The following is a 70,207-nucleotide window of genomic DNA, read 5'->3' on the forward strand; positions in this document are numbered from 1 at the left end:
TTTGTTGGGGGGAATTTTCAGCTGGATCAGGCCTATAACGTAGTACTGCAAAAAAGCCAAGCAACCGGAGGGGGGGGGGGCAGGGGGGGGGGACATGACAACCCAACAAAAAAAAAAACCAACAAAAAAACCCCAAACACCACACCAACCCAGCCACTATGTATTCAGTAAGAGTACTACATCTATATGCCATCGCTTCTGAGAGGAGTGCAGGCAGAGGAGATCATCATCCGTGTTGGGCTGCAGGTTTCTCTCTGTTCTGAGCACCTCACCACATGCAACGTGTGCATGAAAAGGCATGGTGTGAAATGGAAAACCCTGCATAACAACATAGTGGCTTGGTTGATACAGCTTAACAATTGGCCATGAAAACAAACAAACAAAAAGACAGGACTGTACTTGAGAAATACCTGTTTGCTAACTTAATTCTTATCATACAGTCAGATCAGTCAACTGCAAACACAGTTACAGATATCTGTAATAAAATATTAATAGCTCTTGTATACTGCTTCCACAAGGTAATGTAGTGAAAAATGAATGTTGCTAACACACTTCCACATTTTCTCTTCTGTTACGGCTGAAAGCTTACACTGGAGAAAGCCAGTTTACTGCAGCATTATTCCTTTTTTCTTCCAGGAGGTATTTTTCCTTTAAACCTTAGAGAATAATTAAAATTCCTCACACAGGACAATGGTAAATAAGATTAGGGCATGCATTTCAAATGTAGCATACTAATGGCATTTTTGGACCTCATAATAAATCATCTCTATTCTCTGCAAGCAGTAGAGAAAATGGATAAAATATCTGAAATATACATCCCAATATATGAGTCCCATAACTTCACTCTTATCTTTCCATGTCTCTGACTTGCCCAGACATCTTGGCATTGTAGACAGAATATTAGCTTTTTTTATACATCACACAACAACCCAATAATCTCATTAACTGCAAATACTGTAGGAATGCAGCAGCCTGCTGATACCCACAAAACCATTTCAGCTTTTGCCAGGGCCAGTTGTCAGCAATAAGCAGCCAAACATACATTGCTCTATCTGATTCACTTTATCATTTCATTTTACAGCTTCTGTTTAGCACTGAGCTGATAGAAGAGAAATGTTTTAACATTCAATATGAGGACTGCTTATGTCAATACACTGAAGCTGCTTTGGTTTTGTACCTAACCTTTGGATGATCTCATCTCTTCCATAGGTTTCTGACATTTATGTTTGTTCTGAGTAGCTGCAGTTTACCCTACTGCAAACAGTAGGATCATGACTGGATATTTCCCTTATCTGATAGGTTTTCTCTCAGCTTGCTTTTCTTTTTCCTTCCATATAACATCAGCAGAAACCATTGCAGTGTTTTCCACCTCCCCTGGGCTATATCACACTGTATCTATTGAGACAACTACAAACCTTGTTTCCTGGTTTGGGGCAAATCCATTTCTCCTGATTCAACTTTGAGTTCAGGTAAATCTCAGCCCTCTGTTAAACCCTGGGAGGGTGAAATGGCCATGTGTATGCTATGCCTGATAAACCCTGTCCTAGTTTGCAAGAAATCCTGCTGGTTTTGCACATTAGACATTTCTTAATATTTCTTTCCTCTAGGAAATCATTTTGGCTAAACAAGGATAACAAATTAGTTTGTCTTCTAGTTTTCACAACTAGTAGAAATGAAAAGAGGAATAAAAGATTAAGGAATATGGAGTGTGGGTGCTTTTATTTTCAGGAAATTGCATAGATAAAAGAGAATTTTTTTCTTCCAACAGACATTCTCCAAATCCCCTTTAAGTTCAATTTTCTGCTGTACTTCCCAGATAAGCATTCAGTACTTCTTGGTTTTAGCTCATGCAATCAATATAAATCAGAAAATTGTTACCCTCTGAATGCTAACTAACACATTTTCTCTTTTCTCTTCAATAACTTCAGGCTAGAGCAGGTACTCCTCACGCGGGTTGCTGTTTGCGGTCTTCAAAGATGAAATCTTTATCATGGACTTTTGTTACTTTACAATCTTTACTATTGACTTTCAAGTTCCTGTGACAATGGAAAGGCTGTCACTTTGAGGCCAGCCTTCAAAAAACTTCAGCTTATTTACAGCAGCATGAGCTGAGCGTGCCAGCTGACTCGTGCCTTATTTCTGTGTCTGTGGGAAGGCTCCTTTTCTGCACCAGATGCACCACCAGCATCACACCAGCCATCACAGCCTGAGGGCAAGCGCAGACCCCCATGGGGTTGGCATTAGTGCTGGCTCAGCTCCCTAAACCTACTGCCAAGTAGGCAGCTGGAAGCTGTGAAGTTTAGTCAGAAATTTTGATGGAAAATGCCAAAAAGATAACTAAAAGCTGCCGAGGCTTTTCTTACATCAAGGACTCAGAAGTTCCACTTACAGAAAGCTTAGAAGTGAGATCAGCAATTCAGGGAGCTGGAGAATTTGATTATATGATAGCTCAGTTATTGTGATTGTAATGGCAACTCCACCTGAGGCTACAACCACTTCCCAGGTCAACTCAGCTGTTCAGGATGTATCTGGTCTGGAGGATCTTGTTTAGAAATAGCTGTTAACTCTTTTGGGGAAGATTTCCACGGCAAGCCAGCAAAATCAGTGATACAACAATATTAACAAATCTCACTCACACAAAAATCCAGTTAAATGGAGAAATAAATGCACACTCATTTCCCAAAGTACAGCACACGTGAAGTCCTCCCCTAATGGATGAGCACCAAAGTGGGTGCCTGAATCATTCCAATGACTTTCTAGCAGAAAGTATCATTGTATGCAGGACTTGGTCACCATTTTCAGTTCAGCACTTGGAAAAAAGCAGTAACCTGCTTTGAAGGGGAGTCAATCCATTAATTAATAATGGGAGACAAATTAAAATACGGTAGCATTAAAACAGTATGAGAAGGAAGGTGTGACTGAGGTACTGTTCACCTAGACACAGGCAGCTCCCACACAAGCACAGAATTACAAACAGGCTAAGGTGACAGCCACACAAGTACACCCTTACCCCACTGCCCAGGGCACTGCACCTCTGGGGGTGTCCCCACAACACTGTGCCTCCAGTGGTGCTCACAAGCTATTTCAGATTCAGCAAACCCCATACACTCCTCCTGCAGCAATTCAGCATTTTTTTGGACCCCAAAACGACTTGACATTACTCTTGAAGCTATCCAGCTCTCCAGAAGCTCTTAAAAAACAGACACTCCACAAGCACAAAAACCCCTCCAGATTTCCTCAGTCAGCCACAACTTTTCCAGTTTGTGACACAGCCTTACTCATCGTCTAGCTACAGCACGTTTTTACAGCTACAATCCATTTAGCTACAAAATATGGGTCCAAGCCACTTCCAGATTTTTCCCCCCAGAGGAAAACCTTCTCATTTAACCCACTTCTCAGCTTATCCTTCCGACAACATAGCCACACTGCTTATCAGAAGGAGCAGAAAAGACAGGAATGAAGAAAACAGACAGAAATAACTCTTTTTCTTCCAGAAATTTCAAATGCTATCATTCTCTTATTGCTAGGCATCCTGCTCACCTCCTCCTCCATGCAAGTGTGAGCACCAGCAAGGGTACAGGTCTCAGAGGTATTGCACATAGTGCTGCTTTATAGCTGTCGTTTCTGATTAAAAGCTGCAGGTGTACTCCACTCGAGCGAGGCTGGATCTCTCTCCGGGACTGCCGTCAGTCCGCATAAGGCCCCTACATAAAACAAAAAGAAAAAAAAAAATGAAACGCTGCAGCTCTTTGTGTTCATCTGGCTCAGCAATGAACATCTAAATATAAAATGTTTATTGTCACTTAAGGTGAGCTCTGTGTCCCAAGCCAACGAGTTGGCATCCTGCAAAGCCAGGCATATATTTGCAATTGTTGCCATCCAATAGTTTGCATTGTTATGAACTAGATTTAATGGTTACACTCTGTATCTATTACCCATTTAAATTACTCTTCCAGCATGTGAATATTAAACACTGGAAAAGGCAGATGAATGCCTGTACAAAACTACAGTAAGAAAAGAAAGATTCTAACAAAATGTTTAATAGAAACAAGTGGCACCCTGACTCCAGTGATGTTTCACTCCTCTCTGCTGAGCCCAGAACTGGATGACATTGTTCCAAACTTGTTAGCGTAGAATCATAGAATAGTTTGGCTTAGAAGGGGCCTTCAAATGTCATCTAGTCCAACCCGCCCCCCCCCCCCCCCCGCAATGAGCACAGGCATCTTCAACTAGGTCAGGTTGCTCAGAGCCCTGTCCAACCTGACCTTGAAGTTTCCAGGGATGGGGCATCTACCACCTCTCTGGGCAACCTGTGCCAGTGTTTCACTACTCTCACTGTAAAAAATTTCTTCCTTATATCTAGTCTGAATCTACCCTTTTTTAGTGTAAAACCATTACCCCTTGTCCTATTGCAACACTCTCTACTATAAAGTCTGTCCCCAGTATGCCAGTAAAGAAAACATTTCCATCCTTACTATTGTCCTGTTTGAGTCTTGATTTATGAGATCTAAATTTTACACATGAAAGCATTCTTAAGAAAATCATACAAATTAGTCCCTCTGACCTAAATGGCAATAGGAAAAAAAAAAAAAAAATAAATAAAAAATCACATCACCAAGCTGCTTTTGATAACTTTTTTCCCCACAAAAACTTTCCTGCAGACCAGGTGTTCTTCCATGTTTATTTTCAAATTTTTCTTCCATCTTTCAAACTTAAGGGGAAGAGATTCAACATTTTTGAGCATGATTCCAAGTGCCATGAAGAATTATTGCACTGGGGAGAAAGGAGGACTTTCCGCTCAAATTTTATTTTCTTAATTTGGTTGGTTGTTTTTTTTTTTTTTTAAATCTCATGCCCAGGACATGGACATCTTTCCATAGACTATTTCTAAAGCTGAGTGCTTGGAAAAGTCCTGTCATCAGGACACTGCAGCGGTGTTCAGATCATTCTGCACTGGAGAGTCCAACATCACCAAAAACTTCCTGAGAAATTTTGAAGGAAAAAAAAAAAATCTCTATTTTGAAGGAAAAAAAAAAACCCTCTATTTTGAAGGGAAAAAAAAAACCCTCTATTTTGAAGGGAAAAAAAAAACCCTCTATTTTGAAGGGAAAAAAAAAACCCTCTATTTTGAAGGGAAAAAAAAAACCCTCTATTTTGAAGGGAAAAAAAAAACCCTCTATTTTGAAGGGAAAAAAAATATCTCTATTTTGAAGGAAAAAAAAAAATCTCTATTTTGAAGGAAAAAAAAAAATCTCTATTTTGAAGGAAAAAAAAAATCTCTATTTTGAAGGAAAAAAAAAGTCTCTATTTTGAAGGAAAAAAAATATATCTCTATTTTGAAGGAAAAAAAAAATCTCTATTTTGAAGGAAAAAAAAAATCTCTATTTTGAAGGAAAAAAAATATCTCTATTTTGAAGGGAAAAAAATCTTTATTTTGAAGGGAAAAAAAAATCTCTATTTTGAAGGGAAAAAAAAATCTCTATTTTGAAGGAAAAAAAATCTCTATTTTGAAGGGAAAAAAATCTCTATTTTGAAGGGAAAAAAATCTCTATTTTGAAGGGAAAAAAAATCTCTATTTTGAAGGGAAAAAAAATCTCTATTTTGAAGGAAAAAAAAAATCTCTATTTTGATTTTAAAATACAGCATTGTCAGGAACAATTATCCCTCATTTTTCTCATTCTCTTCTTTTGCTATAGCTTCTGGGAGGGAGCTATCCAGCTGTCATTTCCTCCTTAGCATGACACTGCATTTCTTTGTTGCAGCCAGCTCTAGGAAGTCATTTGGACAGTTAGTGTCCAGCCTGTAGAGGACAAGTCCAAGTCTCCCCACCAAGTGACACTGTAAGGACATCATGCTGCCATGGTCCATCCTCACCATGCAAGGAAGAAAAACAAGTCAAAAACGTTTTACTAGTTCGGGTTCCCCTGAAGACAGGGAAGGGGGCCAAGATTGTGCAAAGTTAATCGTGCCAGGGTGCGTGTACGAGGGGTCCCCGTACACGAGGGTATGACAGTCCCTTGGTACAAGACCTGGGCACAAATGTCCTTCATAGCACTGGGGTGGGAGGGAACAGTCATCATTCAAGCACATCCCTGCGTGGCTCCTTTGGACTGTACCCCTGATCCCTCCTATGTACCTGAACTGCTCGTCTGGATTTCTACAGCAGCTGTTGACACCCTTCCTTGGCCTCCTCCCAGCAGAGCTTCCCTGCTCCTGCAGGGCTGGCTGGCAGAAAGGCCCACAGGACCTCCTGCCATCTTCCAAAGCAACAATCCCCGTAAAATGCAATGGATCCCAGAGGTGTTCAGTGGCAGCAGGAAGAAGCAAACAAAAAAACAAAACAAAAAACCCCAAGAACTTTCTAGCATGAACAACTGAAAAAAGATCCTTTGAATCACCAGATCTTCTCTGCTGCCCATAGTCAGTTCTCCTAAACTCCCCTAAAAAAAAACCACAAACCACAAACCAAATCAAAAGAAAGAGAAAAAAAAAAAAAAACACAAACCACAAAACCAAAACAAAAAACCCCCAGTGAACAAAGATCCTCACATTCAGCCTCCAGTGAATAAGGGCAGGGAATGAATTATGGGATAGCAGATCCTTCACAGACCAAGCCTGCCTGCTCTCTGCTCTCATTTTATTGCGCAGCATCTGCCTGCTGCTCCTGGCCCAGCAGTAGCCACTGCCACGACGCTACCTGTCATCGGAGAAGGGTGGCAGCTTCTCATAGGGCTTAGAGGCACAGTCTGACACATCATGAAAGTCATTCCCTTTCTTAGTCACTAATTGAAGTTGGTATTGCAATTTTCCTCTCTGACCTTTGGATTCTTGCAGCACGGGCATTACTGTAAAAATCTCCCAGCATTGTAGTCTGACCATTACAGGCTCTTATTTCCCATAACCTGCTCCCAGTGCAGCCCACTGACAATCCTCCCGATGCGGCAAACGCCAGAAACATCTGTGGTAGCAGATTCCCCCCAAGTTAAGGGAGAAGCTGGAGAGTGGATCAGCCTGGTTTGGTGAGAGCCCCTGCTAAATATTGCTAAATGCTTCTCTTCCCTGTCCCTCTGCTCCTGCCCTTGTGGGTGCTGTGGTCCCAAGAAATCTTCAGACAAGGGGTTTCACAAACCCTGGCCCTGGCTACAGCCCAGTCCCAGGGAGCTGCAGGAACACCCCAGATAAATGTGTGTGTGTGTGCACACACCATCCTCAGGCACTGGGACCACCGAGGTCCCCAAACACTGTGGTCCTCCCTCGCAGGTGCTGGGTAAAAGGGTGTTTTAAGGGGATTCCAACCAGTCTTGCACGAAGGAAACAGCCTGGAAAACAGCCTAAACATTTATGTAAACACCATGGAGAAGGGGTGCATGGGTATATACAGAGAGATTTTAATCTTCAGCTTTTCCAAAAGAAATAAGCACCGAAAACAAACAAAACCCACCCCAATTAGATGAGGGGTAAGCTTTCAACACCTCTGATTTGACCACACCACCTAAAAATAACCGACAACCATCACACCCTAGTGATCATCATAAAAAAAATTGTATTGAAGGCCTCCCCAGTACTAAGTTCCAATCAGATAGTTCAGAAACTCAGATTAAAAATAGACAGAACTCCACTCTTTGTTCTGAAACAAGTGCAATCATTTAAACTACTGTTAATAATATGTCATTGCCAGGTAGTTGCCCTCACAAGATATCTGACACCTAATCTATTACCATCAGCTTATATTCAACTAAAAATGAGATGCAACAGCATTTAAAGCTATACAGAGCTCTTTCAGCTGGATAAAAAAGCATGAACACATTTTCTTCACTCCTCTCAGTCTGGCTCATACCTCAAGGTCTGCATAGGTTGCAGAGGGTGATTTTTAAATTCCTACAGTCTTCTCAGAGTTTAAGCTTTAAGTTAACACGAAAAGATAGATTTGAGCTTCCAACACTGCAAGATACCGCTGTAATATGGCATCAACAGTCATGCCATTTTAATCAACAATGTTCCTATTCAGTGAAGCACATTTCTGATCTTCAGCCAAATCATGCAAGAGAAAATTGCATTCATACTCCCTGGTACTGCTGCTTCTCAGTAATCCATTACTGCATTGAAGCAGGTCAAAAAACCTGTCTCAAAGACACTTCTGCTATCAGATCTTCAGAGGAGGGGCAGAAGGGGCAAAAAGCAGCACATCTCCAGCCCACAGTCCCACCAGGGCTCCTTTACTCACAACTAGGGACACTCATGGACCTCAGCAAAAATGGGACAGTGGTGAAACACACTCCCAGAAGGCAAGCCTTCTTGCCTCCCCCGAAAAATGAAGCCAGACCTGCCTAAAGCTGAAAACAAGGCTGTAGAAAACATTATTCTCTGCAAACCGCAGAGAGCCGTGCTCTGCAGAGGGAAAGCTCCCATCTAGCTGCCTGCACAGGCACGTACCTGGGACAGAGAGCAGAAATCACAATTTGGCATCTCAGACAGGGACACAAGAACCCCCTTCCCTGCCTGCTACTGATATTCAGCACGATACCGAGATGATGAAGAGTCAGGCAATGTCCGAGATTCTGATTCATCTCTGATAATCAGAAAGTAGCTTTACCTGCACCCTGGGACCAGCAAGCAGCCAGCTCCTTCAGCACCTAGACATTTTGTTGGCAGTGAAAAGCTTCATAATCTTAAGCCTTTACTTCCAATTCAAATACTTCATTTACAAACAGCAAATAATATTTAAGTGCTGTTAGTACTGGGCAGATAAACATCTAGTATCTTTGGAAGAGAGGCAATCCACAATCTGAAGGAAATACAGCATGGCTTCTTCTGCCTTTTTATTTATTTTATACTTAATGCATTATTATCATCCTACAAGATGTGTACTATTTTGGTTCAGTAATTAGGTTTCTTCTCACAGTTGCATCCAGGAAGACAATCTCTTCTGGAAGTTGTCTTTTCTGTCGGTGAATAATTAAAGGAGTATTTTTGGCAGGACATTTTTCTCTCTTCCATCATCTTGGGTTTTGGTTTGGTTTGGTTCTTTTATGCCTAAGCTCTTGTTTCCAGCTTTTGTATCCACCTGTGTTTGCACTGTGCTTAGTCAACACCAAAGCCCAGACATCACATATTTGCAGTCTTGGCAAGTTTTATGAGTCCTGACAACTGTGTAGCTGAATTTCTCACTAATCTTTCAGCAGGACCATAACCCTCAGAACCTCTAAAAGAACTTTTACCCCTAAATTCTTGTGTGCCATGCGCCCATCGACTGAATAGCACTCCACAAAGCACTGTTAAATCTTTCAATTTCCAGGAAGTACATACAAATTTTATGCCACATTTGAGAAAAGAAAATCAGCTCAGTAGTAGAGACAAAACAGAGAATTGGTCAGATGACAGGAGTGATTTAAGGTTTCAGCAGATCACTAACTGCACTCAAGTCAAAATCTCAATGAAAGCAAAGATAAATCTCTTTTTGGACTTATTAGCAAGTGTGTCACCAAAACAAGAGTTCTCAAACCAAATCCCTAAACCTCAAAAGTGTTTTGGGAAAATGTATTTCCCCCCCCCCCCTCAATGTTGCTTCTTTACTTACAGTTGTGTCTCATTTTTTTAGCTTTCCCCCCTACCACAGGATCACAACCCTAAGAGATGCCAATACCCTGACACAGATTTCCCCAAGAGCTTTGGCATTAGCACCAAATGCCACAATGCCAGTAAAGTCATGAGAGTCAGCAGAACCGATAAGCAGTGGAGATCCCTTAAATTACCTTTTCCTGGCACCCTGAACTGCCTCTCCACACAGAGAATGAACTGGGGCGACAGCTGGGGTCGACAGGTGGCGACTATTCCTGCAACTCCATCCCGACTCTTGCTTGATTTCTGCCTTTGGCTTCCCGAGGGCAGGCAGATGTTCGGCCACTGCCAGGGAAGCAGAGCTTCCTCACGCGTAATGGTGACCTGGGAAGAGAAGCACCACAACCCTCAATGCCCACCCTTCATCCTTGTCTCCCTGAGCGACGGACCTCCCCTCCCACGGCATTCCTGCGAGCAGTCCTGTCCCATTCCCTGCCCGCTGCAGACCACCCACCTGCAATTAGCAAGGGCGGGCACCAAATGAACTCCTCCTGGAGCCTTGCACAAGTGCTTCCACTTCAAGAAGCACAAGAAGAAGCGGGAGGGCAAGACGGGTTCCCGCCGAGCCCCCCTCGTCCAAATGCCTGCCGCTGGAGAACGCCCAGCTCAGCCGCTTGCCCTGCGCCTGGCACACTCAGCTCCCAGGACTGCCGGAGCCCTCGGCACTGCAGGTGCCTAGAGGAAACTCCTGGCCCCAGGAGAAGGCCCCACCTTCTTCTCCCATGGGTCAGCACAGCTGGGGAGGGCTGCCAGTCTCCTCCCTTCAGGCGGTGCTGCCTCGGAGGATCGCTCCCCTCGGCTGCCACTGTGCCCTGCTTTGGGGCCCGCCCTTCCCTGAGGCGATGTTTCCTCCGATTGGCTGCATGAGATCGCTCCTCCCATCCAGTGATGGGTCAGGCGGCTCATCAGTCATCTCTGCTTTGCTCTTGCCAGCTGTGATTGGTGGAGCGGGCATGCCCCGCCTCCAACCAACACCCCCCCCCACACACACCCGGCAGGGAGCCCGGCTTTTTCCCCTCTTGCCACCTCTCCTGCAGGCCTCGAAGCTTGACTGGTGGGTTACCTATCGATCACATGCCTTGCCCCCGCCTCCTCAAATGCGATTGGCTGTCCTGGGCCCACTGACTCCCCAGGGACTGCTGGGTGGAGGTTGCCAGGCAACGAACTCCACCTTTAGGGCTGAGAGCCTCAGCATGGAGCTGTGGGCCCTGAGGAAAGGCTGGGGGTCATCAAAGGCGGGTTTGGACCCGAAAACCGAGGATTTCGGCCCGAAACAGGAGGCTCTGGGCACTACAAAGGATAGGCGCGATGCTACAGCTGACGCTGGGGACCCTGAGAAGGAGGGGAACCTCTTGGTTCCTCTGCCCTTTGCCCCAGGGTGCCGTGTATGGGGCAGGACTCTGGACTCGGGGAGAGGGAAACTTCCCCTGGGTCACGGGCAAGGCTGTGCCAGCCCAGAGCACGCAGGAGGTTGCCACCTCTGAAGACCGGAACGAAGGAAGACTGGCCAGCTTGGCCCTTGCCGGTGCCCCCGCCACAGCAGGAGCCCCCCTCAGCCTGCTGTTCAACCCAGAAAGGGGCTCCGTTCCCGCTTACATCCTCACCTTTACCAAGGAACACCTTTAGGAAGGACTGGGCAAGGCGGAAGCACGTGCTTCCTTTGAGCGAACTTTGCAGAGCGTTCCGTTTGGGTCACGCGCGTGTGGTGGGACCCGCGGGACAGGGGGCTGAGGCTCACGTGGGCTCGCAGCCGGGCCAGCGTGCACAGCAGCCCAAGGGACAAAACCACGTCTCTGCTGGTGGCCTCCCTGTGTGGAGCTGCCCCTGCCCCCTGCAGATGTGCGGAGGCTCGCTGGGGGTGAGGAACAGCACCAGTGGGGCCTGGGTTAACGGGCAGGGGTCCGATGGGCCAGCCAGATGCTACTCTCCGTCCCTCTGCTCGGCCCCTGTGCCGCTGCTGACCCTTTAAGGTCCCCCCGCCATTCCCCACTCGTCCCCCAGTGCCCCCCTTCCGCCCCCTGCCCACACACCTGTAACCTCCTGTGACCCCCTCGGTTCCCCCCAGTGCCCCCTACTCCCCCCAGTGTGTCACTGGGCAGTGCTGTGGGGGGTCCCAGCGTGATGGGACACCGGGAGGGCGAAGCCTGCTGTGGCGATACGGTCGGGGCTCTCACCCTTCCGATTCTCCCCCGCCATCCCCCTGGGGGGCAGGGAGCAAGCGGCTGTGTGGTGCTCAGCCACCGGCCAGGCTTAAACCACCACAACCTGTGAGCAAAAGAGTTACCTACCCACGGACGGATGGACGGGGAGAGTGCTCATCCTTCCTCCTCCCTCAGGGTGCAGGCATCCCCTGTATCACACCGGGGCGCACAAAAGCCTCAGCAGTCCGGCTGCTGTTGGAGCCCCTTCCAAAGCTTTTTGGGGCGAGCTGACGCATTCCTACCGCCCAGCACGGCGGTTGGGTTTATACCGTTGCCATGAGCGAGGGGATTCTGCAGAAACTGCCCGGCACTCGCTGTGCAAGGGTGATGGCCGCAGGGAGCAGCAAGCTGCAGGTGATGGTGGCTGCATACGGACCTTCAGCCCTTCCTGGCCACCGTGTCTGCCTACATCTTGCCCTCGCTCGGAGCTCATGGGGCTGCTCCTCCAAGGTAGCCCAAACGCACCAGGACGTGGTCCTGGGCAACCTGCTCTAAGGGAGCCTGCTTGAGCAGAGGGCTTGGACGACCTCCACAGCTCCCTTCCAACCTCCACCCTCCTGTGCAACTCTGTGCCTTGCTTTCACTCCTAAAGCACCTGAACCCAGCCCTCATGCGTGCCGGCAAGGATGCTGGGACAAGGCACAATCCCAAACTCCTCCCCGAGGGGTCATCCTCAAACAGCAGCTGCCCGCTCCAGAACAGCCGATGGCGGACACAGTCAGAAGAGAGAAAAACCGTTTTATTGAGAACATTAACTGCGGTGGGGGGCGGGCCCAGGGCTCACAGGGGTTCAGCCAGTAACAGGAAAACGGCACCTACAAGGACAGAGTCAGAGAGCGCTGCTGAATGCACAGCGGCAGGAAGAGGCAGGGTTTGGTTGCCCTCTCTCTGGGGAACACCGTTGACGAGGAATTGCTCATAGCCCAGAAGAGAGTGAGCTACGGCTGGCATTGCCAAGGGGAGGGCTCTGGTGCCTTATCCCCACGGGGAATGCCCTTAGAGAGCTGTGCGCGCGCAGAGATGCACAGGGCCCCTGTGCCACGCAGCAGGGCTCGATGGGGAGCCCCTGGGGAGCGGCCACGGGGTTCTTGCCAGACCCTGCGCAGCACCATCCCTCGCCGTGCCTTGCCAGCGGGTTGGCCTGACTTAGAGCAGTGCTGAGAGTTGGATGGGCAGCAGAGCCTGGTACACACCTGGGCTTCTTGACCTGCCGGACCTTCCTGCATCTTTTCCGTTTGCGATCCCCCAATCTGTTTTCTCTCTTCCTCCTCTTGTTTTCGGCACAGCTTTCACTCTCCTCTCCCCAGGCCTCTTTCCTCCGTCGGTTTCTTCTCTTTTCCTTGTCCTGGGGAGAGCCTGCAAACCTTTCCATCCCACAGTGTGCTTAGATAGGTAAGGCCATGATGCAGCGGAGACAGTTCTGATTTTAAGCAAAAGTGACTTGTTTTACCTTCTTTCCTCTGAAAGGCTGCCCAGTTGTTGCGGACGTAGCAGGGGCTCTGCCGTGCTCTCGAGGGTGGCTGGAGGCAAAGCTGGAGGTGCCTAAACCAGAAATGTTGGAGTTAAGGGGTGGCAAGGGACGGCCTGGAGTAGTAAGGGACTGCTTGCCAGATTGCCACCTTAGCTCTCTGGGGAAGATGCTGCTTTGCATCATCCACATTTTGCACAGTCCACCCGCCCCAAAACACACTTGATGAAACTGTGATGAAGTAGGATCTGAGCAAAAGCCCTCTCAAGTTGACAGCTACTCCCCGCTGTCTTTTTGTAGGTATTTGGATGGATTAAGCACATGCCTAATGCATTTGAGAAAGGACCTTCCCAGTTTTCTGTACAATGTACGATTCCGGGGGGGAGGAAGAGGAACAACCCCAAACACACAAGCCATCGGCTGGCCGGAGGAGGCCCAGCAGCTACTTGGCCTCCTCAGAAACTACCCTCCTACCTGAGAGACGCTGTCACGGTGCTTGTGGAGCAGAGCTGACATACCTCTGTCGTTTTGGACTCTGCCACCGTGTCTCCCCCAGCTCCTTTGAGGATGTCCAGAGAGGGGGATGCATGCAGAATGGCTTCTGCCTGGTGGCCCTGGTCTCCTCTGCCTGCAGGGCCACTTTGCTCTTCCAAAGGCAGGTCTAGAAAGCAAAACCATGTGCAGCAGTGACGCCTTGGAAGTAAGGCACGCCTAAAGCAAAACCCACCCCAAGCCCTACACCGTTTTTCTTCTTGACGTTGAGGTTTCTGGTATCCCGAGCCCCAGCCTGGGACAGCCCTCAGTTCCTCCTCATACCTGTGGCTCCGTCCATGGGGGCTGGCGACTCGCCGGCTGATGGACAGGAGCGGCCAGCCACCTCCTCCCCAAAGATGTCACTGCAATATTCAATCATAAACTCCACCAGCGTGTTCACCTGCACAAATCAAAGCCTTGGTCTCAACCCAGCTGCCTGAAGTTGTCCCAAGCAGCCTTTCCCACTCCCGACCCTTGCCTCTGCACAGACGGCTGTGGCTGCGGGGCTGCCTTTGCAGGCAGCCACCCCACCGGCATTTGCTCAAGGGAGGAGGCAGCCAGGGACCTCTGAGCAGCCAAGCTCGGATGGGCCGGCAAGGCTGCAGCCGGCTTGCCAACACAGCGCACCTTCTCGGTCACCTCCAGCATGGCCTGGAGCGGGAGCAGGTCCTCGTTGGGTGGGCTCAGCAGATTTGGCCCAAGGCAGATGGCCAGGTTGCTGGTGGTCATCCTGCTGGTGGCTGCGCTGTGGCCGATGTGCTGGAGCAGCGAGAGTAGCCGCTTGAGGAGGAGGAGGTTGGCTGCAGGCAACTTCTTGGCCACCCTGAGGGAACGGGAACTCAACGTTAATAGAGCAGATGTTGCCCACAGCCATCCCCCAGGCTTGCCCAAGGCAGGGGGGAGCCAGCAGCTGAGTTGTGCAGCTTCCCAGGTGCTCTCAGCCAGCGGTCGGTGCTCCTGCAGCTCAGGAAGGAAGCACGGCGTTCCTTCCTAGATCCTGATTTCCCCCAAGCCCAGGCAAGGGAAGGCTCCCTCTCCATGCCCTTTCCCCGAAACCTAAGCCCACCCCAGCAACAGCAAGCTGCCAGAAGACAGAAGACGCAGCTTTTTAAGGAGACCGTCCCTTTGCAGGCAAGTCCCAGGCCTCTACCCGTCCCTGCTCAACAGGCGGGCTGCTGCCCGCACTTACGCTTTCAGCTCGGAGAGCTTCTCCTCCTTGCCGGTCCTCTCCATGGCTTGCATCCAGTCCTCGTAGAGGTTGTTGACGAGCAGCTTGTCGGGGATGCTTCGGAGGAAGTCCTACAATGCCAAGGGCTCCGGGTGAGCCTTTGAAGTTTCCAGGCCGGCCAGGAGCTCCTCCAGGCGCAGGTCAGAAGCGCTCACCTTCAAGACGGCGGCCAGCAGGAGCGCAGGCTGGCTTCCCAGGTCGACGCGTGCGCCGCGGTCCAGGGCCTCCCGCAGCTCCCGAAGTTCGGTCCCGCCGGCGGCTCTGCGGAATATCCCCTCCGTCGACGGTCCTTCCCGGCGCAGGACAGCCAGCAGCTCCTGCAGGAGGGGCAGGAGGACAGTTGCTTGGCCGAGGAGCTGCCTTCCAACAGCGGTGGCCAGAGCACTGCCCCAGAGCGAGCTCCTTGCTGGGGGTGAAGAGCCCAAGCCACCATCCCCGCAGCTCCTGGGGACGCCCTGTGGAGCAGCCGGAGGGAGGGCTCCCACCGCCTCTAGGGAGCATCTGGAGGGCTGGGGACCCCCCCGGCCAGGCTGGCTTACCTGGATGGGCCGGGGCAGGGAGCCGTCCTCCCCGCAGAGGGCTGCCAGGGGCTGTCCAAAAAGCGCCCTGCCACAGCCGGAGCCCGCCTGCCCTGGCGCCTGGGCAGCGGCCGGGGTCCTCCGCAGAGCAAAGGGCCAGGGCAGCCCCATCCTCCTCCTGCTCCTCCTGCTGTTTCCTCCTGCTGCAAAGGAAAACAGAGCAAGATCCCGTCAATGGAGACTGCCAGGCCGCTGCTCCCGGAGCCTGCCCTGCCTGCAGCGCGGTGCTGAGCAGTGAGGACGAGCAGGGAGCCAGCAGCTGGAACCGCGGCTCCAGCTCAGCGGCTCCATCTCGCAGGCTCCTGAGAGCCGGCATGCCACCGGGACAGCCTGTCCCAGCCCTCGCCCTGCCCTCCTCCAAGCCGTGGGCAGCAGCAGAGGCTCCGTGTCCCCGCAGAACCACGTCCAGCGGCCGCTGCCCAGCGGGTGTCTGTGCTCGTCCAGGTGATGTCCTGCCTTGGGGTGCCGCACCTGCATGGCGACACTCAAGGGACAAGTGAGCACAGCTCAACCATTTGCAGGAGGTTGCCTTCCTTTCCAAAACTCACCTGGTGAGCGGCAAAGTCCGCCTCCCTTGTTCCCAGATGGGGCTGTCGGTGGCCCTTGCTTGGGATGATCCTGCAAAAATGAGATTGCGCTTAGAGAGCATCCCCGCAGCAGAAAGGGCCGCCGGCGAGCTGCCGCCCGGCACCAGCAGCCTGAGCGCAGCAGAGCTGGGACCCTGTGCCCTGTGGGGCTCTCTGCCCTGCATGGCAGGATTCCCCCCAGTGCCACCAGTGAGGATGTGCTGGCATTCCTGGTGGCTCCCCAACCCTCTCCACTCCCCGAGTGGCACCATGAGACCCTCCCCACAACCTCTCCCCACTTGCCGCACATGCCGGCACAGCCAGAGGTGGGCGAAAGGCAGCCGTTCTCACCTCTGCCTGGCCCTCGATCAGCCTCTCCAGGCTCCCGGCGCTGAATGTCCTCCACTGGGCAAGAGAGAAGGAGCGGAGGAAGGTGAGCAGCGATGCCTCTGCTGCTTGCTCGGCTGGAGGACCAGGGCTCGGGGACAGAGCCCAGATTGGGGAGACACTCACGGCGTGGCGGTGGCTCAGCTGCTTCTCCAGGGGTTTGAGGGAGGGGAGATGGGTCACCCGGGCTTGCTTTGCTCCTTCTGGTGTCCTGTGGACCGGGAAGGGACAGGGAGAGAGCTGGCTGAGCCCCGAGCTGCCCCTTCTCTCCTGTCAGGCAGCTCTCCCCGAGAGCTCCTGGCAGCTGCGAGGGCACCTCTCCCCAGCTGGGGAGCTGTGTTCTCCCATCAGGCTGCGCCTGGAGCATCCCCCTTTGGCTTACCCCAGCAGCGTGCCCACCCACAGCTCCTTCAGCGCCTGGGAGCTGCAGAAAGAGAGGAGAACCAGCGTCAGGCCCCGCTGCTTCAAAGCCCGTGGGCAGAGGCGTGTTTGTGTGTAGCCCTGCGCCGTGGGGAAGGAAAGAGGGGCAGGACGAAGAAGCCCCGTGGGGCAGGACAGGGACTCTGCCCAAGCCCTGGCTCCCTGTGTCCTGCCAGAGCAGGACTTTTGCCCTTCTCTTCTGGGCACGGTTGGGAACCTCTCCCACCCAGCCAGGGGATGTGGCACCACGACTCACCCAAAGGCGACAACGCATGAGCCGGTGGGCCAGACGAGGATGAGGATGTCCTCGTCGCTGCCTTCCTCCTCCTCTTTTTCCTCCCCTGCTGCCTCCTTTCTGCCGCTCAGCACCCACAGCTGGTCCAGGGCCAGGCGGAGCTGTGGGCGCAGGCTGGTGCCGCGTCTGCAGAGAGCAGAGAGGAGAGGCAGGCGGTGAGCTGGGGGTGTCCTCCTCGGGGTCCCCCCGGGCCGAGCCCTGTCCCCCACCTGCCCTTGGGACAGACATCGATGGGCGCATCCAGCACCAAGGGGCCGGGGCCTGGGGCTGGGGCCGGGGTGTCCCGGGGCTGGGGCCAGGGCCAGGGCTGGGGGAAAGGCAGCTGGGCTCTGAGGGTCTTACTGCAACTTGGCGATCACCAGTTCCTCCTGGAGGAGGAGAAGGCGTCTCTCGCTCCTCTTGCGGCCCCGGGTCAGCCGCACGTCCGCGCTCAGCACCGCCTCGGCATCGGCGAGAGCCTCCCTGCAGAGCAGAGAGCGGCGGGCATGAGAAAGGCCGCTGCCACCGCGGGTCCCGGCCGTGCCCCCGAGGCACAGGGAGAGCTCACCTGGAGCCGCAGCAGCAGTTGGCCTGGCCCATCCTGCCCGGGAGAGGAGGACCCTCGCCGTGGACCGAGGACGCGGGCCAGTCGGCGACAGCGGGGATGGGAGGCGAGGTGCCGGTGCCGGTTCGGTGCCGCTCGGTCAGATCCTGCCTCCTCCCAGCGCTCCTGCGTGCCAGCACAGCTCCGTGCTGCTGTCTCTGGCGGCCGTGGGCTCCAACTGACCAACATTCCGAGCCCAGCGACCAACATTCTAAGCCCAACGACCAACATTCTGAGCCCAACGACCAACATTCTAAGCCCAACGACCAACATTCTAAGCCCAACGGAAAGTGGGAGGGGCACTGGGGGGAGAGTTCTTTCCAATGTGGCCGTCTCTGCCTGGCACTGGGGAGCCCAGGGCTCGACAGAGCAGAGGGGAAGGGCTTGGGACTTCTGCAGTCTTTCTTGCTAGGACCTTCATGCCCCAGAACTGTGCATTTCCCTAAGCCACTGTGTCTTAGTCACAAGTGTGTGGCTATCCCTGGATTCCCCTTGCTTGTCTATGTAGCACCCTTCCCATTCCCGCCCTTCATGCACATCTCCCTGTGCCACTGCGATGAGGATTAGAATTGTGTGGGTTTTCTCTAGCCAAAGCAGTGGTCAAATTGGGGAGGCTCTCTCTTGGCATGGGACAGTGAGAAAGAAGATGACCATGCTGATAGGGTGCAGATACAGTTTCCAACTTGGTAACGGTAACTTGGTGTTTTGTGCTTTCTGCATTGCTCTGTGTGCCTCAACACTTCACACTGCAAGAGAAAGGGAATGTCATGGTCTGGACCCAGACACCAATATGGACCTCCCTCCCCACGAGAGGGAGAGTCTGTGCAGCATCACACTTTTGCTCTGCCCTCATTAAGACGAAAAACACTTTCACCCTAGACGATTCGTCCCTGAGAAAGACAGCTCTCAGACCATGCAACACTAGCTGGGACAAACATCCTCTCCTGGATAGTGGCATTAAGATAGGCTGTGTATTTTGAACCGTCTGAAGGTCATTGAAGAATGGCCTTGTGAGAAGGTAATCTTGGTGAAGCTGTCGACGGGGCTTCTACGGACATGGGCTCACACACTAACAGACATAGCCATGTGCCACTTATTCTCTTGATCAGCTAAAATATATGATCCATTCGTGAATTGATCTCTTCCTGAATAAACCTCAAACTTCTAAAACAATGACCTAACCAGCTTGAAAAGGCCCCAGGACAGAAACTGAAGCCATAGTCTTAATGGTCACTTTCCTGAAGAGAGATACTGACTTTACAACCTCACTCTGGTTATAATCACAGGATTTATCTTTGCTGCTGCTGCTGCTTTCTCCTCTGAGGCTGGGATTTTGTTAGAGCTATTTTAGACCAGGTCCATGTGATGCAATGCTGACTCTGGTCAGGACTATTCCATGCTCCTGTCTAGAGGCTGCTGCTCACTGTTTGGAGGGAGGAAGGGAGCCTAAAACTTCCTATTTTATCACAAAACTGTCTTTTTATTGGTAGCCCAAAATATTATTGTTTTATGATCTTCTCCAAATAGAAAAATCCCTTACATAAGTCATTTCACCTGCAGCTGGTACCACTTTCACAGCCCTCTCGATCCTCTTCTGTGAGTGCATTACAGGTACAAGCACGTGGCCATCCCGTGGGGTAGCATGTGAGCAGACAACAGAGGGCTGAAGTCTTTGAAGTGGTTTGTTGGCAGGCAAAACAAGCAGGAGAGGCTTTCCAAGCGCTCATGGTGCTGCAGTCAGAAAAGCGTGTCAAGAAAATGTGTGGAGATGAGCTGCACGGTGAGTGTGGGGCTGCCTGTTCCCATCATACCCAGAAAAGTTACTGTAATTTGTGGTTCTCCTATTCTGGGCCAGTGGGATGAAGCTGGGGTATAACCTTGAGAACTTAACTGGTCGGGAACACAGAGGAAGCAGTCAAGCACAGAATCTGAGAGAAGTGTAGTCCTGAGCATGTCCTTTATCAAGGTGCCTTGAAGACATTCTCATAGTACAGCACACAAAAAAAGAATTGGGCAGCACGTGGAAGAAGACTCAGAAGAATGCCAATAATACTGCAATTTACCATAAGAAAAGTTGCAATTTCAGCATTTCTTTCTGTTCTCTGTTCATTCTAGCACTGTTCAAGACAATCTGGAATGTCCAAGAAGTGACTGTGTCTGGTCCCGCAGTTAGATGAAATCTCCCAGCTGTAAAAACAGCTGCTGCTGCCTATTTATCACACAAAAACATGATTTCTTGATGGTAAGTCTAGTTCCATGTTGCTCTTTGCTAATGTCAGCAGATGTTGATGTTAATGTATACAGCATCAGGAGCAACAGAAGGAATCACTGTGGCAGCTGTATTTTTTCCTCTGCAATGAAGGGCATTCCTGCCTTTTATTTGGACTTTGTCTTCAGAAGTAGAAGCAATGCACTACAGTGTACAGGTTAACATCACTTCAGTAGGCTTTTGTGAGTAAATAACAGTCCCATAAGCTCTAACGACATGAGAAATGTGGGATGTGAACTAAATACGATAAACTACTGAGTACAGGTTTTTTTGGTAAAGTACTTACACATCCATGAAGGAAAAAACCAAAATGAAAACACCATGTTTTGGGATACAACTGACATTTTCCAGCAGGAAAAATTCACTGTGTGCAGCAGAGTTCCTGCTAGGATAGCAACAGTGCACACTGCGGTTACTCTTTGGACAGTTCATGCTAGCTCATCCTACAGAATGGCCGTCTTGCCAGGATGATTCTGAGTAAGAAGTTTTACTGCCTGCATGCTCTGTTAAGTTAGCCCATATTTGGGGTTTTCTGTTTGTTTTGGTTTTTTTTCTTGATGTTTGCTTGCTGTTGTGTTGCATTACAAGTTACAGGAGCCTTACATTGAAGGGAAAGAAAAACAATGTTAATGTATGAAGCCCTTTTTGTTACTCTAGTGAGCACTTACTTATGCCACTAATCCCATGAAGTTGCTTGCATAATTATGCAGCCAAGTTAGAAGTTACCCACATGAGTCAATTTACTCATGAAGGTACATCATTGCTAAGGACGATGTTGTTGTTCCAAACAAGGCAATACATTTTGCTTTCTCTCTCAGCACCTGCTCCTCAATAAATAGAAGAGGGCTGATCTGGAGTGAGAATTGCAATACAAACACCCAACTACCTGGAGTTTTGTTCTGCAGAACTCATGTTAAAATCGGGACTCATTCTAATTGGGGTCTGTCAAACAAATAGAAAGATAAGCCTTGCTTTTGTAAGACAAACATGAAAGAGGTTGATTATCAGGCCCGATTTCCCTTAGATAGTTCACTGCATCCCAGGTTACATACATCTTTTCACTTAGAAGTCTGGAGGTGAAGTGAATGCTGCGTGTGCTTTTTTGTTTATTTATTTTTTGTTCTGTACAAAACAATCATCTCATGTGGAACCTTGCAGATGGCTTTGCAATAGATTGTAGTGGGTATATACCCCCTTACTCTAGTCTCACTTCTAGATTTCAAGTTAATTGTTCTTTTGTATTCAGAAGGAGAAAGCTTGTTCAAATACCAACTGCAATTGCCGGGAAACTGGCAGGCAGGCCTGTTGCTTTCTTTGGAGGAAAAAAAAGCAGCTAATTCTTGTATTCACAGGCAAAACATTCATAGCTTTTTAGTAGGTGATTTTTAAACTATAAAGACGTTAGAATTAGGTGAACACATCTTTGTTTTAATGTGCCTCACTCAACACTTTGTATTGTTATGTGTGAGGGATACATTTTTCATGGTCAAATTTCAGCTATGTTGCATGTAAATATAGCAGCATTTGTAAAAGCTGAGAAACACAGCATGTTCAAAGTTTCGTACAGATATGTGATGGTAACCTACCTTAATTGTCATTTTAATCAGTAAGTACATCCTCACGTATCATTCCTGAAGCAAGTGAAGTGAGGTGACAGTTAAATAACTCAGGCAATTAGACATGAAACACTGTGAAGTTTTCAGGTGGCTGCTTTTGTTTCATAAACCAAAATATCAGAAATCCATATACCCAGTCAACAAGATTTGATATAGCAGTTATTTATAGTTTATAAAGGGAAAATGGGGTTTATATGGAATATACACTTTAAGTGAATTCAAGGCAAAAAAAGTTTAAAAAAAATTAGCAGAGGAGCTATAGGTATGTTACCGATGGATAAACAGAAAGAACATACATAGGTTTTTTCCCTTCATTTCTGAAGGAAGAAAACAGCTACAGTGAAAAGAAGGATGCACCGAACTAACTTACAACCAAGGGAATGTGGAATAAAGCAGCAGGAAAAAAACGGCTTTGTGAGACAGGGGTAGCAATCATCTTAAACGCCTAAGCATTTGTATGTGTTCCCTACTTTTTGTGGGTAATCGCTCATAGTGTAATAGTGTGTGTTCAAAATTCTATTCATCTTGTACTTGCATTTCACATTTTAAAAATTCGTAAGCAAGAAGTTTTTTATTGTTCTCCTGCAGTAGAGATGAAATCCAGAGGCTGACAAAAGTCAGGAATCTCAGCAGGAAAGAAGAAAAAGATCATTTGGTTGTAGTCTTTAAAACTAGAGTTATTCACTAAAGCCTTTTTATAAGACAAGCATCTAGAACACTTTTGTTTCACGGGAAAATAATAAAAACGGTAGAGGAATGGAAGTCTTTCAAGAAGGAAAGAAAAAAGGTGGTGCTGATGTTACCCAGCAAAAATTGTGATTTCTATCTTGGATCTTGTGGTGTTTGGTAGGGTGTTTTAGTCCTGGTTTTTGTATTGCTCAAAGTCTGTGAAAAAGCTATCATCTTATCTTGAGATACAGGCTGAAAATATATTGGCTATTGTAAAATCTCTCTTACCTCATTACATGTGGGATTGGGGGTATGGGTCTGATTTGCATTTCATGAATGTTTGGGGTTCTTTGTGTCAGGACAATATCTCACAAGGCCTTTCATGCTGAGTGCAGAAGGGAACCTGACTCACAGGTTCCTGCCCCACGGGGCTTCATCGTCCTGCCCCTTTGTCCTTCCCCTCCTCCTTGTCCTCATCCTCGTCCTCGTCCTCGCCCTCGCCCTCGCCCTCGTCCTCCCCCAGGCAGGCGGCCATGAGGCCTGCGGGGGCCGGGGCCGGGCCGGGGACGGTGTCCCTGCAGGGTCAGGCAGCAGGAAGGAGCGCCCCGGGGCATGCTGGGAGCTGTAGTCCTGGGGCACGGGGCTGCCGGGGGCCCTGGTGGTTCCCGGGGCATGCTGGGAGCTGTAGTCCTGGGGCACGGGGCTGCCGGGCGGCCATGTTGGTCTCTGCAGTCTCTGCTCCAGCTGCGGCCCGGCTGAGGTGAGGGCTGGGGCTGCCCGTGAGGCGAGCGAGGCCCTTGGGCGGGCGTGGGGGTGTGGGAGCCGGGCCCGGCTGAGGGAAGGAGAGAAGGGGCAGGGTGAGGGGGGTCGCAGTCCTGGGTTTGTGGGTTTCACACAGACTCCCTCTTCAGAAAACACAGCCTCTGTGTGGGTCAGCGGTCCCTGCAGAGCTTTAGTATTTGTAGCCGTTTTTATAAATACACAGCGGGCTCACACGGTGCTGTGCTTCTTGTAAACTGCATCGCTTTTATCCCGGCTACAGCCTGGAGGGAGCAAGTGCCAGCCGGCAGATTAAGATGGAGATGAATGCAAGCGATACACTTGCGATGGTGATCCTGCCACAAGGCACGCTGCGTCTTTGTTATAAGTTACGACGAAAATTTGTATGCCAGCCCGGGGATAAACCAATCCAGGTTTATTGTAGCAAGCAACAAGCAGGCAAAACAGCGCTGGGTGGCCGGGGAGTCTCCGCTCCACCAACGGCACACACCTGATGTGGTCACGTGTTTGACAGTTAAACAGTTAAGTGTTACATATGTATGGGAGTTGCAGGTACGCCTATACATATGCATGACCTATTCCCGCTTTGCATTAAAATTAATTCCAAGAGGTATTACAATTAGTTCCGAGAGGTATTACGATTAGTTCCAAGGGGACACTCCCTCAAGTTTATCTATCCAAGCCACGGAATCGGCCTTGGCCGGTTTCTGGGACCAGTTCCTTATTTTCTCAGAAAACTGCTCTTGAGGAGCTATATGATAAGGTAATCAAGACTGGCTCATCCTGCTTACTTAGCTCAATATCTAGTTTCTGCACTTGTTACTGTGGTTATTACAGTTAAAAGCAGCTTAGTTACTAAGTTGTAGAGATCAATATATTTTAACAATCAACAGGTTTGATGAACAAATTGGTTATGCAAAGTTTATTACAATTCCCCCTTTTTGTTTTTCTTATTTTGTTCCTCAAACTGGGCAAGAGCTTCTCGAGCTAGGGAGAGAAGGGGAGTTTCTTTAACAATTTCGTCTTCTTCTAGGTGCTTATAGTGTCTTCTTATCAACATTAGGTGTACAGCTTCTAATTGATTTTTTATCAATCCGGTAATTCTATTCAATATACAAGGTGCAAAGGTTAATATTAACATTATGAGAACTAGGACAAAACTAAAAGCCTAAGTTATGTAGACATGGGTCTCTGGGTACGAGTTGACATAAAGATTGATTAAAACTTGGGGCCCCGGTAGCAATTACTTGCTGTAATATCATTTGATCCTCCCACCTATAGAGCGTCCATTTATAAGGTTGGTGGGGGTTCCCTTTACCCTGGGTTATCCCTATCAGCATTAGTAACAGTCTTATCATCCAAATGCTTAATCTTAAGTTCAAGAAAAGTGGTGTACCCTTACCCTTGCGACAGGTATTCCGAGGTTGTTGATAATCATTTTGGTTTTTGTCTTTACCCCTGGTGAGAGATGGGAGACTTCGGGGAAGCTCTGAGGACGTTTTGTTTGGGAGTAATAAGTCAAGAGGCTCCGTGAGCCTTCTCTGGAGGTGGTTCATCAACTTTAATCCGAACAGCAGTACGTCTCTGCCTTCTTCTCTGCCTACTCTGTTGCTTAGAGCAGTGAGGTGTACCATCTTCTCGGCAGCAGTCGTATTCTTCAGGGGAACCTCCTTTATATTTGATTCGCTTTGACTTATATGCGTCCCAGTTTTTATCCTTCACTTTCCAAGCTCCCCACCCCACTCTGACCACTGTTCATCTGCAAGATATTGGCAGTATTTCAGCCTTCGTTGAACACGGCTCGTTGGCGTAAAGACAACACCTCTCAGGGTTTATGCCTTTAGCAAAAATATCCCACCACTCTTTGGAGTCCTTTGTAATTTTCCTGGTTGATACTCCCACACGTAATGCTTGCTCAGTTAATTCCCGTTTGTAATAATAACATTCGTGGCAAATACCACTAGAGGGGAATACCCATAGGAGCCATGTGTCCACCACTTTTCTCTACAGAGTTTACACCTGTAACATACAAAGGGATAACATATACAGTGAGGATCTTTACAAAAGATAGTCTCACTCATCCGCTTTTCTTCGGAACTTAATTTTCAAGCTGTCAGGGTCTCTGGTCGCCTCCCAGTGAGAATTCTGCATTGGTCTTTTGATTCTGCTTGCACGAGTCCATGCTCTTTTGGCAGTCCGGACTGCAGGATCTGTAGTAAGCAGAACAAGAAACGGTCCCTCCCAACAGGGAGTTAGAGATGATTCTTTCCAAGTTTTGATCAATACGTTATCTCCAGGCATAATTTTGTGTATTGCAATATCTAATGGTGGCCTCTGCACTATCAGTCCCTTCTTTATTAGTTCTTGCCGTCTCTTCATGAGTTTAATGATATACTCCTGTAAGAATTTTTCTTCTATCTTTGGGTGTTCAATCGGCATTTCTAGGTCATAGGGCATCCCCTATAACATTTCAAAAGGAGAGATCCCAGTGTTTGCTCTGGGTTGTGTCCTTACATTTAATAGTGCTAATGGTAAACATTTTATCCGGTTCATTTTAGTTTCAATGATTAATTTAGTCAAATGTTTCTTCTACTATAGCTTGTAGGCAAGTAGGCCATCCCCTACTAACTGGATCTAATAATTTGGAAAAATAACCTACAGGTTTCTTTCTTCCAGCCCATTCTTGGGTTAATACCCCAAAGGCTGTTCCTCCTTCTGCATTCACAAACAAATAAAACGGTCGTTTAGTATCGGGTAAACTTAATACCGGAGCATTTACAAGGTCAGCTTTGAGGCTTTCTAGACTCTGTTCATCCTTCTGAGTCCGTTTTATTAATCTTACTCCTACTAATTTCTGATACAAAAACTTCACTTTGTTGCTGTAATTTTCAATCCCTTGTCTACAGTACCCTAAAAGTCCTAACAACTGCCTTATCTGTCTCTTGCTTGTTGGTGCCTGGAGGGATAAGATACCATTCACTCGTTCAGGATCTAATTTCTTAGTTCCCTTACTCAGCCAGTGTCCTAAGTATTTTACTTCCTCTTCAGTAAACTGTAATTTAGACTTTGAAACCTTGAACCCCTTCAGGCTTAAAAAGTTCAATAATCTAATGCTCTCATTTCTAACAGTCTCTTGATCTTCCCCAGCTAACAACAGATCATCTACATACTGCACTAAAGTTACCTCTGAGGTTGATTCAAAAGTTTCTAGTACTTGTTCCAGAGCTTGCCCAAACAAATTTGGTGATTCTGTAAATCCTTGTGGAAGTACAGTCCACCTTAATTGTTGTTTCCGGTGGGTTTCTGGATCTTCCCATTCAAAGGCAAAATAATTTCTACATTCCTCCTTCAAGGGGCAAGCCCAGAAGGCATCTTTCAAGTCTATAACACTGTACCACTTCAATTCCAGGGAGAGTTGGCTCAACAACGTATACGGATTAGCTACGACTGGAAACCTGGTAACAGTTCTTTTGTTTACTTCCCTTAAATCTTGAACTAAGCGATAGGAGCCATCTGACTTCTCTATGGGCAGAATGGGGGTATTGTGTGGTGACATGCAAGGTTCTAATAATCCCTGCTGTAACAACCTTTCGATTACAGGCTGTAATCCATGTCTACCTTCTTGTGCCATGGGATATTGTTTGACTCTAATTGGAATTTCCGTGTTCTTAATAGTGACTTCAAATGGAGCAATGTTTAATCGTCCTACTGACTCTGGAGTGTACCACACTTCGGGGTTAATTTTAGCTTCATCCTCCGTTGTCAAGACACACAATTTTACTGCTATTTCTTTGGGTTTTATTTCCAAATTAATTTCCAATTCAATCATTAAATCTCTTCCCAGTAAATTAGATTCTGCTTCAGGTACCAACAAAAAGGATCCTATTCCAAGTCGAGATGGAGCTTCTATTTTTACTCCCTTTATTAGTGGTACCTGAAACGGTTCCCTTTTTGCTCCTATTACTTGTAATTTCTCCGAGGACAGTGTGCATCTTCGGGGCACTAACTGGACACTAGATCTCTCTGCCCCAGAGTCCACAAGGAACTCTACTTCTTGATGCTGGGGACGTAATTTTAATTTTATCAAGGGCTCTGTTTTCTTAGGGGTCCCCAGCAAATAGATCCCCTGACCCCCCTAATCTTCTTTAAGCATTTAGTGGGGGTCTCATCTTTCTTCTGGTGTTCACTAAATGCTTTATTAATATTCTGTCCTCGAGGAACAGATTCCTTAATGCCTTGAACAATTATAATGCGCAGATCTGCCATATGAGTTCTATGTTCTGCATTTTGGTTATCCCAGTTTGGCCGCTGTAGTGGCCATTTAATATCTGCGCCTGGACCGTGTTGGTGCTGCTGATCCCAAACTCTCATTCCTGCTCTTCGAATCATTTCCCTTTCCTCTGTTGTGAATAGTATACTTAAAATTGCCTGTAACTCTTCCCAGGTATATATATATTAGGACCTAAAAACTGGTCCAACCTTTCGGATACTCCCAAGGGGCCTTCTAAAAGGTTCCCCATCTCCTTCTTGAATTCCCTTACATCTCCGGAATTCAAAGGTACTGACACAAATCCCATGCCAGGCTGTGGACCCCCTATAGCTATTTCTCTCAAGGGGTATAATCTTTCTTCTAACTGCTTTTCTTTCTGGTCTGACTCCTCGTTATTCCCCTGTTCTCCTCAGGGGAACTCGGAGGGTCTAAGTCTGGGGCTGGGGCTGTCGGGGAAGAGGAGGAAGGGGGGGGTTGGGTCAGGTGCGAGTGTAGGGGGAACATAAGGGGGAGGAGGTGTGGGAAGTTCTTCGGGGTTTTTAGTTCTTTTTTTTTTTTTTTTTTTTTATGGTTCTTTTCACTTAGAGCAAATACATGGATTTGGGTATCTAATTTTATCCATAAATGAGCATATTCACTCTCTTCTAAACTCAAGGGTTCCTTAGAATTTACATATATGTTTAAGGCTTGACATATCCAATCGTCAAACGTCCCCAAAACAGGCCGAAATACCTGATCTCCTCTAATTTGTTTACCACCCCACCCCTGTATGCATTAAGATATCATTTTCTCTCTGCTTTTGCCCTGTCTGGGCAGCCAGTCATCCCAATGGGCAATCATTACCCTAAAGGACTATCTGGCGGTATCATAGGGAGACTGACCTTAGGATTCCCTATGGAGTCATCCCTCTTCCCAGGCGACCTACACCCCGGGGAACCCACCATGGAGTCAGAAGGCTTGCTTTTCTTCTGCCCCATCTTCCGAAGTGCCTCTCTCTCACACACACACACGTGCCCCTCGTTCGTGGCTCATGCCCTCGTGGGAAATGAGAACCGCACTACAAGAGGGTCCGCACTCACTTCGCTCCTCTCGGGAGCGTCTCGTTTATGCACACTTCGGGAAACCCACCCCGACTGAACGGGAAACGCTTTCAATACTCACTTAACCTGGAGTCTTCGTCCGGATCCTCGTGCACGAAAATTATGGGGTACTGCAGTGTTCTTTTGCCTGCTTGCCAAATTTAGAGTTCGGAGGTAAGGGTCTTGGAAAGGATATCGTCCACTCCGGGGCCATCCAAGGATGGGGCGCCTCCCCAGAGTTTAGATTCCAAACCAAGTTAACCTTATCCGAGTCACGGCACCAAATTGTTATAAGTTATGATGAAAATTTGTACGCCAGCCCGGGGATAATCCAATCAAGGTTTATTGTAGCAAGTAACAAGCAGGCAAAACAGCGCTGGGTGGCCGGGGAGTCTCCGCTCCACCAACGGCACACACCTGATGTGGTAACGTGTTTCACAGTTAAACGGTTAAGTGGTTTTCAGTGCCTGCTTTGGGAAAGAATATCCTCAACTAGTCTAAGGTACAGATCTATTAGAGGAAAAGGAGTATGAGGTAAGGAGCATCATGCTGCATTTATTGCTAAACGTCTGCTTTCATTTCATTCAAACTAGAAAGTAAACAAAGATTGGACCTGCCAAAGAATTTGTTTCCCGGAGTGAGCATTCAAGCACTGGGGAGCAGTTTGCAGGATCAGAACTTCAGCCTGCTCTGGGTGATAAACCCTCAGGAGAGGAAAGAGAACCCCCACTTTTTTAAATGCATCTCTACTTATCTTAATAGTTCTTCTTGTTAGATTGTGTTGGCGGTCAGACTCTAAGCACGTGACTAAACTGTCAAAAAAATCAAGATATTTAAGGATTATTTGCTGTATTAAATGCTCTTACAAGCAGTGCACTCTATTGCCCTGTGGATAGTATAACGTCATGACTGGCAATTTTCCTTTTTTAGTACAAGGACGCATGTGTGAAGGCAAATCGAGGGTACAAGTGGTGCCCCACAGCAAACCAACCTGCCAAAACCCAGGCATCCACTGTTACAAACGGGAAGAAGCTATGGGCCTTTGCTTCAGACTCTGCAAAGGCTTTACCAAGCCCGAGGAAAGTGACAAGAAGTGACGAAATGCCACAGCGTAACTTCAGGATGGCAGGTGAGATTTCCATCCATGTTCCTCACACGTAGCTGCCTTGTTTTGTTTGCGGACGCGGTGTTGGAATCGAACTGCAAGACCAGTTTCCTTTACTGCACCTGGTACTGTAGTGCAAATACCTTTCATGTCCCAAATTGAGTTGCCAAGACTCTAGTTAAACCTCTGCATAACAGCCTCAAATTTCCTAAGTGCATGATTGCTTTCGATAGTCGAGTCCAGATGTGTGACATATCATAAGCCGTACCCTGTTTGGGGTCCAGATTTGATTGATGTTTAGTTCAGGCTTATCTGCTGTTAGAGCTTTTCATAGTCATAAAGGGAAATGCTGATTGTGTGCATTCTTTTTGTCTTTCATAGAGTGTTGTACTATGTTTAGTAATTTGCTGTTGACAGAAATAATTTATGGTTGTCTATGAAGTTGGAAGTGCTAACGTTCCTGTGGATGAATGTACCAGTGGAGCTAACTTCTTGTATTTAAATCAAGAGAAGCGTAATGATAGCTTGGAGGGCTGGATTCTCACCATTTTAAACATTAAAAGGTAAAATAAAATCATATCCATCAAGAAGTGGATTGCCTGAGCTGGTGAAAGGCAGATAATCTCACACTGATATCCACAAATGGCAGAACTGTAGCAATCATGAGCCTGAAGTAGAAACATTAATGTTAAATACTGGCAGCTTAAGAGCCTAACAGTCAAGGTAGAAACTGATTTTTACCCCACCACCCTTTTTTTCCTTTTTATTTTTCTTTTCTGCAGTTTGACATTTCTAATTTTATAAATACTGATGTATTTGAAACTTTGTCATATCCTACCTAGGTTATGACAAGTGTGTGGCAGATAGGACTTTCCTGCTTAGAGAGATCGTGAGCTGGAGAGTGGGAAATGGTTTTATGGAACAAGTATAAAAGGAGCAGAGGTATAAAAAGGCTTGTATGCCTTTTTGCCAGTTTAGTAAATTCCTGTAATGAAATCTCTTCTGGCTATGGAGGAACTGTGAATTGGGATCAAAAGAAAGTGTTTCCTGCTACATCGTTCTGATATATGGGAGACCAGTTCTAAAAATCTCAAGCCCCTTCATCCCATTCTGGTTTTGCTCTCAGAGGAGTCACTTTTATGCTCCTTCAGGTTTATCGACTTAACGGAGAGAACAAGGAGTAGGTGTTGGTCTGCCTGGCTGCTGTCCCCCACTGTTCCTGCCGGGATATCCAACTGTAGAGCTTCTGAGTACAGAGAGATCTTGAATCAACACCTATCAGAGCAGAGAACAGAGAACTTAAAGAGTTCCTGAGAAACTGATCTAATCCATTGTTTTATCTATGGAGCCATTAATTTCTGAAGAAGGCCCTCTTTTGTGCTACATGTGACTTTGAAAAGATGACAGAGATCGGCAGCTTCAGCAGTTCCCTGGATAATATTCTAGCTAGGATGTTCCCTGTCAACCTCAGCTTCATCAGTTCTTGTGTCTTTACATTTATAGTTTCTTGCCAGATCTGCATAAGGCTGTATGACTTAAATCTTCATATGAAAAGTAGCACTTGTCTTGACATGTGAAAATTGGGACCCCAGCTAGTGCTTATACAAAAAGAGGTGAAATTTGTGCCAAGAAATACTTTTCTAAAGACTCCTCAGTCTGACTTCGATACTGCAACTGAGTCCTGCTGAGTCTTGTATAAGCACATGCATCATAGCAGGCATACAGAAATCATGCTGTATGTTAGAAAAGCAGTGACAGTTTTGGTACTGCTGTTTTCAGTAAGACAACTTCAGTGCATTAGTCTTGGTCACCTAGCTTGTGTATTTACAAGTGAGTGAAACAGTGAATGGCAAGGGCTCGAGCACTGCTGAGAAGTCATCCATGCGTTTTTATTGCTAGCATACTCTGGCATAGTTTTGATCTGCTCCAACCTAGTAATCTCCCAGACAGTTCTCAGGAGTGGCTTGAGTCAACAGCATATGCTAGGATCTGTTCCCAATAGGCACTTTAGATGTTACTGTACTATTTTGAGGACAAAAAAAATTCTGGCAAGTGAGTAGAAACTGCTGTGTTGCCAACCTGCGAACCAGAGATTAGTCCCTAGCCCATTTTATTTACTCTTTTCCTTCTCTAGACCAGTGTCAATCTCAAAAGCACCAGGGATTTATCTGGAAGTGATACAGTCTATCTGTGGGGCTTTTTGAGTGTGGTAGCTGTGTGATACATACAGGACATTACTCTTGTCCGTTTAGTTAGTTGAGACTATCTAGTGGCCTAGTATCTCTCACAGGTTGCTCTTTAGTCCAGATGGTGTTCTTTATCTCAACAGTACATTCACTGACTGGAGATCCTTCCCTGAGAGCATTCTCGTATTAACATTTTCATATAGTAGAAGTTGTTTTGAAATTTAGGTCCATTTAGGTCATATGGAGATCTCGAGAGTGAACATACAATGTTAGAATCCTTACTATCCTTACAGTATCCCTTTGGGTCCTATTGGAGTTCCCAAACTATTGCAGATGAACCTTCCACATCTCCTTGGAGAGTCCATCCATTCCTGCTCCCTGAGATCCGGCTCCTGTTCAAGAGCCTGAAAGATATTACAAGATCTCATGTTTTTTTAAAACTCGAGAGTCTCAAACCATGACTGCAAACAAGCTCAAGGAAATGTGAAAATACCAGGAAATTCAAACAAAAAACATAGAGATATTTAGAAGAGAGTGGAAAGATACACACAAGTATTATGATGCACTAAAAAATGTCATCATAGTAGGAAAATGTTCTCCATCTGATAAGCTGAGTATCATTAATGCTATAAAAAGAAACAATGTACATTGCATATACCAGTACGCAGATCATCAGTATATCTGCAGATACTATATGATTGTAAAGAACCTAAGGATGGACATGTGTAATTGAGGTAATGCAAGGAATAAAGTTTCTCGTCTCCTGCAATGTGTCCTCATGAAGAATGCTACTGGGACGTATAAGCGTAGTTGAACAGGGGATTTGGCAGCAAACGTAACAAATCAGGCAGCACACAAACTGTGGCAGTCAGGCAGCCTGAAATTAGTCTAAAATCTGTAAAGATGTGGAATTTTTGAGAGTTGAAAAGCAAATTTGTGTCCCTGTATGGACACAAAGCAAAAAATGTCGTCCTTACTGTGAATTTTATAAGAAATGGCTTGCTGAAGAGCTCACAAAACAATATTGCTGAAGATAGGCAGTATGAGTTTTGTTTCAAAGACTTGGTTTCAGAGCAAAAGCTGGAATGGGAACTTTTTATAATTGCCATTTCTAAATCTTGCAAGGCAAGGAAGTAGTCATTTTCCCCATTAAATTGCACATTGCTAATCAACCCCTAGGGGGAATTCAAAGTTAAAGGAAGTGGTAAACAAGACAACAAAAACCAGAAACAATAATACCAAAGCAAAATGAATAGCTAACTCTGAAGTTAAACAGAAGAAAATTAAGATCAGACAAAATGCAATGGGGTAATCCCTTCCATTAGTGTTAAAGTGTCAGACTTAATTCAGCTTCTGATATCAATGGGTAATAGAAAGTGGGAATGCAAAACCATGCACGTGCTCATAATTTAGAGAGTGTTTCTGAAGTGATGACAAGGGAAATTCACAAAAATTGTGCTTCAAGAGTTAACAGGCTGCTTGAGTTGCTTCTAATCCAAATCTTGTTCTTCTTGTAACTGTGAAGCCCTTTTCTGCTCCTGTCTTCTGCCCTCAATGTCATGCAAAAGAACTTCATCCCTAGTATTATGTTAACATACATTTATGAATTTTAAATGCACTGTGGTTGTTCAAGTGGTCAGTCATCAAGTATGGGAAAATGAAATGATAGAACAGAAACATGCAACTGCTGTAGCTGTGATGCTTCATTAAGGTTCCTGAAATAAAAACGTTCCTGAGAACTTGACTTTGAAGTCCTTATCCATAAAGCTATTTTTCAGAAGTACTACCAGAAGTACTACTAGGATGAGCTGATCAAGTCAGACGAGGTCTTTTAAGGCATAATGAACTATATAGTATCTTCCTTGCAGCTGCGTCAGCTTCCATAGGAGTTAACAGGGGGTTATTTAAACAGGATGTAGACACAGGCTGGCAGAAATTTGGATTCCTTATCAGCTCTGTCACGTGCACTACTACTTACAGTCATCAAAAAAAACAAACAACAGTTTAGTAGAAGAAAAACATAGAAGGACAATTGGTTTGATATCAGGATATTGGCTGCAAATCAAAGTAGATGTGCTTAAGTACACAAGACCACTGTAGCTAAGAGGCACTTTTATTGTAAGCATCTCTTTACAGACACACATGACTTTCTGAAAAACTCTTTTAGCTGAAGTCTATCATTTTTTTTTCAGCAAAGAGATGATTTTTATTTTTTTTTTCAGATTTATGAAAACTGATTTGATACATGAGTTGTGAGCTTAAAATGAATACCTCATCAGATGAGATCTTTTTCAATTTTTTAAATCCAAACTGTGGGATAAATTACTATTCTGAGAATTTATAATTTTTTTAAAAATTGCTGTTGGCTTGTCAAAAATATGTTTTTCATACAGTGAAATATTTTCATTCAGATGCACCAGCAGCATATAGTAAGAGTTAGGGCGGAGCAAGTAAGGATCTTGGTTTTTTTGTTTGTGAGACTGCATATTAGGAATCTAGAAGAAGAAAACCAACCAGCTGGATAGAGAGGATAACTGGTAACATTTGTTTGCAATAAAGTTAAGTCTAAAATCCATTGGAAAAACCCCCGCAGTGGTTTGTTTTAATCCCTTAGTAGAGAGAAAAAAATGGAAATCATGTAGAAAGGTAGGAAATCCTGCTTGAAAATTTGAAATCCAGCAGATGAATTCCTCCCCAAAGTAATAAATATGTTAAAAGTAAGTTAACTGAACAAGAAATTCTTTGAAGCTTTAAACTGAGCTTCTCCTGTCTCTCTGTTCTTCTTCAAAATTGTATTTGAAATTTTTCAGTTTACAGAGAGATTGTAATCATTGTCTCTGAAGACACAGCCTGAGGCTGGAGCTTTAGGCTAAGATTTTATTTTCTATATATTAGCATTCAGAATGTTGGGGAGAAGAAAAATACCATTTTCAAAGTGTACATTCAACGCCATGTATGCAATTCCTTTACTGTCCACTGGTTTGTATAGTGTTAATTTACTGGCAAGTGATCAATCAAAATCATAGTGCACAAAGAAGGATGGAATCTTTTTTACTCTCTTCTACCGGTGCTGGAATTAAGCACTTCAAAAACTTTGAAAACCTAGAAAAGCACTTTTACAGCTTTATTCAGTAGGGTGAACAAGTAAGTGTTACAGATATAAGCATATGTCATATCTACTGAGTAAAAACATTTTTTTTGTTTTTCCTGGTCCTGAGAGGAAAGATATTCTAAATATACTGCTCACTAGTGTTGCCTATTCCGTAAAGCTCACATACTTTGTTTTCCACTAATATTTTTAAATGACACAGAAGTTACTGCTCTTCAGTCATATCCCTGCCTTCAATTACAGAAGAACCTCATTCATTAGGTGGTTGAGAAAAGCTTTGTATTTTAGACTGTGAAATGATGGTAATTAAATGACAAGGATACAGGAGAAAGTTTATGTTTGTATCTCTACTCTCTACCTTCTTTGTAGAGCAAATAATTAAAATTTAGAGCCTAATTACATACAAATGAAAAAATCCGAAGCTTTCTGCACTCCAAATAGGAATGCACTGAAATATCAATAGCTCATTTTATATAGCTGAAGTATTAGCCACTACTTATAGAGCATTAAAATAAAACACTTCAAGCAGTTTGTGCTCTATTTGGCAGTCAAAAGATAGCTTTCTACATTGTTGATTAATAGGCTGGGATTCAACTATACAACTTGAAATATATTTCATTAGCAAAATATACAATGGTTTGTCTGTAACAAGAAAAGAAAATCAACAACAAATGCTGAACGGAAAAGCAAAATAAATATATTCTCTTTAATAAGATGTGGCAGGAAGAGGTAGGTCTAACACAAGTGTATAAAGCCCAAGAAGCTGGTTCTCTGCAACTTACTTGGTTCCAGACCCCTTTGCTTGTGTACTTTTCTCCTTCTCTTATCCTGTTTTATTCGCAAATAGTACTTTTTTTCTGTGAGCACTACTCCATCTGCGTAGGGCAAGTACATTCCATTACGTTGCTATCTCTGCTGAAAGGCTTTCTTCTTTTTTTTAATGTGTTTTGTAACATTCTGTTACCTAAATGGGCACTGACACGTTTTTGATAGTGAAGGGGACATTGCAGTGGAGTACATTTTTCATCAGATGAAGTGTAAACCAAGAAGAATGCCTTTCCAAATGAATTTTTTTACCTCATACAATTTGTAGGTTTTATGCAGAAATTGCTCTGTAAAGCTTTGTGGCCGGTGCTGGATCTGGAGCCAGACCTGAGAATCGTAATAGTCCCCACTGACTCTAAAAGCTGTGAACTTCATTTAATACAAGTCATGGACAATTTAGCACCTGGTGATATCTTTATCTTTTCTGCCCCACGTTGAATTCAAACTCATAACCTGGAAGTAAAGACCCTGTTGTCAAATGCCTGTACCCTATATTCAGTGACTCAGTGTGAAATTAGATGCTTTACTTAAATTTTTGTATGATGCATATAAAACATTTATATGGAATGCTACATCTTCCAAATATGCCCTGAGGAGTCTAAGAATAATGAAGTATAAATTGCTTTTAGCTTGAAATACCAATAATAAGAAAAATACAGATATAATAGAGATTTTAATAGTAACTAGAAACTGTGGTGATTAAAATTGACATGACCTGAATGTCTCTATAGAAATGTATTTAAATTCACAATATTTTGCACTGCTGTGCCAAGGAATTAAAAACAATCTACTAGAGAATGATCCAACTTTTGCAGCTCTTGAATACTAAGGATTATGTTTAAGAAAACTGTGGCAAATGGGATTCTGTATCAAATCTGCACCTGCACATATGCTATGGCATGATGCTTTAAAAGCTTTGGTAAAAGTACGGAAATTTGGCTTCATTCTCAATTGACACTAAGGCGTGGTCATGTCTTGGAAGTGAGAAATATTTGGATGAGGTTAATAAATTCGTCCCTACTTAGAAACAGATTAAGATAAAATGGGAACATACTATAATAAGAATGGTGTTGTCACTAGCTTCATTTGATCCGAGGCAGTTAAATTACAGTGTGCCTTTCTTTATGAGGCAATTTTGCCAAGATAAATATTCTTAGTTTAGAATGAATTGTGCAGAAATTTAAATACATTGATCTTTGTTTTGAAATGAAATTACTGCTACTTCTAACAACAGAATCAAGTATCTTGTGCTTTCTTGTTAAAAACAAAGTAGAGTGTATGAGAATAATGTTAAAGCAAATTAATCGTGTCTGGTGGAGTAATTTTCCCTTTGAAGATGCTCTTTGTACACAATAGAAATGTTTCTCAAGACTGTCAGTTCTGTCAAAATTGTCAATGGAATTCGTGCAATCAGTAGTAATAGCCAAAACCCAGAAATTCCATTTTGCAAGAAATAGGGAAGTTTGGACATCTGAGTCCACTTCAGATCTGATAACATTCAAATGTTTTCATGGAAAAACAGCACAGTGTTTGAGAGACAGATTTACATCTTTGTAACATTTGATGTGGTGCCAGAATGAATCTTCCATATTTTTAATGAGTGCCCTAATAGCAACTGTTGGCTCAGTTGAAGAGAGTCAGGCTCAGTCTCTGTCCTCTTCTACGTCCTTCTAAGTTTTTGGAGGATTAAACTTCTTTTGTTTACCCAACTGTAAAAATATGGTGTATGGTTTTATGTCCTCTAATAGTGCATAAACTCAACCTCCATCATAAAAAAATCATGCAGGTTAATTGTCACGTTATGATGGTCACCAAAATTATTACTATTATTTCCCTGATCCATTGCCTTTTGGACAAACCATTGCCTAATCCAAGATTCAGCATTTTCTCTCTTCTCCTTTGTGGGCTGCAGGAATGCACTTAAACTTCAGGCTCCAGCTTCATATCACTATCCAGATCCTCATTTTTATAATTAAAAAAAAAAAAAAAGAAAAAAAGTTTTATCTCTTAGACATTTTCTAATCCAAGGCAAAAAAATGACGTATTTATACCTATTTTCATAATATGATTCTGTCATAAGAAAAAATTCTTACTCAAATCTGACCCAAAGAAAAAGTTGTCATTTCCAAATAAAAGTATGCTTTTTCTTTTTTTCTCTTCCTCCTCTTTCCTGAAAATTTGGAGCCCTAAATGTGATAACCATATGAAAATTTCATAGTCCAGTGGATTATGTATTTTTAATACAATTTTCTTACCAGAAGCTTTACCATTCAGTGATTATCACTTTCCATAATGTAACTTTCAGAACTGCGGCACTCTGGCTGTGTTCCAATTTATAAAATTGAAGTGGCCACAGTTCACTAGTTTTTCTATGTAGGAAAGAAAGTTGTTAGATGTAGATGTGATAAATGTTGCTAAGTAATGGATTACACTGTATAAACCAAACAATAGTTGTTTTATGGTAGTTATTAAAACATTCTATAAGCCTGTGCCCAGAATCAAAGTTGAAATCATGAATATTTTAAATTTTGCTGTTAATTTTAAGAAATCCCTGCTTATTGCTAGAGTACGAGAAGTTTGCTGAAAATATTCTGAAAAGAATAATAATAATATATGATAATATAAACCTACTTTAATCTTAATACCATGAAATAAATTTCTCAAATTATATCTATACTGGAAATGTGTGTTCACTGTAAATGCTACAGAAACATGTTTTTTTCTTCAGTTTTAAATTAGCATTTTCTTCTTCTAAGTAATAATTACAGGGGAGGGTTAATAGCTTTTCTTTTAAAGTATTTATATTATCCATATTTGTTGCTGTATTTCTTCCTTGCATGTTATGTTAGTTTCCCAGAAGAAATGTATTTTCTCTATTGTCCCATAATATTTGGAGGGGTTTGGGTAATTGTCATCATCTCGTGCAGATTCCTTTAGCTGTAGCTTGAAATTATTTTAAAGTTGTTCATAGTATTTTTCGCATGTTTTATTGCACTGTAGCCTTAGTATGTGAATAATAACATGTGAGTTAAGGCAAAGGACTGATGCAGCGTAAATAGCAAACCATCCAGAACAGTCCATGAGGAGTTGATTTTGCCAACATGATGCTGCTTGTTGTTTTTATTTAAAACAAAACAAAACAACCGCAAACCCAAACAAACCCCAAAGTATTCATATGTGTTAAATTTTTTCACAGTAGCATGTTGGAGTACGTAGAATCTCTCCAAGTCAGACTTGCTTAAGGCCGTCCTCTGAATCGTAGTTTTAGCAGTATTCTGACGTGCAATACCGCACCTTCTGCTGTTTTGGGTGGTTTAATGCTGTGCAGTAGGAGATTAATTTCAGCTCTGAGGAGTGCTGAATCATAAAAAAATACAGGCGCATATGATCTTTGTCCTGGGTTCAGCTGGGATAGAGTTAATTTTCACAGGAACCTGGATGGGGCACAGCCAGGACAGCTAACCTGAACTAACCAAGGAGCTATTCCATACTATGTGATATCATGCCCAGTATACAAATGGGGAGTGGGCTGGGGTGGTGGCCCCCCCAAAATGGAACCTTGTGGGTTGAGATAAGGACAATTTACTGGGACAACACAAAAAGAAAAGTTACAACAACAACAACAGTAGTGATAAAAAAATATACAAAAGGAGTGACGCACAGTGCAACTGCTCACCACTCAGAACCCGACACTCTGCCACTTCCCCCCCGGAAAGCCCAGGGCACCCCCCCAGCGTATACCCCCCGGTGTATAGTGTTACGTTTTGGATTTAGTATGAGAATAATGTTGATAACACACTTATGTTGTTAGTTGTTGCTAAGTAGTGTTTAGACTGAGTCAAAGATTTTTCTCTTTCTCCTGGCCAGCCAGCAAGAAGGCTGGAGGGGGACAAGAAGTTGGGAGGGGACACAGCTGGGACTGCTGACCCCAACTGGCCGAGGGGGTATTCCCTACCACGTGACGTCATGCCCAGTATATAAACTGGGGGGAATTGGCTGGGGGTGGATCACAGCTCAGGAACTAACTGGGCATCAGTCAGCAAGTGGTGAGCGATGGCATTGTGCATCACTTGTTTTGTATATTCCAATCCTATTATTGTTATTATTATTACTATCGTTATTAGTTTCTTCCTGTTATTTCTTTCCTGTTATTGCATTCTGTATTCTCTCTTTGATGTCTTTAGTGTGTAAAAATGATACCCTCTTGTAAATTAAGAATAGTCAAAATATGCCACTGTGTTCCCATTTGAGTCACAAGATAGATGTTTCAGTATCGTGTTTGGTTCAGGCTTACGTGATGCAGTCCTTTGTCTCCTGAGGGTGCTGAGATACAGTCAGCAGAAAAAAACCAACCCCTGTACCTTGACATGACAAAGTCCCCATCAGTGATTCTCCTATATAGCATACTGGTATGGAGTTATTTGGAAAGATGCAGGAATGTTAGTGGAGGTACCAGGGAGAAAATACATTGAATTTCTCCCTTTTCTTACTAATACAAATAAGCTTACATCCCTGGAAAATATGATGTCTTATATTTATTACCATCAAGTAGTGAAATAGTAGCATGATGCCTACCTTTCTAGACTTACATGTAATATCCTTGAGGAATTTGTAAATGCTTTGAGTAAAAAAAAATCTGAAACAGGAATATTGCCTCAGTCATGAGGGGTTTAAATTTGCAAGTTTGTTCTTAATGCAGTAAAAAGATAGACCAGAGAGAACATTTCGTACCCATTTGAGTCGTCTGCTTGTCTAGCTTTTTGATTTGTTGTTGACACTCTCCTTTAGTTAGAGATAACTTCCAGGCGATTTAAAAGCCTCTTTTGAATATTCAAATATTTTGAGGATTTAAAGGGTGAAAGCCCTGGAGGGTAGAGGAGGCCGAGAAAGCTTCTTAGTATGAAAGGATCACCTCCTAAGGGCCACTGAGATGATGAAGAGACTGGAGCATCTCTCGTGTGAAGAAAGGCTGAGAGGGCTGGGACTGTTTAGCCCGGAGAAGAGAAGGCTCAGGGTGGAGCTTATCCATGTGTGTAAATACCTGAAAGGAGGGTGTAAAGAAGACAGAGCCAAACTCTTTCTGTTGGTGCCCAGTGATGGGGCAAGATGCACAAACTGAAACACAGGAGGTTCCCTCTGACCATTAGGAAACACTTTTTTTTACAGGGTGCCCAGAGAGGTTGTGGAGTCTCCCTCCCTGGAGGTATTCAGAAAACATCTGGACATGGTCCTGGGCAAGCAGCTCTAGGTGGTCCTGCTTGAGCAGGGGGTTTGGACTAGGTGAGCTCCAGAGGTGCCTTCCAACCTCAACTATTCTCTGTGATTCAGTGCTTTAGTTTTACTCATAAAGCCTCTGAACACATCCCTGATGCCTGCCAGGAGGGATTCTGGGACGATGGATGATCCCAAACTCCTCCACTAGGATTCATCACAAAACAAAATCTACCTATTCCAGAATATCATACGGCAGACACAGTCATAAGAATAAAAAATATAATTTTGTTGTGGACATCAACTGCAGGATCCCAGGAGGCCCAGTGGCTCAGCCAGGAAATCCAATCAGTAACAGAATATCAGCACCTACAATGATAGAGTCAGAAAGCACTGACAAAACCATAAAGGCAAGAATAGGCATGATTTTGCTCCCCTTTCTTCAGGAAATACAGTTGTGAAGGAATTGTTTATAGCCCAGAGGAGAGAACTAGCACTGGCATTGACTATGAGATTGCTTTGGCACCTTACCAACGTGGGTAATAGCCTGTTTAGAGACCTGTAAGTTTACAGAGGTTTACAGAGCCCCTTTGCTACGCAACAGGGCTCGACAGGGAGCCCCTGGATAGCTACGATATAGTTATTTCCAAACTCTGCACAGCATCATCCCTCCTTGTCCCTTCCAAGCAACCCAAGTTTGCAGGCAAAACACGCTCCCTTGGGCAGAGCAACATAGCTGCCTGGTATTGTGTTGCTTCCAGGACTTCAGTCACTCTTTCTGCAAAACACCATGCTGAGCTGTCTGGTTTTACCAGTTTGCACCTAAGACATCCCAGACGGCTTTGCTATCTAGTGGGCTGTGCATGGAAAAAAATGTGAAGGCACCAGACTAGAGCCCTTCTGTATAGTGACCAGATGTATTTGTCTTCTCTTTTTTGAATTTTTTTTCCCTTCTAACTTACCTCAGGTGAAATTTGGCCTTTTAAAAAAGTGCCAATATCTTAGAGTCTAAAGTGACTTGGAACAAATCCTTGCTGTGTATTTGGGATTCAGATAATACAAGGCAGTGTGAGGATTGCCAACTGACACAGACAAAAAAGTGAGACTTCATTTGCGTCTTTATTTAGGTAGCAGGTTAAATAGCTCAGAATTGGGACTTTCATGACCTTGCCAGGGTGTGCGCTTACCCTTGAGCAAACAGAACTTCAATAAATACAAAACAAAACCTGCAAAATTGGGAACGGCATTCTCCTCCTGACATACTTTTTTTCCAGAAGGCAGGTGCATGCTTCCTTTCTGGGGCCATCTTTGTGTATCATAGAAATAGTTCATATACTTAGACCAGTGTTCAGAGTTTTGGAAGATGGACAGAAGGGTCAAACAAACACCTAGGATTCTTTGACCTTCCTGGATTTTTTCAGTTGTTGATAACCAAAAGCTCTTTTTCTCTCCTCCTCCTTTTCTCTTCTGGTATGCTTTCACTCTCCTCTCCACAGGCCTGTTTTCTCTTTCTGTTTCTTCGGTTTTCATTTTCCTTGGAAGACCCTGCAAGCCTTTATATTCCACAGTGCGATTAGATAGGTAAAGCCACGATCCACTGGAGTCAGTTCTTACTTTAACCAAAGAAAGCTCATTTTACCTTTCTTCCTCTGAAACACTTTTCAGTTCTTCTGGACATACCAGGAATTCTGCTGTGCTCTCTGGGGTTATTGGAGGCAAAGGTACAGGCACCTGAACCAGAAATGTTGAACTTAACAGGTAGCAAGACGCCTGGAGTAGTAAGGTACTTTTTTCCAAATTGCTAACTTAGCTCTTAAAATAAGATCCCTTTGGTTGGTTTGCATTATCCACATTTTGCACAGTCCCCTGTCCCAAAATAGACTTCATGAAGCTCTGATGAAGTAGGATCTTAGCCAAACTCCTCTGAAGTTGACAACTACACCCATGACTGCTCAGCTGAGCAAATTCTAACAAACAGGATTGTCTCACAAAGCGCGATGGCAAACCTGCACGGCACTTAGCCTTAATTTTCACAGAGCTGCAGACTGACGACCTTGCTGTCCCTTTCAGAGTATCTTAGACTGTAGCAAGAATGACGTCCTTTCTTCAAAGCTTGCTTTCAAACACAGTTTTCACACGGGTGTATGACACAGTTAATTTGTGAGGGCCATTCAGCTGGGAGCCTGCAATCCCGCTCGGGGCTCACAGGGGCTGCAGCAGCCACCGCACATTCGAGCCCTGGCATCCTGATGTGCAGAAGGAGCTGACGGGCTGCTCCTTGCAGGTTGGGGCACCACAGACTGAGGGGCCTCTGAGGGCAGGATAGAGCTCAGAGAAATGCTGGGAAAGGAGAGCAAGAAAAGGCTTGCCAATTTCTTTCTGCTGGGGTTTCTTCTGCCCTCCCGAGACGTAGTTCTGCTGCTATTCATTTGGCAGCAATACCAACTTCTGAGGTGGGAGCCTTTTCTTTTGAAATCTGCCTTTTTGTATTTGTCTTCTAGTAGGTATTTAGTTTGATTAAGTACATGCCTAATGCAGATTTGAAACAACCTTTCTGGTTTTTCTTATGTATCGTTCTAGAGTGAAAAAAACGCCCACCACCCCCCAAGGGATCTAATGCCTGGAAGAGGCACAGCAGCTACTTGGACCTGTCAGAAACTACTCTCATACATGAGAAACGTCACAGCGTTTGTCGACCTGACATACCTCTCCTGTTTCCAATTCCACTGCCATATCTACACCTGCTTCTTTGGGGAGGACAAGCAGAGACGGTGGTGTGTCCAGGAAGGCTTTTGACTGGTCCTCTGCGTCTGCTTCACCTGCAGGGCCACTTTGGTCTTCCAAAGGCAGCTCTGGAAAGCAAAAGCACGTGCAGCAATGTAACTTCTTGGAAGTGGACAACAGGTAAAGCAAAACCCAGCCAAAGCCTTACACCAGCTGTCTTCTTGGCCCTCTGATGCCCTGTTTTCTGTCACGTCTCCTCCATTGAATGGAAACGATTTGCAAAAGGACATCTCTGTCAGCAGGTTTCTGAACTCAGAGCTTCAGCTCATCTTGCAGAGCAAAGTGTTCCTGCCCTGATAGACAGTGTCCAAACAGAGGTGATGGGAGAAGCAGGGCTTAAAAGACAGAACTCAATGCGCAGCCCTGCTAGAAATGATGCTGAGGTAGGAGCAGCATTCGCAAAGCATCTCCCTGATGCAAGTGCACGTAGAAGGGCAGATGCTGAACGTCAGCAGTGATGTTTACTGTATGAATACCATCACTCTGGTCACGTGGGAAGCCTAACAATAGGAAAGCACTGCTGTCAAGTCTTGAGTGCTCGCAGCTCCCTCCATTTGCACAGGTGTCCACCAGGAGCACAGTAGGGAACAGGAACACAAGTCCCCACCATGTGACAGCCCTCAGTTCCTCCTCATACCTGTGGCTCCGTCCGTGGGTGCTGGTGACTCCCTGGCTGACGGACAGGAGCGGCCATCCATCTCCTCCCCAAAGATGTCACTGAAGTTTTCAATCATAAACAGCAGCAGCACGTTCACCTGCACACATCAAAGCCTTGGTCTCAACCCGGGTGCCTAAAAACGTATCACACAGCCTTTCCCACTGCTGACCCTTGCCTCTGCGCAGACGGCTGTTGCTGTGGGGCTGCTCTTGCAGGCAGCCACCCCACCAGCATTTGCTCAAGGGAGGAGGCAGCCAGGGACCTCTGAGCAGCCAAATTCTGATGGGCCGGCAAGGCTGCAGCCGGCTGCTCGATCCAGCGTACCTTCTCAGTCACCGCCAGCATGGCCTGGAGCGGGAGCAGGTCCTCATTAGGTGGGCTCAGGAGGTTTGGCCCAAGGCAGATGGCCAGGTTGCTGGTGGTCATTCTGCTGGTGGAGGCGTTGTGGCCGATGTGCTGGAGGAGGGCCAGCAGCTGCTTGAGGAGGAGGAGGTTGGCTCCAGGCAACTTCTCAGCCACCCTGAGATGTAAAGGGGGACTCGGGCTACTTGCAACCCAAAACACGTCTTGAGGTAGCATCAGCTGACCCCATTCAGCAGCAGTGTGAGGGAAGCACTGAGAAGGCTCCCCACGCCAGGATCTGGCCTCCAGGAGTATTTATTTACTTCTGCCTGGGAAAGACTCCCCAGTGCATGCAATGGCAGAGCCTCTTTTCTTGCTATCATATACCTTCCACAAATATCCCCTACCCTAAAGACTCCCCACGTTTGAAGGGGAGGACCTAGCCCTGCCAGCAGGAGCCTGACAGTGATCTCTATGGGGAAGAGGCTCTAAGCTGAATCCTTTGGTTATGTCCTCCTCATCTACTCTTCTCCTTCCCCGGTCTACCCTCACAGAGGCTGCTCCCACACATCTGCAGTGAAAACAGAAGCTCAGAGAAACAAAACCTCAGTGCTGGTCAATGGGGCTCATGCTGGACAGAGCTGGGACCTCACGGCACCGAGGACACAGAGGAGCAGCTCCACACTGGTGCTCTCAGAAGAGAAGCTGCAGGCACCGAGACATACGCTCCCTCTGTGCAGCCCACGCTGCCCAGTCCCCTGGTTCCCATCCAGCCCTGACATCAATCTTTTTCTGCAGGTTAGACACAACGCCTTCAGCTGATCTGGCTCTGCAAGGTCGACAGGCTGCAGCCTTTTTGCTGCCTTCGGGATCTCTCCAGGCCCTGAACTCTAAACACTTGCAACTATTTGCTAAGCTCTCATGTTGCTCAGGAGCTAGTTCAGCATCCGTAGAGCTGAGATGAAGATCACGCCTGTATCTCTGGGGCCTTGTACGGCAGCAGAACATGGAACTCCTGTTGGACTCACTCGGGGAAAGGGATTCCTGACAACCAGCTTCAGCCCAGGAGGGCTGGTCTCTGCTGACTCCTGCCGTAGTTAATAGAGAGAAATCAGTGCCCCCTGAAGGCAATTCAGGGCAAGAGATTAATGCTCTGAATTACATGTTGGAGGGCTGTGATTCTCTGCTGGCTCGAGAGGAAGCCTTGTGAGACATACTCTCGTGTGCTCAAGTTGGGCTCTATGTGTCTGCAGCACCATCAGGATACTTACTCTCATTACCTATCACCTGTGCTGTAGTCCTACCTAAGTCCCATGCCCACGTGCGTTTTCAGACTGTTCTTCCCACCACATATGCCTGGGTCTTCCTATTCCAGCCATTTCTGCAGCTCAAAACTGCCTCTGCAGCACTGCAGTGACATGGAGATTAGTGGGAGGAACTGGTTAGGAGCCCATTCCCAAATTCCCATACCAAGGTGCTGCTGGCACGCTGAGAAAGGTATTGAAATGCCATCACTTGTCGTCATCAAGGGATTGTCAGCTGGGAGGCAGCTTCGGAAGGTCCCTTTGGCTGAAGGTACTCTGTGCGTGCTGCTGTACGGGCCCTTCATTTAATTCAGCACCAAAGCATAGGAAGAGGCATGAGCATTTGGGAGGGACTCGGGGCACGGTGTGACAGGTCAAAGTGAAGTATCTTCCAAGAACTGAGCAGCAGGGTGATGACTGTTGCCTAGAGGACCTTCTAAGATTGCATTTTTTGTTTTCCTTGGCAGGGGAGTTCTCTTGAAAATCAATTTCCTGTTATTTTCACTTCTTCCCTTATCCATCAGCACATTAGCTTTTCTTCATTCTTCCTTGGCTTTCCTTACCACACACACTGTTGGCCAGCTTATTCATCTGGAATCTGCCATTTGCTAACTGATCTGATTAGAGTTAATTACTAATTATTTGTATTACTACAACCCTGATGCTATATGCACCGTGGGAATATAATTTAATTACAGCACAATATCAATCAGATGCATAAATTAAAATGTTCACATTTTAATATGAGCCCGTTTTCTATTTTCAGCTGTATGAGCTGCCAAGCTTGGAGGAGAAAAAAGCTGTTGCTCCAGGCTGTTGCGCAGTGAGAGATGGGCAGTTCTCCCAAATCAGGTGGAGGAATGGGGGTCACAGTTCCCAGCTGTGGTTACCTTTAAGAAGAATTCTTTCTAAAAGGATTTTTAACAAGAAAAGCTGTGATTTTACACCATTTAAGTTCTGCAGCATCTAGCAGCAAATAGTTTAACTACACGGTCTATGAACAACCACCTCTTTGTGTTCACTCTGACCTAGACAACAGGAGGGTCTTTTGCTGGAAGTAGAAATGCAAGCCAGTCCCTTTATGGCCTCTCCTTGCCATTCATCATTCTTCATATCCCTGGCATGTCTTCACTCAGCCATTTTTTTTCCCCAGCTCGCAGATTTAGGCCAGTTAGCTTATTCTTTGTGCACAAGCTGGTCTGTAACTTTATTTCCCTTTCTGAGCCATTTCCAGAGAGGGGAACAGCACTGCAGGCACTATGTAAGATGGTGGACACACCATCGACACATACATTACACAAAAGACAACGAGCCTCAAGGAACCTGACTTGTCCCTGGTGCTTTTAAGCAGACTCATTTCAGTGGGGAGAAGAGAAATCCTAGGGGGGTGTGTGGGGGTGTCTTATTTATATCTATATATCTATATATCTATATATAAACCTGCTGGGAGGGAATCAAGATGAGAAAGCCAGGCTCTTCCCAAAAGTGCCCACTTAGAGCACCAGAGACAAAACACGTAATACTCCAGCTGCACATGAGAAAACAACTTTTTCCTGTCAGGGTGGTCAAACACTGGCGCAGGTTGCCCAGGGAGTTTGTGGAGTCTCCGTCCTTGGTGATATTCAAAAGCCAAGGGCACACTGTGCTGAGCAACCTGGTCTAGTTGACCCTGCTTGAGCAGGCGGGTTGGACCAGAGGACCTGGTCCCTTCCAACCTCCACCCTCCTGTGCAAATCTGTGCTTTGGTTTCACTCCTAAAGCACCTGAACTCAGCCCTGACGCCCGCTGGCAAGGATGCTGGGGCAAGCCACGATCCCAAACTCCTCCCCGAGGGTTCATCACCAAACAACGGCTCCCCGCTCCAGAATATCGTATGGCAGACACGCTCAGAAGAGAGAAAAGATCATTTTATTGCAAACATCAACTGCAGCAGGGGATGAGCCCAGGAGTCACAGGAGTTCAACCAGTAACAGAGAAACGGCACCTACAACGACAGAGAGCACTGATAAACCCAACAAAGGCAGGAATAGGCATGACTCGGTTCCCCTTTCTTTGGGGAACACCATTGACAAGGAATTGTTCATATAGCCCAGAAGAGAGAGCTATGGCTGGCATTGACTAAGGGACAGCTCTGGCACCTTATCCCCACGGGGAATGCCCTTAGAGACCTGTGTGCGTGCAGAGATGCTCAGGGCCCCTGTGCCACGCAGCAGGGCTCGATGCGGAGCCCCTGGGGAGCTCAGAGTTATTTCCAAGCCCTGCGCAGCACCATCCCTCGCCGGCCCTTGCCATCAGGTTGGACTGACTTGGAGCAGTGCTGAGAGCTGGGAAAGATGGGCAGCAGAGCCTGGTACGCACCTGGGCTCCTTGACCTGCTGGACCTTCCTGCTTCTTTTAAGTCCCCATCTCTTTCTGTCTTCCTTCTTTTCTTTGCTCGATAGCATTCCTTCTCGTCTGCCCAGACCTCTTTTCTCTTTCTTTTTTTTCGGTTTCCCTTTTCCTGGGGGGAGCCTGCAAACCTTTCCATTCCCACAGGAGGATTAGGTAGGTAAAGCCAGGATCAACTAGAATCAGTTCTTGATTTAACCAAAGCTGACTCATTTTACCTTCTTTCCTCTGAAAGGCTCTTTACTTCTTCTTTTTCGCTTCCCAGGGAGTCTACTGTGGTCTCTGGGGTGGTTGGAGCCAAAGCAACGGGTTCCTACAACAGAAATGTCAGAGTCAGCGGGTGGCAAGGGACACCCTGGAGTAGTAGGTGACTGTTTGGCAAAATGCTGCCTTAGCCCTACAGAGAAGATCCCTTTGGCTGGTTTGCATTAGCCCTTTCTTCCAAGGCCCTCACTTTGGAACACAGGGTTCACACGGGTGTGTGACACCCAGTTCATTTCTGGCAGCTCAACACTGGGATAACGCGTCTTGGGTAGGAGGGGAGTTCCTGATGGAGCTGCCATACCTCTGCCATTTCGGACTCCACCACCGTGTCTCCCCCAGCTTCTTTGAAGACATCCAGAGAGGGGGATGCAGGCAGAATGGCTTCTGCCTGGTGGTCCTGGTCTGTTCTGTCTGCAGGGCCACTTTGCTCTTCCAAATGCAGGTCTAGAAAGCAAAACCATGTGCAGCAGTGATGCCTTGGAAGTAAAGCACACCGAAAGCAAAACCCACCCAAAGCCCTACACCAGTTGTCTTGTTGAGGTTTCTGGTATCCCAAGCCCCAGCCTGTGACAGCCCTCGGTTCCTCCTCATACCTGTGGCTCCGTCCGTGGGTGCTGGCGACTCCCTGGCTGATGGGCAGGAGCAGCCATCCATCTCCTCCCCAAAAATGTCACCGCGGTGTTCAATCATAAACAACACCAGCACGTTCACCTGCATATATCAACCCCATGGTCTCAACCCAGGTGCCTGAAAACGTATCGCACAGCCTTTCCCACTGCTGACCCTTGCCTCTGCGCAGACGGCTGTTGCCGTGGGGCTGCTCTTGCAGGCAGCCACCCCACCGGCATTTGCTCAAGGGAGGAGGCAGCCAGGGACCTCTGAGCAGCCAAATTCTGATGGGCCGGCAAGGCTGCAGCCGGCTGCTCGATCCAGCGTACCTTCTCAGTCACCGCCAGCATGGCCTGGAGCGGGAGCAGGTCCTCATTAGGTGGGCTCAGGAGGTTTGGCCCAAGGCAGATGGCCAGGTTGCTGGTGGTCATTCTGCTGGTGGAGGCGTTGTGGCCGATGTGCTGGAGGAGGGCCAGCAGCTGCTTGAGGAGGAGGAGGTTGGCTCCAGGCAACTTCTCGGCCACCCTGAGGGAACAGGAACTCAACGTTAATAGAGCAGATGTTGCCCACAGCCATCCCCGAAGCTTGCCCAAGGCAGGTGGGAGCCAGTGGGTGAGTTGCACAGATTTCCAGGTGCTCTCAGCCAGCGGTCAGTGCTCCTGTGCCTCAGGAAGGAAGCACGGCGTTCCTTCCTAGATCCTGATTTCCCCCAAGCCCAGGCAAGGGAAGGCTCCCTGTCCATGCCCTTTCCCCCGAAATCTAAGCCCACCACAGCAAAAGCAAGCTGTCAGAAGACACAGCTTTTTAAGGAGACCGTCCCTTTGCAGGCAAGTCCCAGGCCTCTACCAGTCCCTCCTCAACAGGCAGGCTGCTGCCCACACTTACGCTTTCAGCTCTTCAATCTTCTCCTCCTTGCCGCTCTTCTGCATCGCCGCCATCCAGTCCTCGTAGAGGTCTGTCACGAGGAGCTTGGCGGGGATGCTTCGGAGGAAGTCCTGCAATGCCAGGGGCTCCAGGTGAGCCTCTGAACACTCCAGGCCAGCCAGGAGCTCTTCCAGCTGCAGGTCAGAAGCGCTCACCTTCAAGATGACGGCCAGCAGCAGCGCAGGCTGGCTGCCCAGGTCGACGTCGGCGCCGTGGTCCATGGCCTCTCGCAGCTCCCGAAATTCCGTTCCGCTGGCAGCTCTTCGGAATATCCCTTCTGTCGATGGTCCTTCCCGGTGCAGGACAGCCAGCATCTCCTGCAGGAGGGGCAGGAGGACAGTTGCTTGGCTGAGAAGCTGCCTTCCAACAGCAGTGACCAAAGCGCTGCCCCACATCCTGCTCCTTGCCCCCCAAAGCATGGTCTGGGGGTGAAGAGCCCAATCCCCCATCCCCAGAGCTCCTGGGAACAGCCACGTCCCCTCTGGAGCAGCGGGAGGGAGGGCTGGGGACCCCCTGCCCAGGCTGGCTTACCTGGATGGGCCGGGGCAGGGAGCCGTCCTCCCCGCAGAGGGCTGCCAGGGGCTGTCCAAAAAGCGCCCTGCCACAGCCGGAGCCCGCCTGCCCTGGCGCCTGGGCAGCGGCCGGGGTCCTCCGCAGAGCAAAGGGCCAGGGCAGCCCCATCCTCCTCCTGCTCCTCCTGCTGTTTCCTCCTGCTGCAAAGGAAAACAGAGCAAGATCCCGTCAATGGAGACTGCCAGGCCGCTGCTCCCGGAGCCTGCCCTGCCTGCAGCGCGGTGCTGAGCAGTGAGGACGAGCAGGGAGCCAGCAGCTGGAACCGCGGCTCCAGCTCAGCGGCTCCATCTCGCAGGCTCCTGAGAGCCGGCGTGCCACCGGGACAGCCTGTCCCAGCCCTCGCCCTGCCCTCCTCCAAGCCGTGGGCAGCAGCAGAGGCTCCGTGTCCCCGCAGAACCACGTCCAGCGGCCGCTGCCCAGCGGGTGTCTGTGCTCGTCCAGGTGATGTCCTGCCTTGGGGTGCCGCACCTGCATGGCGACACTCAAGGGACAAGTGAGCACAGCTCAACCATTCGCAGGAGGTTGCCTTCCTTTCCAAAACTCACCTGGTGAGCGGCAAAGTCCGCCTCCCTTGTTCCCAGATGGGGCTGTCGGTGGCCCTTGCTTGGGATGATCCTGCAAAAATGAGATTGCGCTTAGAGAGCATCCCCGCAGCAGAAAGGGCCGCCGGCGAGCTGCCGCCCGGCACCAGCAGCCTGAGCTCAGCAGAGCTGGGACCCTGTGCCCTGTGGGGCTCTCTGCCCTGCATGGCAGGATTCCCCCCAGTGCCACCAGTGAGGATGTGCTGGCATTCCTGGTGGCTCCCCAACCCTCTCCACTCCCCGAGTGGCACCATGAGACCCTCCCCACAACCTCTCCCCACTTGCCGCACATGCCGGCACAGCCAGAGGTGGGCGAAAGGCAGCCGTTCTCACCTCTGCCTGGCCCTCGATCAGCCTCTCCAGGCTCCCGGCGCTGAATGTCCTCCACTGGGCAAGAGAGAAGGAGCGGAGGAAGGTGAGCAGCGATGCCTCTGCCGCTTGCTCGGCTGGAGGACCAGGGCTCGGGGACAGAGCCCAGATTGGGGAGACACTCACGGCGTGGCGGCGGCTCAGCTGCTTCTCCAGGGGTTTGAGGGAGGGGAGATGGGTCACCCGGGCTTGCTTTGCTCCTTCTGGTGTCCTGTGGACCGGGAAGGGACAGGGAGAGAGCTGGCTGAGCCCCGAGCTGCCCCTTCTCTCCTGTCAGGCAGCTCTCCCCGAGAGCTCCTGGCAGCTGCGAGGGCACCTCTCCCCAGCTGGGGAGCTGTGTTCTCCCATCAGGCTGCGCCTGGAGCATCCCCCTTTGGCTTACCCCAGCAGCGTGCCCACCCACAGCTCCTTCAGCGCCTGGGAGCTGCAGAAAGAGAGGAGAACCAGCGTCAGGCCCCGCTGCTTCAAAGCCCGTGGGCAGAGGCGTGTTTCTGTGTAGCCCTGCGCCGTGGGGAAGGACACAGGGGCAGGACGAAGAAGCCCCGTGGGGCAGGACAGGGACTCTGCCCAAGCCCTGGCTCCCTGTGTCCTGCCAGAGCAGGACTTTTGCCCTTCTCTTCTGGGCACGGTTGGGAACCTCTCCCACCCAGCCACGGGATGTGGCACCACGACTCACCCAAAGGCGACAACGCATGAGCCGGTGGGCCAGACGAGGATGAGGATGTCCTCGTCGCCGCCTTCCTCCTCCTCTTTTTCCTCCCCTGCTGCCTCCTTTCTGCCGCTCAGCACCCACAGCTGGTCCAGGGCCAGGCGGAGCTGTGGGCGCAGGCTGGTGCCGCGTCTGCAGAGAGCAGAGAGGAGAGGCAGGCGGTGAGCTGGGGGTGTCCTCCTCGGGGTCCCCCCGGGCCGAGCCCTGTCCCCCACCTGCCCTTGGGACAGACATCGATGGGCGCATCCAGCACCAAGGGGCCGGGGCCTGGGGCTGGGGCCGGGGTGTCCCGGGGCTGGGGCCAGGGCCAGGGCTGGGGGAAAGGCAGCTGGGCTCTGAGGGTCTTACTGCAACTTGGCGATCACCAGTTCCTCCTGGAGGAGGAGAAGGCGTCTCTCGCTCCTCTTGCGGCCCCGGGTCAGCCGCACGTCCGCGCTCAGCACCGCCTCGGCGTCGGCGAGAGCCTCCCTGCAGAGCAGAGAGCGGCGGGCATGAGAAAGGCCGCTGCCACCGCGGGTCCCGGCCGTGCCCCCGAGGCACAGGGAGAGCTCACCTGGAGCCGCAGCAGCAGTTGGCCTGGCCCATCCTGCCCGGGAGAGGAGGACCCTCGCCGTGGACCGAGGACGCGGGCCAGTCGGCGACAGCGGGGATGGGAGGCGAGGTGCCGGTGCCGGTTCGGTGCCGCTCGGTCAGATCCTGCCTCCTCCCAGCGCTCCTGCGTGCCAGCACAGCTCCGTGCTGCTGTCTCTGGCGGCCGTGGGCTCCAACTGACCAACATTCCGAGCCCAGCGACCAACATTCTAAGCCCAACGACCAACATCCTAAGCCCAACGACCAACATTCTAAGCCCAACGGAAAGTGGGAGGGGCACTGGGGGGAGAGTTCTTTCCAATATGGCCGTCTCTGCCTGGCACTGGGGAGCCCAGGGCTCGACAGAGCAGAGGGGAAGGGCTTGGGACTTCTGCAGTCTTTCTTGCTAGGACCTTCATGCCCCAGAACTGTGCATTTCCCTAAGCCACTGTGTCTTAGTCACAAGTGTGTGGCTATCCCTGGATTCCCCTTGCTTGTCTATGTAGCACCCTTCCCATTCCCGCCCTTCATGCACATCTCCCTGTGCCACTGCGATGAGGATTAGAATTGTGTGGGTTTTCTCTAGCCAAAGCAGTGGTCAAATTGGGGAGGCTCTCTCTTGGCATGGGACAGTGAGAAAGAAGATGACCATGCTGATAGGGTGCAGATACAGTTTCCAACTTGGTAACGGTAACTTGGTGTTTTGTGCTTTCTGCATTGCTCTGTGTGCCTCAACACTTCACACTGCAAGAGAAAGGGAATGTCATGGTCTGGACCCAGACACCAATATGGACCTCCCTCCCCACGAGAGGGAGAGTCTGTGCAGCATCACACTTTTGCTCTGCCCTCATTAAGACGAAAAACACTTTCACCCTAGACGATTCGTCCCTGAGAAAGACAGCTCTCAGACCATGCAACACTAGCTGGGACAAACATCCTCTCCTGGATAGTGGCATTAAGATAGGCTGTGTATTTTGAACCGTCTGAAGGTCATTGAAGAATGGCCTTGTGAGAAGGTAATCTTGGTGAAGCTGTCGACGGGGCTTCTACGGACATGGGCTCACACACTAACAGACATAGCCATGTGCCACTTATTCTCTTGATCAGCTAAAATATATGATCCATTCGTGAATTGATCTCTTCCTGAATAAACCTCAAACTTCTAAAACAATGACCTAACCAGCTTGAAAAGGCCCCAGGACAGAAACTGAAGCCATAGTCTTAATGGTCACTTTCCTGAAGAGAGATACTGACTTTACAACCTCACTCTGGTTATAATCACAGGATTTATCTTTGCTGCTGCTGCTGCTTTCTCCTCTGAGGCTGGGATTTTGTTAGAGCTATTTTAGACCAGGTCCATGTGATGCAATGCTGACTCTGGTCAGGACTATTCCATGCTCCTGTCTAGAGGCTGCTGCTCACTGTTTGGAGGGAGGAAGGGAGCCTAAAACTTCCTATTTTATCACAAAACTGTCTTTTTATTGGTAGCCCAAAATATTATTGTTTTATGATCTTCTCCAAATAGAAAAATCCCTTACATAAGTCATTTCACCTGCAGCTGGTACCACTTTCACAGCCCTCTCGATCCTCTTCTGTGAGTGCATTACAGGTACGAGCACGTGGCCATCCCGTGGGGTAGCATGTGAGCAGACAACAGAGGGCTGAAGTCTTTGAAGTGGTTTGTTGGCAGGCAAAACAAGCAGGAGAGGCTTTCCAAGCGCTCATGGTGCTGCAGTCAGAAAAGCGTCTCAAGAAAATGTGTGGAGATGAGCTGCACGGTGAGCGTGGGGCTGCCTGTTCCCGTCATACCCAGAAAAGTTACTGTAATTTGTGGTTCTCCTATTCTGGGCCAGTGGGATGAAGCTGGGGTATAACCTTGAGAACTTAACTGGTCGGGAACACAGAGGAAGCAGTCAAGCACAGAATCTGAGAGAAGTGTAGTCCTGAGCATGTCCTTTATCAAGGTGCCTTGAAGACATTCTCATAGTACAGCACACAAAAAAAGAATTGGGCAGCACGTGGAAGAAGACTCAGAAGAATGCCAATACTACTGCAACTTACCATAAGAAAAGTTGCAATTTCAGCATTTCTTTCTGTTCTCTGTTCATTCTAGCACTGTTCAAGACAATCTGGAATGTCCAAGAAGTGACTGTGTCTGGTCCCGCAGTTAGATGAAATCTCCCAGCTGTAAAAACAGCTGCTGCTGCCTATTTATCACACAAAAACATGATTTCTTGATGGTAAGTCTAGTTCCATGTTGCTCTTTGCCAATGTCAGCAGATGTTGATGTTAATATATACAGCATCAGGAGCAACAGAAGGAATCACTGTGGCAGCTGTATTTTTTCCTCTGCAATGAAGGGCATTCCTGCCTTTTATTTGGACTTTGTCTTCAGAAGTAGAAGCAATGCACTACAGTGTACAGGTTAACATCACTTCAGTAGGCTTTTGTGAGTAAATAACAGTCCCATAAGCTCTAACGACATGAGAAATGTGGGATGTGAACTAAATATGATAAACCACTGAGTACAATTTTTTTTGGTAAAGTACTTACACATGAAAACACAATGTTTTGGGATACAATTGACATTTTCCAGCAGGAAAAATTCACTGTGTGCAGCAGAGTTCCTGCTAGGATAGCAACAGTGCACACTGCGGTTACTCTTTGGACAGTTCATGCTAGCTCATCCTACAGAATGGCCGTCTTGCCAGGATGATTCTGAGTAAGAAGTTTTACTGCCTGCATGTTCTGTTAAGTTAGCCCATATTTGGGTTTGTTTGTTTGTTTTGGTTTTTTTTTCTTGATGTTTGCTTGCAGTTGTGTTGCATTACAAGTTACAGGAGCCTTACATTGAAGGGAAAGAAAAACAATGTTAATGTATGAAGCCCTTTTTGTTACTCTAGTGAGCACTTACTTATGCCACTAGTCCCATGAAGTTGCTTGCATAATTATGCAGCCAAGTTAGAAGTTACCCACATGAGTCAATTTACTCATGAAGGTACATCATTGCTAAGGACGATGTTGTTGTTCCAAACAAGGCAATACATTTTGCTTTCTCTCTCAGCACCTGCTCCTCAATAAATAGAAGAGGGCTGATCTGGAGTGAGAATTGCAATACAAACACCCAACTACCTGGAGTTTTGTTCTGCAGAACTCATGTTAAAATCGGGACTCATTCTAATTGGGGTCTGTCAAACAAATAGAAAGATAAGCCTTGCTTTTGTAAGACAAACATGAAAGAGGTTGATTATCAGGCCCGATTTCCCTTAGATAGTTCACTGCATCCCAGGTTACATACATCTTTTCACTTAGAAGTCTGGAGGTGAAGTGAATGCTGCGTGTGCTTTTTTGTTTATTTATTTTTAGTTCTGTACAACACAATCATCTCGTGGAACCTTGCAGATGGCTTTGCAATAGATTGTAGTGGGTATATACCCCCTTACTCTAGTCTCACTTCTAGATTTCAAATTAATTGTTCTTTTGTATTAAGAAGGAGAAAGCTTGTTCAAATACCAACTGCAATTGCCGGGAAACTGGCAGGCAGGCCTGTTGCTTTCTTTGGAGGAAAAAAAAGCAGCTAATTCTTGTATTCACAGGCAAAACATTCATAGCTTTTTAGTAGGTGATTTTTAAACTATAAAGACGTTAGAATTAGGTGAACACATCTTTGTTTTAATGTGCCTCACTCAATACTTTGTATTGTTATGTGTGAGGGATACATTTTTCATGGTCAAATTTCAGCTATGTTGCATGTAAATATAGCAGCATTTGTAAAAGCTGAGAAACACAGCATGTTCAAAGTTTCGTACAGATATGTGATGGTAACCTACCTTAATTGTCATTTTAATCAATAAGTACATCCTCACGTATCATTCCTGAAGCAAGTGAAGTGAGGTGACAGTTAAATAACTCAGGCAATTAGACATGAAACACTGTGAAGTTTTCAGGTGGCTGCTTTTGTTTCATAAACCAAAATATCAGAAATCCATATATCCAGTCAACAAGATTTGATATAGTAGTTATTTATAGTTTATAAAGGGAAAATGGGGTTTATATGGAATATACACTTTAAGTGAATTCAAGGCACAAAAAGTTTAAAAAAAATTAGCAGAGGAGCTATAGGTATGTTACCGATGGATAAACAGAAAGAACATACATAGGTTTTTCCCCTTCATTTCTGAAGGAAGAAAACAGCTACAGTGCAAAGAAGGATGCACCGAACTAACTTACAACCAAGGGAATGTGGAATAAAGCAGCAGGAAAAAAACGGCTTTGTGAGACAGGGTTAGCAATCATCTTAAACGCCTAAGCATTTGTATGTGTTCCCTACTTTTTGTGGGTAATCGCTCATAGTGTAATAGTGTGTGTTCAAAATTCTATTCATCTTGTACTTGCATTTCACATTTTAAAAACTCATAAGCAAGACGTTTTTTATTGTTCTCCTGCAGTAGAGGTGAAATCCAGAGGCTTACAAAAGTCAGGAATCTCAGCAGGAAAGAAGAAAAAGATCATTTGGTTGTAGTCTTTAAAACTAGAGTTATTCACTAAAGCCTTTTTATAAGACAAGCATCTAGAACACTTTTGTTTCACGGGAAAATACTAAAATCGGTAGAAGAATGGAAGTCTTTCAAGAAGGAAAGAAAAAAGGTGGTGTTGATGTTACCCAGCAAAAATTGTGATTTTTATCTTGGATCTTGTGGTGTTTGGTAGGGTGTTTTAGTCCTGGTTTTTGTATTGCTCAAAGTCTGTGAAAAAGCTATCATCTTATCTTGAGATACAGGCTGAAAATATATTGGCTATTGTAAAATCTCTCTTACCTCATTACATGTGGGATTGGGGGTATGGGTCTGATTTGCATTTCATGAATGTTTGGGGTTCTTTGTGTCAGGACAATATCTCACAAGGCCTTTCATGCTGAGTGCAGAAGGGAACCTGACTCACAGGTTCCTGCCCCACGGGGCTTCATCGTCCTGCCCCTTTGTCCTTCCCCTCCTCCTTGTCCTCATCCTCGTCCTCGCCCTCGCCCTCGTCCTCCCCCAGGCAGGCGGCCATGAGGCCTGCGGGGGCCGGGGCCGGGCCGGGGACGGTGTCCCTGCAGGGTCAGGCAGCAGGAAGGAGCGCCCCGGGGCATGCTGGGAGCTGTAGTCCTGGGGCACGGGGCTGCCGGGGGCCCTGGTGGTTCCCGGGGCATGCTGGGAGCTGTAGTCCTGGGGCACGGGGCTGCCGGGCGGCCATGTTGGTCTCTGCAGTCTCTGCTCCAGCTGCGGCCCGGCTGAGGTGAGGGCTGGGGCTGCCCGTGAGGCGAGCGAGGCCCTTGGGCGGGCGTGGGGGTGTGGGAGCCGGGCCCGGCTGAGGGAAGGAGAGAAGGGGCAGGGTGAGGGGGGTCGCAGTCCTGGGTTTGTGGGTTTCACACAGACTCCCTCTTCAGAAAACACAGCCTCTGTGTGGGTCAGCGGTCCCTGCAGAGCTTTAGTATTTGTAGCCGTTTTTATAAATACACAGCGGGCTCACACGGTGCTGTGCTTCTTGTAAACTGAATCGCTGGATTCAGCATGCCCCGGGAACCACCAGGGCCCCCGGCAGCCCCGTGCCCCAGGACTACAGCTCCCAGCATGCCCCGGGGCGCTCCTTCCTGCTGCCTGACCCTGCAGGGACACCGTCCCCGGCCGGGCCCCGCCCCCCACAGGCCCCATGGCCGCCTGCCCCGGGGAGGATGAGGATGAGGACGAGGACGAGGACGAGGACGAGGACAAGGACAAGGACAAGGACAAGGACAAAGAGGAGGAGGAGGAGGAGGAGAAGAAGAAGAAGAACTGACGTGTGGAAAAGAGACTCCACAATCAGTGAGATTGTAAAGTAGGTATGTTTATTCAGCGCTGGGCAGCACGGGGGGTAGTCCCACCAAAGTCGTGCGTGCCGTCGGGCCTAATTGTGCAGGTTAAGTACATGTTCTACATAGGTATTCATTAGATTTCCGAGAAATGTTGTACATATTCATTAGTTTTCTGGGAAGCTATTAGCATATGCCAATGTCTTTTACGCAGGCGCATTGAAGGTCTCTGGTGGTCTTCCATAGTCTTGTCCGCTATTTGACCCGCCTCAGGTGATTCTGCGCAGTATGGTCTTTTACATATGTTGATACATCAGTGCTCGTTAGTGCTCTTATTATCTAAGTTCTCATTAGTGGTGTAAAACCATATGGTTAGTTTAAGCTAAATTATCTACAAGGACGAGAACAAAGGCAGGAGTTCTTCTCTTTTCTGGCCCTATCTATTCAAGCAAGGTCTCTACTTGTGCCTTCTTAACAAGATCGTAAATACATCAAACATTTAATTAAGTTTTGTGATTGTTCATGGTTCCTTCTTGCTCATCACTCCCAAGTAGCAGTCTCTGACAGGCTTAATCCTTGATGAACACCAGTCTTTGGTATGTAAAGTTACAGAGAGACAATCATTAAGCAATTAGCAGTTCATTCTCTATGTCAGAAGAAAGAGAGAAAGAGAAAGAGGAGGAGAAGGGGGGACAGAGCGGTGGACAGAGGTGGGACAGGGAGCAGGAGAGAGGGACGGAGGGGAAGGGTGAGAGGAGAAAGGCACGGAAGAGAGAAAGAAAGGGAGAGGCAGGGACAGAGAGCAAGGGAAGGACAGGAAACAGCCCAGAGAGCCTGAGAAACAGAGGGATGCGGATCAGGACAAGGAGGGGGAGAAGGACAGAACAGCCGTGGTCTCCAGGATGAAGATGGCGGGGGAGCAGAAGGGGGTGGGGAGCAGGATGGAGGCCCAGAGAGAAGAGAGAAGGCCCAGCCAGCTGAGCAGGGGATACAGGCAGGAACGAGGAGACAGGCTGCAGGAGAGAGAGGAATGAGGAAATACAGACAGGGAGTGAGACAGAGAAAGAAAGAGAAAGAAGAAAATAGTGGAGAAAGGGAGGAAATAAAAAGTGGGGGCAGGGAGCCAGACAGAGCGTGATGGGGAGAGACCAAAAATAGCAATTCTGGGCAACTGCCCCCATTTCTTGAGCACTCCCCAGGAACTGCATTACCGGGAGCCTCGAGGAACGTGCTGCCTGCCAAAGCCCTGTCCTGGTCCCAGTCCTGTGCCCTAATATTGGTGATGAGCATTGCCTTGCATAGTGGCCAGGACTAAGGGCAAAACAGGACAGCTGGGGGGGGGAAGGGGGAAATTCACCCAGCTGGTTTTGGGTTGGGTTTTTTTTGCTTGATGTTTTTGCTTTTAGAAAGAATACTGTTTAAGCTCTAAATACAAACTGCAAGGAAAAAGGAACCAGGCATACCAGTCTGGACACATTTAAAGCCTGAACCCATTCAACAGCTGCACCAACCACCACTCGCTCCTGCTGCACACGCTCCACCGCCTGCCTGCAAGTACAGGCAGCCGCCCTGTTTCTGGAGTGTTCCCCAGGCACGGCAGCACCAGGTGGCTCAAAAAAACATGCTGCCTGCAAAAAACTTGAGTACAGCTGAATTCTGGTCAATTTTTCCTCTTTTTAGGCTGGGTTAAAGACTCACCCATTGGGAGATGGCTCAGGACCATGCCGGGGCCAGTGGCACTGCTTCCTGCTGGGCCCCACCACCTGCTGCTGGCTGCCCTGGGCTTCCCCCTGTTCTCTCCAGCTCTGCTTTCTGCCAGCACTGGGGGCACCCCAGAACAGCCTGCCTGCTCCCCACAGCCCCACTGCCGTCCACGTCTGCAGCTCATGCATGGTGTCCACATGCCACAGCTGATTTAGGGGGTGGCAGGTTTCTCTTGTGGCAGCCTGGGAATGGGGGCAAAGCAAACCCCATCCCTCCCTTTTGATCTTTGTCCCCAGGGAGACCCAGTGGAGATGTACCGTGCGCTGGAGAGCGTCCTTCAGGGAGGTGAGAGCCGATTGCAGAGCAGCGCTGAGAGCTGCCTGACAGCAAAGGCGCCCGGTGGCCACAGAGGAGCCCAGGTGAGCTGGTTCTCTCGGAGGCCAGCAAAGCAGCCTTCCTCTGCCCCTGGTTTTGTGAGATACGGAGCAGTGCAGAGATGTTTCTCAGGCATCCAGGCCTGAGGAGGGTTTCCCAGTGCCCCCGTGAGAGATCGTGGTCCCAGGCAGCATCTCCCCCTAGAGCCAAGGCCGTATCTAGCCCCCTGGAGCCGGGTACGGCTGCCCTGAGGGGTCTCGCAGGGAGGACGGGGTCATCTGCCTGCTGGCTCTGACACAGAAATGATGAGCTGAAGCCCCGTGGCCATGGTTGGCCGGTTCAGCGTCTCCGAGTGCCTTTCTCCCATGGAGCATTTAAGCCAGGCACTTTTTTGGAGTGTGATGGATGATGTGAAGGTGGATGCTGGTGATGTCCTGGTAGCTCTGTCCCACTCCCACTTCAAAGTTGTGATGTCTGAGATCTGGGGCCACCTGCAGGCTCTGGCAGAGATGTCCAGGGAGTTTGTATTCCGTTTGTGATATCTTAGGGCTACAATGAGTTCAGGTTATGGTATGCTAGCATTGCAGTGTGCTAGGGCTATGGGATGGCAGGATTACAGGATGTCAGAGTTTAAGCGCATTAGGATTAAAGCATGTTACTGTTACGGACTGGCTGTGGGTTTGTTGGCCCTGGGTTCTTGGAGTTATGTTATTTTTGCCTTGTCTTGTGTCCTGGGTGGTCTTTTTTTTTTTTTTTTTTTTTTTTGAGATTCCTTTTTTAACTTGTTTGCATTTTCAGGGTTTGGATAGGGGCCTTTGGTTTGTGTATGTTTCTTCTGGCTGTTTTTTTTTACTGTTCTGGTGGTTTGTCTGAAGGAGGCTTTAGGAACTCCCTTCCCAAGTCCAGCTGAAGCTCAAGAGGTTTTCTGCCAGTGGAGTTGCTGTGGCACTTGCATCACTTCGCAAGGTCTCTAACTTTCCTTGGGATCACCTTAGTTTCTGCTCTGTAGGAGGTTGCTGGCAAGCACTGAATTCACACAGCCTGTGCTCCTGTTGAATCGTCTTGTTGCTTTTTGTCACAAAGCAGTTTGTCAGAAAATGTCTAGTGAACGAGGCTTGTGGTGATAGTTCGCTATCTGGATGTTCAGAAACAGGAGAGAGATGTAAGTTAACGTTTTTAAGCTGGATGGAAACAGCAGCTTGAATTTATTAAATGTCTCGGCACACGTCAGAGTAGCTCTGATAGCATCCTTTGCCTTCTAGCAACACTGGGTAAGATCATGAATCTTTAGTCCCGTGCTAGGTTTTCACCTGCAAACAATTCCATGTACTTCTTCCTGCATCTGCTTTTGTCCCTGTAAAAGCAACAGCTGGTCTCTGGGTCTTTTGCTTTGTAGTCAATGATACTATTTTGTAGTTTAGTTCATCTGCATTTCTCTCTTTCTCTCTGTCCTGTGAGAATTAAGTCTATCGCAGCTGAACCCAGGACACTCTCTCACTCCCTCTGTTTTGGATAGCTGAATAATCTAGTAACCTGTTAAGTAGAAGATTAACCAGGCGCCTATTCCTGTACTAAAGAATGCAGTGTAGGAGTGAAAGGCAGAAGCGTCTCACCAGGACACATGTAAAACTGCAATGTCATTGACAGTTTGGGCCGTGTTTGGCAGTGGTGGTTGCTGTAGTCCTGTGCTAGCTTAGTGCTTCTAGCTCAAACTCGGTGCAAAGGTTGCCTGTGAGTTTCTTGCTTGGTTCTGCCTGTGCCTTTGTCTGGCATGGGGTCAATGTTGTTGGCTGGTGTGTGGCTTCATGCCTTATCTGGTAGGCTGATTTGTCTGCTTTGGGAAGATTTTGAGCTGTTGAACAGGTGGGACTGAGAGCAGGGAAGGCATCTGCCTTTGGGCTCTTGTGTGATTTTGTTAGCGCAAGGACACTGACTACTTTTTGGCTTATCCCTGTTGTTCAGTCGAGGTACCTCAGCCTCCAAGAAAGGGAGAAGTCTGAAGGCAGCATCCTCCCCAGCAAGCTTTGTTCTAGGCGTCAGTCTGCCCGATGTCCACTGTGGAACTGACGCCTGTGAAGAATGATGACGAGAGGTGCTGGGACTGCTTTCTCGAGAAAGAGCTACAGGCTGAGCCTTGGGCCAGAGAAGTCCAAGCTCCCAGGGATAGGCTTGCACAGGCTACGTAGAAGACGGACCACTGTGGATCTGGATCGGGGTGAGAGCCCATTGCCTTTACTTGAGATCCACTGTCTTCCCATTGCTGATATGAGGCGTGGTGGGGTTGAAACCGAGTAAATCCCTGAACTGAGATCTGGGGGAGCCACTCCTGTGGTACCAAGGACTCCACCAGAAGCTCATGTCACAGTGCCCTTTCTTCAGCACACAGCTCGGCCTCGTGAGACTAGAGAATGTCCTGTTGCCTGTCTTTGTCCCATCCGATTCAGGGACTTCTCCTTCCAGGTCAGATGGCTTCTCAAGTTCTCAGACTAATCCTTTCCTGGGAACTTTTGAGATACTTGCTAGGCAGCCTGTTTTCTCTTGAACGGACTGATCCAGCAGAATTGTGCTCATGAAACCACAAATCTGGGATTTGAGGGCTTGTTGCACTCAGAAATAAAGCAGGCTGCATCAGTGTGACACTAGGGATTGTTTTGCACAATGAAAGCTAAAGTGAGGCCATACATCCTTAAAGGCAGCTGTGGTTTAGACTCGATGAGCTACATCTGCAACCCTTCCTGCCTCAGCGTGTTCTCTAGTGTGGTTAAGAGATGTAGGTACATAAAATGTTCCAGGTATGAACAGAGGACATCAAGAATTGCAGTAGTGATAAGATTTTTTTTTTTTTTTTTTTTTTTTTTACCTGGAATTGGATTCCCACCTCCAGCTTTTGAAGTCACTTTATCTGGCAGTCATACAGCAGGATTCCTGATGGTGCAGTTCCACCTGTGGGAGGCAATTTATAGCCTCCCATTTGGTGTTGAAGAGTAGCTCAAATTGGAAATAGCCCCTGTTGCAGAGATGGGCCCCATAATGCTGGACTCTAGGGTTGTTAGCGAAGACAGTAAGATGAATGACTTCTTGAAGCTGTGTTTTCCACCGTCTTATCTGTATCCTTGAACATCATTTCCCCATAGTTACCAATTTCTTGCTCGTACATGAAATTAATGCTTGAGTTTACCTCCTGACTCGCTAAGCTTAATTTGCTTGTTATTTACCAAAAGATTGTGAAAATGAATTCACAATCATTCAGCAGCCTGCTGAATTATTATCTGCATCATGTACCCAATGCTGGTGGGTACCAACCTGCAGCTGCTTAGAGGAATTGGACTTCTTCTCACTGACTAGGTGGCAAGTGATGCTGTATCAGTCCCCAGATATGCAACACTGTGGGAAAGGAAAGATCTTTTAGTCCTCCTCCTGTTCTTCCTGTTCTTCTTTTTCCTCCTCCTCCTCCCCCACTAAATCTAGTTTAAAGCTCTCCATACAAGTCTGGCCAGCCCGTAGCCTCAGTAGCATTTACATATAGGAAATAATATGGGTTTCTTTTTTTCCCCTCCCCTCAGCCCAGAGGATCCCACATAATTGTCCTCAGAGTCCGAGGCAGAGAGAAATCCACAGAAGAGCAGTGGCCAAACAGCAAGCACAGAAGCAGCTGTAGCCAAAAGCGCCTAAGGATGGCAGGGAGTGTGCTGATGTGCAGACAGCTAGGATGCTGAAGGGGTCTTAATTTCATCTAAACCCAAAAACTCAACACACGTGGGGGAGGGGCAGTGCCCCAGGGCTGTGGCCGCGGTGGGAAGGCAGGACTGTGAGGTCACAGAGCCCCGCTGTGCCACGCCGTGATGTGCAGTGCTGTGCCACAGGCACCGCTCCAGCAGTGCCAGCAGCAGCAGCGGCAGCAGCAGCAGCAGCAGCAGCGGCGGCATGGTGCAGGCGTGGGGGGCCATGACCCCCGCCTGCCTCCTTATCCTCTTTGTGGTGTCCCTGCAAGCCTGGGATGTCGGGGCTGCTCCGTGGCAAGCGCGGGGATTAGGTAGGTGGGCAGGCGAGGGCCAGCACCCAGCGCTGGCAGCGTGGCGCAGCACCCACCACACCTCGGGGTGACAGCGGGGCTGGGGTCGTGGTGTGGCAGGGCTGTGAGAGCAGCGGGGCCGGGCTGGGCCGGATGAGCCGCGGCCAGCTTCATGGGCAGCGGGAGGTAGATGTCCTGTGGGGAGGTGCAGGGGGCTGCAGCCGCTGCAGAGGCATTTTCCAGGTGAACGGTGGGGCCGAGAGCAGCACCGCGGGGTGAGGAACCATCCCCAGAGCCGGCCCTGTGCTGCCCTGCCCCAGAGCAGCCTTCCCCTGGCCTGCATGTCGGGGCCAGAGCAGCACCGCAGGGGCCAGGTAGTAGCCTGCAGGGGCACTTCTTCCCCGCGCTGGTCACAGCTGTGCCCCGGGCCCTGGCTCTGCCGCTCCCTGGCTGAATCCTGACTTTCAGCCTCAGGGATGTCCGTCCTTGGGAGATGTCTGCTCAGAAAAACAGGAGCATTCCTGCTCTAGCCCGGCAGTGCTCTCCTTGGGTGAACCCAGGTCCCCCAGGCCCTCTGCAGCTTTGGAAACCTCCACCCATGTCTGGGTCCCACGTCATTACCTGACCCCCCTCCAGTGACTGCAGGTCACTGAGAAAGAGGTAGATCACAGCCTCTAATGGAAACGTGCTTGATTACAGCTGTGCCTGTAGCCGATGGCCACCCGACTGCTCAGCCGGATCTTGTCCGGGAGCCTCAGGGCAACCCCACAGGTATGTCACTTGAATGAGCGGGCATTTAGGTTTTAATATTTGTTCATATGAAATTTAAGTTAGTATTTTCTTGGCTGATGCTTAGACATGCAGAAGAGCAGAGAGGGAATGGGTCAGGCTCAGTGATGTGGCCTGGGGCGCTCTGCCTTGCAAAACATTCTTTCCCAGCCTTTCTGACCCTGCGCTGCTTCCAGTGCCTGCTGCAAAGCCATTGGGCTTGTTGGGGTTGAGTTTAGAGCTGGTGTGGGCTCCAGGGAGTCCTTTCTGCCGGCAGCTCTGTACATGGTTTGTTTTAAACTGGCATGTTCCAGGCACCCAGTAACGGTCTGCACAGTGCTCCTGAGTGGCAGGGAGAGACGAGTGCCATGGAGCAACCCTGTGTGTGAACTGCATTCATTGCCGTTCACATCTGAAGAAGTCTATTGAAATATTTCACAGGAGCTTCTCTGTTCTGTTTGTTTACAGACGTGGCTGGACGCAATGGCTATCCAGCTTCCCAGCCGGGTTCCAGGGCTGACGCGCAGGGAGATCGCACGGGTACGTCATGGCTTTTTACTTCCTTTGAGAGCTGCCAGCTCAAAGCCCAAATGTGAGCAAGATGTCTCTTGCAGGTGTGGGAATATAGGCCTGCATCGTGTGTGCCATGTTGTTCTGTGATCCCCTTACATGTTCTGCTATTCAGTATGACAGTGTATATCACAATGTATGATGGGAGCTTCTCGTGGGTGTTTGGTTGCAGATGTGGGTACAGGGAGGGCTCTTCCAGCTTCTCGGCTGGGTCCTGTGCTGGAGCTCACCTGGCATCCTAGGGGTGAGTAGTCAGTCCTGACTGACTTCACAGACTAAGCGCTCGTTTTCAGTATGTTATTCTTGAGAAATTTAACTTTATACTTTCTGTTAAGGTCCTCAAAGAGCAAAGTATAAAGCTAAAGCTGAAATAGGAAGATCTTCCCAGCGGTCACCAGAAGTCCTAAAGGAAATCCTGAAGGAACTGGACAAAGCAGCACGTGGTGGGTATAACCAGAAGTCTTGGGAAGCTGAGGTTTCAGATGCATGTATGGACATGAATCCTGTGCAGCAGGAAGGGATCGATCAGAGCCGCACTGCACTGACACTCAAATTTCACACCTTGCAGGTGCTGGTGAGCTGTAGAGATGGTGCAGAGTCTCTGCTGCCAGTTGTGGTTCAACTGAGCCCCAGGGACGGCTGCTGCCCCAGTTACAGCGTTACTGGCCAGAGCTGTTCTGGGCAGACGTTGGTATCCAGCTGGCAGGAACTGACAGTGCTCGCACCTTGAGTGTGTGAGGGACTTGGCTGAGGAGCCGATTCCTGATAAGCCATGAGAGGGCCAGCACCCTGCCAGTCACTGGCAGGGAGAGTGCCCTTGGCCAGTGGACAGGATGCGCCGGGAGCTTGGGGTCACTGAGACCAGCAGACTTTGCCTGGGCTGCAGGCATCCCCTGGGCAGGATGGGAGCACCCCGGCTTCGCAGGCTGGTCTAACCCCATTGTTCTCCTTGATGTCTGAGGACTCTCGGTGACACCTCGGGGTCAGGGACAGGCGAAAGCTGGACACCCAGCTGAAGGCCCGACACCTAACTTGAAGGCAGCTAAAATGAAGGGCTGTGAATTCGGTGTCGGGTGGTCTGCCTGTCTGTTTCTAGTTGTGTTTTCGATAACTTGGTTGTGGTTTTCCTCTTGTTTTGGGGGACTGTGGGCTCTTCACTGCCACTTGTGAAAGTGCCCAGAATATGCTTGCAAGAGCTTGCGGTTCAGTCCACTATGCGTGTCTGTTACCCTTACCATGTGGTGGAGTTGGTATGATGGGAAGTGCTTCTCAGAAGGACTCTTTCCCCACCTGAACTGGCCACAGCATCTTCCTGTCTCCTCTGAGGGAAGTAATTTACCATCATCTTGCAGTTTGCCAAAAATGCACCAAGTGGAATGTGAACAAGATCACATGCAATCTCCTAGTCTCTTAGCAGGTCAGGATTTGCTGTCTCCTGGTAAACTGGAAAGTGTCTAGCACTTAAATTTTTCTCCATGAATGACACATCGTTTGGACTAGTGACTAGGTGCACCCCCAAATGCCCAGGCTTTGTTTCTAAGCGTTATTAATGTATTTTGAGAAGTATTGCCTCCTGAAGATACCACGTTCCTGATGAGGAACGGTTACTTCTAATTAAAGTGAGCCACTTTCTTTCTAAAGAGATGGACCGTGAGACTGTGGAGAAGGAGGCGTTTCAGGAAGGAGATAGTCACGCAGTGCCAGTCTCTGACGAAAAAACAGGGGCAATTCAATCAACAGGCGTGCCAGGTAATTGCTGTCCTTCAGTCATCCAGTGTCATGAATCAAAATCATTGTGTGTCTGCAGCCTCTTCCCCTGGTGCCCGCTACTGCACATCTTGTCAGCAGCCAAACTATTATTAGTACAGAGCGAGTGTTCTAAAAGAAGCCAGCAACGGCTCTCTGAGGATGACTGTCATCTCTGGGGTGTGGAGGTTACTGCCATCAGTGTGCCAGAGAGACACTCACTCGTAACCCTCTGTGTGGATGCAGTGAGATGCTCACCTCCCACCACACCCTGTTCACAGGAATTTGAGAACTTTACCGTTTTGGGGGTGAGGCCATCTGAACCACCCACAGCAGACGATGGGAAATACGACTCTTAATGGAATGTGCCTCCTGCAATACCTGCATCCCAGAGCTTGCCCTGAGTCCCCCTAAGCACAACAGAGGGGGATCCCTCCTGTGAACTGAGGTCCAAAGGGATTCACTGGCGGATGGGGCATGGGCTTAGAGGGAACCTGTGCCACCCTCCTGCATCTTCTGTGCCTGAGCCATGCTGAGGCTTTACCTTTCTCTGATTCTTGGCAGTGGCAGTGCTGTCCAGCCCTGGAGAAGCCCACCACGCCAGGAGATATGAATTTTCTCCAAAGAGTGCAGGTAATTAGCAGTCTTGCAGGGGGCCATAAGGGGAAGACAAGTCCTGAAACCTGGGGGCATGCAAGCAGTGCCCACGCTGGAGGAAAGGCGAAGAGGGAGAGAGCGAGGTTCAGGTGTCTCCTGAGAGGGCCTGACTCCATCCCCTCAGGGTGTGGGTGATGGGCTGGGGAGAGAGCTGGGGGTGGCACTCCCTGATGCAGGGATGGGTTTTGTCTGTGTCGCTCAAAGGAACGATTGGTCAAACAGCTGCGCTCCCCCACATGCTCTCCATCTGGCCTCATGAGTTCTGTTCAGTTCTTTGGGACAACTTGTCCCAAAGGGTCAGAGAGAGCCTCCAGGCAGCAGCACTGGCAAGCCTTGGGGAGTGAAAGTGGGTGAGCGCAAAAGAAATTGTGTGCAAACGTGAAGGGTGGCCAAGAAGGGGGAGCAAACCTGTGACACTGGGAAAACTGGATTACAGCCGTACCACAGTGTGAGCAAAGCTCTGAGGAGAAAGAGAGGCTCCAGAGTGCATTGATTTGCAATGGCTTTGGGAGTTTCCTTTGCTTCTACTGAAACCAAGGAAACATTGCAGCCCCAGCATGTTTGCTGGTGCAGAGATGCTAACAAAGTGAGAAAGAACATTTCCTGGCAATGTCAGACCTCCTGTGAGATTACCAGTAGTGTGCAGGACACACTAATGCACAGAATTGTTCCTGCAGGTGTGGATGACAAGAGAAACACAAATGCTGTGGATCCTCAAGATTTCCGGTACTACTGCATAGAAGGCGCCGTGGCGGTCCTGGGCTCCGTGCTGTTTGGGATGATACTGTGTTGTGTGATCTGTCTGTGGAGGAAGAGACGACGGTGAGTTGTTGGGAGTTTTTTTTGCCAAACTTCTGTATTAGATGGCTGCTATTAGCCATGAAACATTTAGAGGTAGGGTATTGTGGAGTGCCGAGACAGTTACTGGCCAAACTCTACTGAGATTTCTGCTGTAAGATGTTTTAACTGGCCTCTCAATTCATGGGCACTCTTTTGTGAAACGCCTTCCTCCTGTGGCAAGTGTTAGTTAAAAGTGACCCTGCCTCGACAAGAGCAGACCCAGCGACAGACGTAGGATGAGCAAGGTCAGGAAGAAAAACGAGGGATGACATTGCCATAGAAAGTGAGAAGCGCAATAGTGACATCTTTCTGCCAGTGAACCTGCCAGCAGAAATCACCCTGTTAGGTGATGCCGTAAATCCCAGAGGTTCACCTCGACCAGGGTGTCCCAGCAACTGAGACCGTGGTGAGGAGCCTTCCCAGCTCTCGGCCTTGCTTTGGAGAAAGAGTCAGCCTGTCCCATCTGCACGTGAGCCCTGCCAGCATGTGTGTTCTCAGCACAGGCAGGGTTTTTTTCTGTGCAGGGGTACGTATCTCTTTGGATACGTATTCTGAAGAGAGGATGGAGAGCATCTCGCTGAACAGAGAGCCGAGGCTGCGCCCTTGTCTGGTCAGGGACAGGCAGGGGAGCCG

The 70,207-nt window shown here is 48.0% G+C and overlaps 2 protein-coding genes and 1 long non-coding RNA gene across 4 annotated transcripts in view; 1 reads left to right on the forward strand and 2 right to left on the reverse strand.

The window, feature by feature from the left end:
- Window positions 1-12,599: 12,599 nt before the first annotated feature.
- Window positions 12,600-17,274, reverse strand: LOC142028047 (T-cell activation Rho GTPase-activating protein-like). Its single transcript, XM_075022157.1, has 7 exons — window positions 17,257-17,274; window positions 15,589-15,687; window positions 15,205-15,366; window positions 15,011-15,120; window positions 14,449-14,644; window positions 14,104-14,221; window positions 12,600-12,634 (listed from the first exon to the last, which is right to left on the reverse strand). The coding sequence occupies exons 1-7, from the start codon at window positions 17,272-17,274 to the stop codon at window positions 12,600-12,602; spliced, it is 738 nt and encodes a 245-aa protein (XP_074878258.1).
- A 7,086-nt stretch (window positions 17,275-24,360) lies between these two features.
- Window positions 24,361-28,992, reverse strand: LOC142028043 (uncharacterized). 2 transcript variants are annotated; one of them, XR_012649367.1, is made up of 3 exons: window positions 28,644-28,992; window positions 25,117-25,450; window positions 24,361-25,072 (listed from the first exon to the last, which is right to left on the reverse strand). It is a non-coding gene; the product is annotated as an uncharacterized LOC142028043 (long non-coding RNA). The 2 variants fall into 2 exon arrangements; XR_012649368.1 differs by having other exon boundaries at window positions 25,117-25,476.
- Window positions 28,993-65,580: 36,588 nt separating this feature from the next.
- LOC142028044 (uncharacterized) overlaps window positions 65,581-70,207 on the forward strand; it is a 5,428-nt gene continuing 801 nt past the window's right edge. The window contains exons 1-7 of the mRNA XM_075022154.1: window positions 65,581-65,764; window positions 66,230-66,301; window positions 66,504-66,575; window positions 66,667-66,774; window positions 67,973-68,080; window positions 68,642-68,710; window positions 69,412-69,556. Of these exons, the coding sequence (XP_074878255.1) occupies window positions 65,671-65,764; window positions 66,230-66,301; window positions 66,504-66,575; window positions 66,667-66,774; window positions 67,973-68,080; window positions 68,642-68,710; window positions 69,412-69,556 (668 nt within the window). The 5' untranslated portion in view covers window positions 65,581-65,670. The remainder of the gene's footprint in view (window positions 65,765-66,229; window positions 66,302-66,503; window positions 66,576-66,666; window positions 66,775-67,972; window positions 68,081-68,641; window positions 68,711-69,411; window positions 69,557-70,207) is intronic.

The sequence above is a fragment of the Buteo buteo genome, unplaced genomic scaffold (genome assembly GCF_964188355.1).
Source record: "Buteo buteo unplaced genomic scaffold, bButBut1.hap1.1 HAP1_SCAFFOLD_116, whole genome shotgun sequence".
Lineage (NCBI taxonomy): Eukaryota > Metazoa > Chordata > Aves > Accipitriformes > Accipitridae > Buteo > Buteo buteo.

What these genes read in the sequence shown, in the direction of transcription:
- LOC142028047 (XM_075022157.1), bottom strand. An exon ending in TGCTGGCCGCCGTCTTGAAG is followed by an intron (nt 15,121 to 15,204) that starts GTGAGCGCTTCT and finishes TTGGCATTGTAG; the next exon opens with GACTTCCTCCGAAGCATCCC. An exon ending in AAGCTCTCCGAGCTGAAAGC is followed by an intron (nt 14,645 to 15,010) that starts GTAAGTGCGGGC and finishes CCGTTCCCTCAG; the next exon opens with GGTGGCCAAGAAGTTGCCTG.